The sequence below is a fragment of the Stylophora pistillata genome, chromosome 2 (assembly GCF_964205215.1).
Source record: "Stylophora pistillata chromosome 2, jaStyPist1.2, whole genome shotgun sequence".
NCBI lineage: Eukaryota > Metazoa > Cnidaria > Anthozoa > Scleractinia > Pocilloporidae > Stylophora > Stylophora pistillata.
This window is the reverse complement of record NC_142520.1, coordinates 6,485,584-6,557,194: the sequence shown is the minus strand read 5'-3', so window position 1 is coordinate 6,557,194 and position 71,611 is coordinate 6,485,584. Positions and strand designations below refer to the sequence as shown.

General features: G+C 39.3%; 4 protein-coding genes across 8 annotated transcripts; 3 read left to right on the top strand and 1 right to left on the bottom strand.

Moving 5' to 3' along the window:
• Positions 1–650: 650 nt before the first annotated feature.
• LOC111338930 (adhesion G protein-coupled receptor D1-like) lies at positions 651–18,633 on the top strand. 5 transcript variants are annotated; one of them, XM_088748568.1, is made up of 18 exons: positions 713–963; positions 2,084–3,013; positions 7,648–8,048; positions 8,973–9,171; positions 10,869–10,976; positions 11,301–11,388; positions 11,647–11,737; positions 11,815–11,864; positions 12,628–12,754; positions 12,840–12,943; positions 13,265–13,367; positions 13,484–13,634; positions 13,740–13,821; positions 14,128–14,194; positions 14,633–14,721; positions 14,958–15,078; positions 15,361–15,402; positions 15,515–18,633. In XM_088748568.1, exons 1-18 carry the CDS (start codon positions 903–905, stop codon positions 15,656–15,658), a joined length of 2,958 nt encoding a protein of 985 aa, XP_088604694.1. In that variant the 5' UTR covers positions 713–902; the 3' UTR covers positions 15,659–18,633. The 5 variants fall into 5 exon arrangements, 4 of the variants coding, with proteins under 4 accessions (XP_088604697.1, XP_088604695.1, XP_088604694.1 ...); XM_088748570.1 differs by lacking the exon at positions 2,084–3,013 and having other exon boundaries at positions 736–963; XR_015996571.1 differs by lacking the exons at positions 14,128–14,194; positions 15,361–15,402; positions 15,515–18,633 and having other exon boundaries at positions 682–963.
• A 3,652-nt stretch (positions 18,634–22,285) lies between these two features.
• LOC148736861 (uncharacterized) lies at positions 22,286–55,951 on the top strand. Its single transcript, XM_088749198.1, has 27 exons — positions 22,286–22,493; positions 22,804–23,002; positions 23,893–24,051; positions 26,784–26,970; positions 27,504–27,668; positions 29,007–29,255; positions 29,478–29,626; positions 30,246–30,429; positions 30,786–30,807; positions 39,795–40,592; positions 40,756–41,150; positions 41,238–41,297; positions 41,993–42,182; positions 42,924–43,031; positions 43,322–43,409; positions 43,665–43,755; positions 43,836–43,885; positions 51,273–51,399; positions 51,485–51,588; positions 51,888–51,990; positions 52,099–52,249; positions 52,361–52,442; positions 53,803–53,869; positions 54,430–54,518; positions 54,751–54,871; positions 55,154–55,195; positions 55,304–55,951. The coding sequence occupies exons 1-27, from the start codon at positions 22,286–22,288 to the stop codon at positions 55,445–55,447; spliced, it is 4,332 nt and encodes a 1,443-aa protein (XP_088605324.1). The 3' UTR covers positions 55,448–55,951.
• Positions 46,012–50,964, top strand: LOC148736862 (uncharacterized). The gene has a single exon (XM_088747697.1). It carries the CDS (start codon positions 46,012–46,014, stop codon positions 50,749–50,751), a length of 4,740 nt encoding a protein of 1,579 aa, XP_088603823.1. The 3' UTR covers positions 50,752–50,964.
• Positions 55,952–65,274: 9,323 nt separating the features above from the next.
• On the bottom strand, positions 65,275–67,538 carry LOC148736860 (uncharacterized). The gene is made up of 4 exons (XM_088747063.1): positions 67,218–67,538; positions 66,510–66,637; positions 66,146–66,222; positions 65,275–65,866 (listed from the first exon to the last, which is right to left on the bottom strand). Exons 2-4 carry the CDS (start codon positions 66,609–66,611, stop codon positions 65,716–65,718), a joined length of 330 nt encoding a protein of 109 aa, XP_088603189.1. The 5' UTR covers positions 66,612–66,637; positions 67,218–67,538; the 3' UTR covers positions 65,275–65,715.
• Positions 67,539–71,611: the final 4,073 nt, after the last annotated feature.

Sequence of the window (71,611 nt, the reverse complement as noted above, 5' to 3'; positions counted from 1 at the left end):
TATTCTTAGTAACTAAGAACCTCGTAGACTAAAATGAAATATTCCTCAGTGCCACTGAAATAATGAAAACAGGTAACACTCATATAATAGAAACTCATAGGTCTGGCAGTTTTTTAAATGAAACAATTTATGAAGCTTTGGTGAGCTATTATGCCCATTTATTATTTCAAGAAACGAAAAACGTCCCACATTTTGTCAATAACACCCTCTAATGCGTGGCATATACAGGTTGGATCTACCACTTTGCCCCACTTAGTGAGGACCGATAGAAAAAAACGAACAAATTAATTACATATTTACTGGAGAATTATTTCAACTGGAGATGTAATTATTTCAGAGCAGCTCTTGTGATGCCAACGCTCCCCCGCCAAAAAGAATAATTCGATGTCAACGGGCTAAATAAACAAAGACTGGCAATTGTCAGTAATTATAGGTGACATGGATACCGAATAAAAACCCGTCGTCATTAAGTTGATATCCATAGCCTATATAATTAAAAAAAGTTCTGTTTTTCACTATGTATTGCGTATCCTTTACCACACCATTGAAAAAGTTTTACAATTCGAATGAAACATTTTCTGGAAATGTCAATTTCATAGCTGTTGTTTTTTTGTTACTTTAGTAAAAAGGCTTATTTTGATAACAATTCAGCAGAGAGACCTGACGTCAATTTGCATAACAGTGAACTTCCCGTATCATATGCCAGAGCTGAGTAAACAGCTGCTTCTGGCTGAAAACAACACTAGGTGACTGACCTTTAACTATTCCTGAAAAGAAAATTCTCCCAGCCTTGCATTTATATTGGTAAAATATATTTTGAACTGATTTACAGCTGCTGTAAAGTTGTCAGAAGGTTGCGTTTGGTTCAGTGGACAGGAACTCGTCTCACACAACGGAAAGAAATGATGACGACGAGATGCTGCCACTTGTTGGGAATACTCCTGTTATCAATAACTCTGTTGAGTGAGTACTAAAGTTATCTTTAAAAGGTTGAATTCATTTAGCATGTGTCATGAGCGTACTCTGAGGAGTCAAAAATTTTATATGGCTGAAGGTAGGGTGAAACAGAGACCGCTAGAACTTAGAGTGGTTATAAACAGGTTTATCCTGTGTAACACCTGACCACACAAGCTTTCGGAAGGAAGCCAGGAAAAATATTTCAGAGGATAGACTTCAAGAAGCCAGTGAACCAATGTTCAACTGAGTTACAGGCTTGAAGCCTGATTTAACACACGGATCTACCACGAAAATGCAAATGACAATTTGGTTTTTTAATTCAACGATATGAAAATTCTGGAGTAACTAAATGGATGATTACTGAACTTAGTAGCGTAAGAAAATTATTTCAAGTCTTCTTTTAAGGGTATCCGGCAAATTTTCTTTATTTCCCATCCGATTTTCGTCTAAATCATGAGCATTTACATTATTATTAACTACTTCATCTCTTGGACTCATTTGAATAAACGATATCTGACAAGTCAACGCCGTTATGTGGAAATTTTGTGAATTCTGAAGGATACCCGAATATATTTCTCTATGTCTATCCTAAACAGTGTATTTATGGAAACAAGGTGTCATACTTCAATCTTGAATGGGCCAGCTACCAAGAAGCCTGAAAAGTAGATGTATTTCTGAGAATAATGACAACGCGTAATTTTAAAACCACGATAGACTCATAAATAAAGTAACTAAGAATCGAATGGCCTATTCTTGCAAACAACAACAAGAATAAAATTGGCATTTATGATATGACATTATATAAGCTACACTTTGATAAATCTCGTACATAAAGATTTATAAGCGGGCTGTTGGTTTTCGAAGAAATCGGTTTATATTAACAGGCAAATGGAGGACTTCTGCTAGCTTTGCGGTGATAAGATACTCGTTGGAAAGAAACGTTTTAGAATGACATGTTCTATATATTTACTCGCACACTTTGCTATAATGGCAGTTTCTCGTGAAAATTCCATTTCCGATTTTAAGTGTGTATAAGTTCGGCGAAGCTCTTGCGTCACCTTCGTACTTTTTAGAAGTGTTATCATCACTTTCATCTTTATTCGCTATTTTTTCCCTTCATGCATAGGCCTGGGGGGTGATGCTTGTGAAAAAATTCATTGTACATCAAGTTGTGATAGTGACAATCATTGCAGTCTCATTCGTAATTGGACCGGTTATTCTTGTGAAATGGATTGCAGCGGGTCACGGTGTGAACAGGGGTGCGACGAGGAAGTTAAAGTTTGTAAACTGAATCTAACATGTAGTGGAGGGGATTGTGAACAAATTTGCGAGGCTAAAGCATGTGATCTGAAATGTAGCGGGAAAAATTGCAAAAAACAGGAATGCTCAGAACAAGTACACAATTGCACAATGGATATGGGATGCAACGAGGGGGATTGTGAACAGAGTTGCAAGGCTGAAAAAATATGTGATCTGAAATGTAGCGGGAAAAGTTGCAAAAAACAGGAATGCCGAAAAAAAGTAGACAATTGCACAATGCATATGATATGCAACGAGGGGGAGTGTGAACAGAGTTGCAAGGCTAAAACAAAATGTGATCTGAAATGCAGCGGGAAAAGTTGCAGAAAGCAGGAATGCTCAGAACAAGTAGACAATTGCACAATGGATATGGGATGCAACGAGGGGGATTGTGAACAAATTTGCAAGGCTAAAAAAAACTGTGATATGAAATGTTTTGGATGTACACAAAGTTGCAAGGCTTCCACATGTCGCATGACTAAAACCTGGCCAAACAGTGATCAGGAGAAGTTTATATGCTCTGGAAATGGTCAATGTTGCAGACGTTTTACAACGACCTATGACACATCGTCTCTCAAGACGATGGCCTTTAGTACCAAATGTAGCGGACATAAAAGCTGCGCCTGTACCAAGTATTCAAAAAATCTCCTCAGCACTTCAAATCTAAACACGTCAAACGTCGTTACATCTACCAAAGCTAAATATACTCGAGTTTTTGCAACCAACACTCCAGCAGGACATGGAACAGAAGCTTACAGTGAGTACAATAAATACATTAAATGCAAAAAACGTACTCCTACCTTTTTTGCGAAGAAATGCCAAAGATTCTATAAATAGAATAATACTCTCTCAATTTCTACATGCTAACTTCTAGTTTTATCATAACTTTCAAATATAAGAGCAAATGTTACCATCGGTAAACATTTCGCGGCAACAGCTCAAAATTCGATTTAGCCCATATTCTCAGGTTAGGTAGACCTTAATATAAAAGAAAACGCTGCATCATTTGTTTGGCTAAATATCGATTAGTTCTCGAGAAAGTCGATAATAACTGAATCCTGAGAATTGGCCACAATTTGAGCTTACAATTTAGGGAGAAAAAGAAGGCTTCGCTTAACGAAATAAGACACTCTAGAGAAATGAAATATACTGAGTCTTGTAGAATTATGCCAAAATATGTGTAAAAAGGAGATTCAGCAATTCTCTTCGATTTGCTTTGAAAATATAATTACATTCGGCGAACCTTCTTTTGTTAAGATGAAAACTTCCAAAAAATAACCTTTAATCTAAGTACGTGGTACTAAAATGAAAAAAAAAAAAAAAATAGATAAAAAATCTGGATTTGGAAAGCCGAGTAATCTTTCTTTTACATGTCCAAAGGATTTTTTGGGGAAATGATTTAACGTGAAGAAATTGAATTTTAAAGTTGGATAAAATGCCCTGTTTTTAACCGACCTTCCAATTTATAAAGTAACACACAGAGAAATACATATTGTTTCAAAAATAGCTTTCAATCAAAAGCGGAATTGACGTAAAAACTTAAGCAACATGTTTTAAGATCAGAGACATAGATTTTATTCCTGCTGTCACCTCGTTTGATACAAATTTCAATCAAACTACAAGATAATCTTAAAGATAACGCAGCTGTCCTGTTTGTTCACACGCCATCGTGGAGACCGGACGTGAGATGTTTTGGTGTTCCCGACCTTATCTCTGAGTTTAAGATCAGAGATCAAATTTAACAGTAATTTCCGTTTGTCTTTCCTCTAAAATCAGTTTCGAACCAATAAGCAAACCAAAGGCAAACAATTGAACGAACCGTCTATTAAAAACTGACACATTGGAAACATGTTTTAAATCCGTGACAATTTCGGGGAAGAATCAAATACTTTGATCATAAAATTAAAGGCTCATTTTACCTTCTTTACCAGCGTATTAAGACTTCAGAGTACAATAACAACTTAAATTTTCCTTATGGATGGAGTTGGGCGTTCTCAGCAAGTTGGATTAAGCGAACGTGCATTTACAGTAATGCTGCGAGAAAACCGCTTAAATGTGGCGTGACCAATTTTTATTTCCGGACCTGAGAGCGGAAGTTCACCTGTACGGACCTTTGTGACTGGAAAATCATGAACCCTTCAGTGATCTAATGCTGCTGCTAAACCTTTCAAATCAACGATTCGTTTTGACTTCAATATCAATTTTTACATTTCATACCCTCAGTTATATTCTACGGTGATAATTCACATAAACCATCTTTCTTTGTAAAGTCAATGAACCACTCGGAAAACAAAGTCTAGCCTCTGAATCAATTTCAAAACTGTTATCAACTAGCTTTTTCTCAAATGATTCAACCCGTTTATGGTCACTAGCTATGAAAAGGGTAAGAACATTACTGCCTCAGTGGGTTAAACGGAATCACTTAGACACGATTGGTCAAGGATGATGAATTCCTCGATAAACTAATTTTAACAAAAACTAGGTGGTTTTTATGCACATTTTCCAGGCAAGAACTATAGTTTAAGACATCCATGAGGAATGATAGATTGTAAAACTAACTGAAAAAAACTTGTAAAAAGAAATCCAAATTACTTGGTCACTTCAGGAGCCTATAAGGACTCCTGGTCGTGTGATTGACCACGCCTATTAGCCTTCGGCGTTCGAAAATGGTAAATAACGATTCTCACCACTAGTCCTAAACGTACAGGTCCGGATTTTCTGTATCAAACCACTGACTTACAAAGTGCATACGAAATCAGCTCACTGATGGTTCCCGAATCGTTAAAATTGGCAGGTACATCTGGTGTTCATTGACTAGTCAGCCAGACCTCCTCTAACTTAGGTTTTCGTCAGGGCGAGACGCTGATGACTTCTGTTCATTCTGACTGTCTTCACAAGAAGAGTATTATTTGCCACTGTTTGGTCCTACAAAAGGAGAACGGTTTGTTTTCTGTCCAGTGGGCGTTTCGATTCGATGGATTTCTCATTAAAATAGGGCGTGGTTGATAACGTGAGGTAGTTAATAATGATTTTGAAAATAAAATTGGAAGATTTCTTAGGATTGGCCTTAAATTGTAATACATGAGATAGCTTGAAAATATTTTACATTGACCAACCTTCTTTAAAATTTTTGAGAAATCTTGAAATCCACTTGAGGATGGACAAGATTCTCCCTATGTGGGCGTGGCTATGAACCTATTCTCTCCACAGACTTAACTAATTTATGACAAATTATTACATTTCCTATTGCAACTTTTGTTGTTGGCTTTGCCTTGGTTTCTATCGTAAAAAGCTACTAGGATAATTTTGACAATATACTTTACAACCCCGTTAGTCGTCACTCTTAAAAGAGCATCTCCACTAAAAGTCTTTACGACACACATAACACCAAACAGAACCATCAATTTCATTTTACCGCAAGAAAGACATTCTCGACATCACTGACTGTTTCGTGGGTTAATCTCTACATATTCTGGTCAGCCTTACTACTACTCTGTTCTGGTTTTACAGCCACACCTGGCCACAATGCCTTCAATAATTCCATATAAGGCTGCTTGTGCTTGCTAGTCATAGATGATACATCTAGCTCTAAGGCTGCACAGATGTTCTGCAGTGTTCACGTCGGAAATTTCGCCAAGTTAGACTTATTCACGATCTCACAGATGTTGCATGTTTCGTACTAATAAGATACTGAACAGCTAATGCTTCGTTACATCCTCGAACATTTCTTCGATTGCCTTCTCTGTCATCTGCTCATTCTTTTCTAGTTCATCTTCCTCACTGGATTGATCCACGGTATACGTTTTCTTTGCTGACAAGCGAGAAAAAATCGTGCTATTTGTTGAAGTGTGAGATGCTCGCTCTTGTCGAAGATATTAGAGCCGTTCCTATGCTTCACTTTACGCATTGCCTTTGAGACGCTCGTTGGACCTGCTTTTTTCCCAGTATTTCCTTCAACTTGAAAGACTCCATCAGATAGTTTTTCTGCGTCACCGTGAGACTCTTTCTTTGTATTCCTGCTCACTTAAGAGCCCATCCTATCGGTAGTATGGAGCCCTGGTTCTCCAATGACATAGGTGCTCCTTCATCAAATATTTCTGGTAGGATCTCAGCACCACGCTCCAGTTTGGTGGCGTCCATGGTCATTTCCTTGCCATACAGTATACCTGTTCGAGTGCATACTGGTGTTTACCACAGTCCACATGTTTTTCTAGCGATGAGTATAGTTGAAAGGACTTCACACATCTCTTTTCTGGACAGAAAAACAGATCTATTCAATTCCTTCTCCTTTAAAACTTTCATGATCGTCTCTGTTATTTCTGTTCTCTGAAGCCTCTTCTAAAACCGGTTTTTGCGTTGGTTTACTCCTGGCTTTGGCAGTTTGGAAAGATGATACTTTAGTACTGGTAATCCGTTTCTGTTTGTCTAGCTGAGGAAGGTTCCCAACTTTTAGACTGCAAACAAATTGTCTCAGTTCCCTCAAAACAAACAAAAACCGACTCCTGTTTTTAAATTAGTACCGACATTCTCAATTAAATTCCTTCGAACTCAAATGATAACGACGACGTTTTTATCATTTCACCAGGTTTCCCTTGGACAACGCCGCGAAGTCTTTTTTGTTTCCTCGGGTAAAGATTTTTCTCCAGTGATCACATTTGTCCCTCTTTCACCTTCTGTTTGTCTTTCCTTTTTACTACGTTGATATCTAATAAAAAATCGCTAAAATCCACTAGTCATTTGTTCTACGTTCCAATTCTGAAGTGTAGATTTCACTTGAAGCGTTATTTCACAACACCCACGTGATAACATATGCTTTTGACTTGAGGTCTCCTAGTTCCGCTTTGGTTTGCTGTTCAGTTCAAAAGTAACGAAAGGCACTCTGAGATCATGTTTGAAATTTAACGAAAAGGCACTCATTCATTTAACGAAAGGCACTCTGAGATCATGTTTGAGGAAAATAGAGGCAATGAATACGCAAAACAAAATAGGTCGATCAAATTAAATTAGATTATAAATGTATCTTGTCGAGAATTGCTAAAAATTGTTTTCACGGTGTCTTTTGACATCGTTTTACAATATGTGTTTGATTTTATTGCCCTAGAGTGTTTTCTTTTGTAACGCGAGGCGCCGTGAATCGCTCTTAATTTCGCGTTAAATAAAAGTGACGTTTTCACAAAGCTCAGTGATATCGATTTTCTCCAAAGCTAATCGATATTCAGCAAAATGAAGTATTCCGTGTTTTGTTTCACAATAAGGTCTACCTAAATTGAGATTATGGGCCAGATTGATTTCTGAGCTGTTGCCACGAGATTTTAAAAATCTTTAGTTTTAATAACATTTGCTCTGAAGTGTCAATTCATGTTCACAATTGCCATTTTCTTAAACTTTCAGCTTCGCAACGTACATTGATGCAATCACCGTCATCATTAATCTCACCATCCCCATTACCATCGTTATCATCATCATGCTCATCATTAGTGGCAACAGTACCCGCAGAAACATCAGCGTCTTCCTTTACACCATCATTGTCATCGTCTTTATCATCAAAACCAGCAGCAGTGTCATTAGAAGAAGCATCATCGGATGTAGCACCGTCATTATCGTCATCATCGTTATCGCCGCCAGCAGCATCAAAATCAGCTGTTTCAGCTTCGTCAATATCATCTTCATCTTCATCACCATCTTCAGTAGCAGCCGCTTTAGTATCAACATCATTGTCGGCATCATCATCAGCCGCAGTATTATTGTCAACCTCTCCATCAATGTTGACATCTTCGCCATCGACGTTAGGAGTGAGTAGAAATATGGCACGTAACATCTTTCTCTCAATTTTATATTTATTATTTACATAGAGTGTCATTTGTCCATGTTAATGTATCACTCAGCCAAATGATTCTTTTTCTGGAAAAGATGGAATAGAAATTGGTGGAAACAGTTCCTCGACGGTATGAATCTACTACTTTCTTATTTTTTCAAGTTACTTATTGTATATTACGTGAACTATGATTAGAAAGAATGACTTATGCAATGAAGCAGTAGTATGTAAGCTTCAAAAGCGTCCAGAGTAGCTCGTACATCTTTATGATGGCGGTGGTAAACATCCAGCTCATTCTGTTTCTTCCGTTTTCTTTTTCTTTGACGAGATTAAACAGATCTGATTTATCATTGTCATCGTCGTCATCATCACCATTATCACCATCATCATCGTCATACATTACTATTGTGATTACTGTTACATTATCATCGTCATCTTCGTTATTTTTAAAACTCGAGTTTCCAGATGGACTTGAACCCATGACCCTCCGTGATCTATCCGGATGCTCTAACCACTGAGGATATCATTACTATGAAATGAGGTAGCATGAGTGGAAAATTGATCGCTAGAGAAGATGTTCCGACTTCTTGCTTGGAAGAGTTCTTGGACAACATGCAACAGTTGGCCATCCTGCTAGATTTAAGTTTTTTTTTCCTAAATTCACTTTTAGATTTTATTCATTTCCTTATCTATTTTTTTTAAAATAATATTTCTAGGAATAGCAGAGATATGCCCTTGCTAACCTGTTGCACGAGTAGTTGTTCCCTTAAACTCTTTTGTAAGAAAGTCCGACCACGATCTAGGGATCTGCGAGTAGAATACTCATAGGAAACTCAAATCTTTTGTTTTACTTACGCGGGTGCAAACTTTAACATATTATTTTAACAAAAACTGTTTCAAGCTGCTACAGGAGGCTATAAAGGTTTTTGAAGACTTCATCACCAGTATTCAAACCATCCCAAAACGCAAAGAGGAGATCGAAATTGAAAGAAAATCCATTTTCAATGCAGCAGTCGCCTTGGAGAAATCTGCCCTTGATTATGGCAAATACCACTTGACTGAAGGAAATTCTTCAGTGGAGATCAGTAGTCACAAATTAGGTTAGTCCGGGACATGATCTATTCAGATTTTTAATAATGCATTTGCTTATTAATCCCCTGACTAATTGGCTGATTTAGAAAATGTGTTACGTGTTCGATGTTTGAGTGGTAGGTGATTTGTAGTCTAAACAGAACGCAGGGTTGTCGAAACAGCAACGAGAAGATTTATTCCAAATGAACGTAGTTTCCACTTGACGAACTTTACCCTAGTACGTAACTCAGTAAACTTACACGGCCTCCGCCAACTTTAAACAACTCAAGTTGTAAAATACACACGGCCTCCGCCAAATTAAATAGACTTGTAAATACTCACGGCCTCCGCCAAATTCAACAAACACTGCTCGTCACACTTCACTGATCACGAATGATCACGACCAACTCTCTTCGCTTGTGAAACCTTAGTTAAACCTTCCCTTAACCGATCCTACTTACATACTTACGCTATAAAATTGTAGAACTTTCTAAGAAGGATCTAATTATAGCACAATTACAAAATATACCAAGTTTAGAAACGACTACTTAGTTTACTAAAAATAAACAATACCTGACCTTTCGCGAAGCTTCCGGAAGGTCATGTATTTTCACGCGGGGGAGGGGGGGGGGGTGATTTCTGGTCATGAAGAAATTGTTTTTATAGCAATCTACTGGGCAGGATATTTTTTCGTTCTAAATGGTCTTTTTTTCTGTTACATTTGGGCTGCATGCAATTTTTTTGTTCCAACACGCGCTTGCTGGAAAATGTTTTTAAAAATCACCCACCCCTTCCCTCAAAAGTTAAATGGTCGGCCCTAACTCGTCCTGATAAATGCCGCATCCAATCACATTGCCCGTAGTGACAGATGCCTGCCAAACCGTGAAGTGGCAAATATTTTCCAGACTCTCACGCTCACCTCGTGGTTCACTATACAAATAGTGCTTTCGAAATCGCAGGCGAATTCACTCGTAATACTTTCCCATTCCGATTTACAGTTCCTCCGGCCTCATTAGACCCCTTGGTTCCTCGGCCAGGACCTTACTTATTTCAAGGTGGCAGCATGCAGAACCCGCAGTACCCGCTTTTGAGCACAAATACTCAACAATCCGTCGCATCCTCCTCATTAATCGAGACATTAGGGCTATCCTCTAAAAGAAACGCCGTCTCCTTCAGAGAAATGTGGTTAGAACTAATACAAGTGAAGTCATTGAAAATGCTTCCTCTCCCGCCATTTTTTCAAAGTTACGCGCTTTTCTAATTTGAATCTTCTGAGTATGCGGCTTAAATTTCGGGTTCAATTTCACAATGAAAACTGATGTCAAGTTTAGCTAGCAAATGTCGGTCTGTAAACAAACACCTAAAAATAATGTTCAGCTAGAAAAGTGGTCCAGTAAAAACACACTCAATGAGTGTTGATAAGTGCGATTTCCGACTCATCTGTTCATTCCGGTCTGTTGACTATATAATTTCATCAATCATAACGGTAGTGGATAATTTTTTTCCGGCGATTAGAATGATCAAAAGTATTTAAACCTCTTTTTGCCCATGTCTTAATGATCTGTAAAGGATTATTTTTTTGGAGAGAATATGTAAAGAAAAGCAGTCAAACAAGCACGATTATTATTTAAGGATTACGCCTCGGTTACTTGTAGACCAACGCGAAAGAAATTTGATCGAAATGTGTTATTCTTATTTCTTCATTTGTTTTCTTTTTCTCCGTCAGTGTTGGCTATACAAAAAGCCTACCGAAAAAATGCAAGCGACTTCTACCTTGGAAGACAAGAACTGCAAGCGAGCATGAAATTATCCTCCCTAAATTTTGTAAACAACGGTTTGTATTTACTGAGGTTTCAAATCTTCGATGTGCTGGTACAATGCTTGTTTTTCCTCTCCAAGTTTTTGCAGTTTTAAAATACATTAACGAATATATAGCAGTTTTTTGTTGCTTACACGATCTATTCTTATTGCTTTTGACCTTAAATATATTCTTTTATTGTGAATAACAATTTCATCCAAACCTGATCGTAAATAAGTAAAGTATTTATAGATATGTCATTTTGTATCTTAAGCTTTTAGATTTTAATTAATAAAATAAATTATCCGCAGAATTCATGATATAATTTTTAAGCCTGATTTTTTTTTTTTCACGTTTTAGTATCAGTGGTTGTTGGGATCCTTTACAAGGATCTTCATGAAGTATTATCTATAGATCAACCCTTCACAATCAAAACAGGCAACACAAGGTGACGTTTCCCTATCAAGTTTCTAAAACCAAATGTGCCTTCCAACAAAAACAGACAAAAAAGAAACTCGATCCGTTTAACTTACAAGGTCATCAATTTTCCAAACCTTATTGAGAGAATGATTATTGCTGTAAGTCAATAATCCCTTCAGTGTTAAATGAAGTAGCTCTAAGGTAACGGTGTTTTGTAAAGGCTCCCATAAGAATTCCTGTTGTCAAAATTGATCGGTTTCGCGCTCAAATTTAATTTTTTCTATAGGTATTTGGACTCTGGAATGATGGCGGTGTCTACCGACCCAAAACCAGAAAAATTACAAGAGAATGTCACCTTAAATTTCAGGAACCTGAATGTAAGAACAAGAACAATTTTAGCGCGAATTGTTTTATGTTGTGTTAACTAATCCAAAGAGATCTATTTTCAAATTAGGTCCATGAAGGCGGGAGGAAATGTATGTTCTGGAGTGGCTTAAATGAAAGGTAACAGCTGGAAAGTATAATTAACCCAGTTCCAGAAGTAATTGGATCTTGAATCTCAACTGAAAAATTTATGAACATCATTCTGGAGGTCTGAAGATTCCCGCTCGATTTTGATAAAGCCTTGAAACTTTCCCCACGTTCTGAAAACGACTGTCAAGGTTAATCTTTGCTCATAAGTTGAGGCCACTAATTTGTTAAATGTTTTTTTTTTTATTTAAGCTTTTTCTTGCTATTCTTACTTTTTTATATGGCTGTCGTCATAGCTATATCTGTATGAATATTGCTGATAGGGTCCCTCTATGTACTGTAATCATACGTTCACTGATTTGTTAACTTTTATTCTTTTCCCAGCCTGTTCGTTATCATTGTTTGTTAGCTTGCTTCCTTTTTTCACCTAAGTTAGGTTGTAATGATGCTTAGCGACTCTATTTAAGAGTTATGCCAGGCCTGAATAACATCAGAATACTCATTGGTCTCAGTTTGAACGTGATTATATTCAAAGGCGACTTTATTAGAGATGATGTCACCAGATGTCAAAATCGAAAGTATTCGATGATGGGTAGAGTTAAGGAACTCAGAGAAGGAGGAAAGAAACTAAACTATCGGCACCCCTATGGTTTTTCGGGTTAATTTCTATATTGTATCATTAATGTTATTATTATTATTATTATTATTATTATTATTATTAGTATTAGTATTATGCGGCAGTATACACATCTGGATTATCATCGCAATTGTTAGAATTATTAATTATTATGTTCAGTTCAGGTGGATTATCAGCGAGAGGATGCTATGTAGTTGCATCAGAAAGCAACTCAGAAGAAACAGTTTGCAGCTGCGATCATCTGACTCATTTTGCTGTCTTAGTTGACTACAATGGCAGCCCAGGGGTAATGAACTGATTTTCATCATTGGTAATACAGCTCGTTTAGGTTAATTAACGAGATATCTATGTCTCTTCATGTCTCTTCACAGCTCACAGAGGAGGACGAAACCATTCTGGAAATTATCACATACGTGGGATTAAGCCTTTCTATCCTCGGGATATTTCTCACCATTATTCTATATTCCTTTCTCACGTAAGTACTGTGAGAATAAAGAGCTAGGTCTCTAAAAATCTTGAATGTTTTAGGGCTTAAATTAGACCAACTTGTCTAGAAAAAATAAATAAAAATTAAATTGAAGAAAAATAATAGTAATAATTATAATAATAGCAGAATAACGTACGATAAGAAGCTGAATGGCAAGCAACAGCGAGTAAGAGAAACTAGTACACAAAATGCCTTGTCAAAGGTTATCTTGTTTTGTTTCTGTCTTGTCTGAGTTTTTTGTTTTTGTTTTTGTAATTGTTTTTTTTTTGTTCGATTGTTTGTTTTTTCATTGCTTGCTTGTTTTACTAGAGACATATGGCAGCCTCTGTCTCAAATACGTTTAAGTCTTTCTGTGGCACTCGGAACTGGACAAATAATCTTTCTCGCTGGTATAAACGCCACAGAAAATACGGTAGGTGACCTTTTCACCCATTTATGGTTTATTTGCCTTTGAGGGGCTTAAAGATGTTTTGTGAAATAAAAAAAAAAAACATGAAAACAGAAATAAGACTATTATCTCCCTCGCAGACTTCCTGTATCATAGCAGCAGCTTTTCTGCAGTATTTCCTGATGGCCGCCTTCTGTTGGATGTTTGTTGACGGAATTTACTTCTACCTGTTTCTTGTGAAAGTTTACAACGTGAACACCAAGATGCACATGTATCACGTCATATCATGGGGTATTTTTATTTATCTTGTTGCAAGTTATTTTTATTCTTTTAAATCGTCTCAAATCGAACGTATGTTTTTTTTAGTTGCACTGACTTTGTTCTACTTCTGTTTAGGTTTGCCAATAATCATGGTGGTCATTTCACTAAGCACTGCGTCTGGAAATGATGGAATTCAGAGTTTTACAAGTGAAAAATAGTATGCGAAACTTTAACTACTTCAGTTGTAGTCTCTTCCCTTTATTTTTCTTCCATCTCCCTCATTTTATTCAAATAATCTGAATTTCATGAAATATTGCAGGCGTTAAGGCCTCTTCCCTTCTTTCTCTCCATAATTTTCCTTTCGCTTGAATCTGTCTTGTTTTATTAATTTTTTTTATTTCTGTTACACTTTGAAGATGTTTTGATACACGGGGGGTTGTGGGGGTGGAGGGGGGAGGGGGAGCTAGGGGCTATTTGCCACAAATTCATTTTCATCTGTTAATTTTTTTAAACTCGTTCCCAGTTGCTGGCTGTCCTCGACTAACAACCTGATCTGGATCTTCGTGACATTTGTGGCTTTCATTGAAGTTGTGAGTTTGTGAGAAATTGATACCTCATCGGTATTGTTAACCCCTTGCTCGTACAAAGTGTTTACCGTCTTTGGAACTCCACAGCACTTTTTTTTAAGATACCCTCCTTAGTGGTGACGTCGCAGTACGAGGGAACAGATGTGACACATGAATCCATTAATCATTAAGCTCACAAGGAAGTTCTCTGGTGCTCTGCGGTTGAGTTTAATCATGGAGAATTGATACCTCTTGGCCTTTAAATTAGCAAAGTAATACCCTGGCGCACCACAGGTTTCTCTACTCCTCATCATAGAGGTACCAGAGCCAGCAGGCCAGCTTACCACTGGGGATTTAATTTCTTAAATAAGATTCAGACTTTTACTTTTTCAAACGTTCGTTAAAGATCAATAACATTTTTCTGTCTTCGATGATAGATCTTTCATTTCGTGCTTCTTTCAGCTCAACATTTTGATAATCGTCCGAGTCATGAAGGAGATGAGCACATTAATCCAACCAACAGGGAGAGACAACCATATGCAGCAGATAAGGTGAGTTTTCAAATTTAACAGCTATCCAATAGTTGTGATAAACCAAACTTGTTGGGGGGAGGGGGGGGGGGTAGGTAATAAATAGTTTTTACAGAGACTTTTCGAGTAATGTGAACAAATAGTTGGCTCATCTAGCGTCACAGTACTTGTCTATATTCCAGCCTAGGTATTCTTCAACGATGAGGAACTATGCGTTAGAAACGGTTATTGTTATTAATATTTCTGTCGTTCTTCAGACTTGGCATTAAAACATGTGCGGTAATGATTCCACTGCTGGGTGTAACGTGGGTCTTCGGTCTTTTGTTACCATTACACAAAGCTTTCGCTTACATTTTTGCTATCCTCAACTCTACTCAGGTGAGCTTTTAAAAAACGTGGTTGATAATGAAATTTTAGTAATCCATTTAACACTTACTTAAATACCACGATCAGACACTTTAACCTTGGTCAGATGATACTGCCTATTCAAAACTAATCTACCCAACACGAGACAATCTTATTGGCTCACGAGATCTGTGACTTGGTCTAATTCATTCTTTCGCCATATTTCCTTTGATTGCTGAAAGGAATACTTAACGATCGAACCTCTCTCACCTCGAATTGTAAAAGGGTTAATTCTGAAATAATTGTCCGTTTTAGGGTATCCTGATTTTCGTACTTCATTGTGTGCGAAACAGCCAGGTGAGTTGAATACAATTATAAAGACATACACAAAACGAATTGTGAAGTTTTTAGACATAAAGAAAGACTCTTGCGGTTAGCAACTGAAATTTTGTCGCCTGTACATCTACAGATTAGAGAGCGCTTGAAAAGAAAGATGAGCATCATTTGTCCTTCTGCTGCAGATTATGGAAACTCTGTGAGGAAGAGCCCACAAGTTAATCCAAGTACTGTCGGCAATGTGTGGGCAGTCAAAAGGCAGTCCTTCAAAGAATAGCATTATATAGTACTTCAGTAACTTAATTTGACCGACATTAAGTGATAGCGTTTTTCCAACTGTAAACAATGAAAACTCCACAAGGAAAAACTCACAGGTTGATGCAAGTTATTTTGACGACGTGTGGGCAGTTTAATAGCAGTCTAAAACTGAGTTTGAACTGAAAAAAAAAGCAGCATAAATACCTTGATTAAATAAATGAAGAATGAGAGTTGATAGTTTAAAACGATTACTCAGACCACGGTAGTTGACCAGTAACAATTGTTCAGTTTCGACCTGTCGATAAAGCTAGGTGGTTCCAATCACGACGTTGGCTAAAAGAAATCTGATATTTGATGCAAGGAGTCTTGCTAATTCTCTTGCCTTCCAAGTCTTAAAAAGTCTTCATTGCTTTTTCTAACTATTTAGCTAGCTAGGAGCTAGTCCCATGAAGTTTTTTTTTTGTCATATACATATAAAAGATTAGTAATTAGAGGATCATCGTATGCAATCAGGGAAAGTATGTATTAGCTCCAAGCCAATGTATGTAACAAGTAACAAGGTTGGCTCTCATTGTAATTTAGATTTGAAAGCAGTGTATCCTTGAAACAATGGGTTTTTGTTCTTTTGATAATTAACCCCCTCGAAGGATGCATGTAGCACATTCAAGCATCACTTGTTTACGATTAATCTGCATTTCACTTTCTGTCCTTTACGCCACAGTCTAGTAATATTTGATAACGATATTTGATTTTCATTCTTGCCACTAGAGCTCGTTTTATCATTTTGGCCACAAGTGACTATTGTGGCATTTTGGCCATTCGTAAACGTTTCGGCATTTTTGCCACAAGTGGCCCATTTGGCTTTTTGGCCATTAGTGGGCGTTTCGGCATTTTGACCATTAGTGGCCGTTTTGTCATTTTGGCCACAAATGGATGTTGTGGCATTTTAGTGTTTTCGCCATATGTGGCATTTTGAGCACTTGAGGCCGTTCTGTCATTTTTGCCTCAAGAGGTAACTTAACCACTTGGGGCCGCTCTGTAATTTTGGCAACTATTGGCCGTTAGTGGCTCGTTTGGCAGTTTGGCCACTAGTGGCCAGTTTGGCATTTTGGCCACTAGTGGCGTTTTTGGCATTTTTGCTACTAATCGCCGTTTTTGCATTTCGGTCACAAGGGGCGGCATTTTGGCTGCTCGTGAACATTTTGGCATTTTGGCCACAAGTGGCCAATTTGGCATTTTTTCCCCTAGTGGCCGTTGTGGCATATCTACCACTAGTGGCCTCTTTGGCATTTTGGCCACTAGTGGTCGTTTTGGCATTTTTGCTACTAGTCACCGTTTTTGCACTTTGGTCACAAGTGGCGGCTGATTTGTATTTTTTATGGCCATTGGAGGCCGTTTTGGCATTTTGCTACAAGTGTAGAATGTTTCTTTCTGTTTTTGACTTTCAATTTCACCTCTCCCCTCCCCCCTCCGCGTTGTTTCGTTTTCGCGGGATTTTTTGTGAACTGGCCAATCGCGTCGGGGCTTTGGCCTCGGCCTTCACGTTGAAAAAAGGCTGGCGTGTACATTTTGCACGATGTCTACTTTTTTTTAATTTTTCGATTTTTTTACAACTAGTGGCTGTATTGGGAATTAGGAGCCGTTTTTGCAGTTTGGCCTCTAGTGGCCGTTTTGGTGTTACAGCCACTAGTGGCCGTTTTGGTGTTACAGCCACTAGTGGCCTTTTTGTCAATTTGGCCACAAGTGGCTATCGTGGCATTTTGGCCATTAGTGAACGTTTTGGCATTTTAGCCACAAGCGGCCGATCTGGTTCTTTGTCCATTAGTGGCCGTTATGGCATTTCTGCCACTAATGGCCGTTCGGCGTTTTGGCCTCTTGTAGCCGTTTCGGCATTTGGTCACTGGTGCCTTGTTGGGCATTTGTCATTTTAGCCATTAGCGGCTGTTTTGGCATCTTAGCCATTATTGGCTGCTTTTGCATTTTAGCCACAAGTGCTCGATTTGCGATTTTGGTCACTAGTGGCTGATTTGACATTTTTTCCATAAGTGGCCGATTTGGCTTTTTCGCCCCTATTGGCTGTTTTGGCATTTTAGCCACTAGTGACCGTTTTGCACGGTGGCCCATAAGTGCCACGGCAAGACAGTGCCACCTCACTGTAAGACAACGCCAACTCACGGCAAGACAACGTCAACTCACGGAAAGACAACGCCAGTTTCTTACGGCGGAAGTGAGAAGCCACGGTGGGAGTGAAATGCCACGGCGGAAGTACGGTGACAGAAAAACCATTATATTGTTTACTATGCCAGAACGTTGGTGGTTCGTGGACACAATCGACACGATTCGTACTATCTTTCTGTGGTTCCCTATTCATCATGTTTTGTCCAAGTTGTGACTAAGAACCTCTCCCTGAGGATGTTACTCATACCCGAAACCACAGAAGAAATAATAGCGAGTGAGGCTTTCTTCGTCGTCGTCTGGCAACTCCAAGTATTCATTTTCCAGGTCAACTTCCACAGATTCCGGCATAGTTCATAAAAACATATTATGGCCTGTAATGGAATAGTTATCAGGTTACATCCGCCGTGTCATTTCACTTCCTCCGTAGCTTCTCACTTCCGCCGTGAGAATTTGGCGCCATCTTGCTGTGAGTTGGCGTTGTCTTACGGTGACTTTTGTTTCTGCCTTGAAACTTATAGGCCACCGCAGTGTTGGAATTTTGGCCACAATTGACTGTTTTTTTTTTTCCACTAGTTGTCGTTCTGGCGTTTTGGCCATAAGTGGGATTTCAGTCACTTGGGGCCGTTCTGTCATTTTGGCCACAACAAGGGATTTTGGCCACTTAGGGCCGTTCTGTCGTTTTAGCCGCCATTGGCCGTTAATGGTCGGTTTGGGAATTTGGCCGCTAAAGGCCATTTTTATTTTTTGCATGGTTGTATTAGCGACAGCACATTTATTACAATATTATAATAAACAACAGTAGAGAGCATTGATGGAGCAGATGTTGATTGTCTTGTTACAAGCGTGAGACAAAGAAAAATTTTTGAGTCGTTATGAGTAATCGAACTTTACATTTTCGGATTCGCGTTTCTTTTAAATTGCTGCCATCGATCTTTTTTTTTTTTATTTCGTATTTGTTTTCTTTATTCTCAATAATTTCCAAAAATTTCTCCAGAAACCCTAAGGACATCTGAAGCAGCTGGTTGATAGGAAAAACATGTTTTTGTCATTAGATTTTTGGTATTTACCCGTCTATTTTCGAGGAAACAGCTAGTCGGCGGATTACTTAGATTATTATGCGCGTGTTTAAACAGCAAAGTATTATTAGAATTACAATGTAGGTTACAGCTACAGGTCACAATGAACACAGAAGGATACTGCCATACAATCACTTTTCGATGTGAATAAAACATGTATACCGAGTGAATTATTGAACGATAAGGTCGTCTGGGTACAACTGCAGTTGTGCGTTTGGATCTTCGGAAATATAAAGATTATACGTATTTTAAACGTTGCAATCCATATCGGACGTTACAACATCGTGAGACGAGCGATAGATCCTCGTATCCAGGTTAGGATCGGTCACCAATTATCACCTGGAAAGGAAGGGGGGATTGGAGTGTTTTAGTCGTGTTGGTAAAATTTACCTGATTTCTCACAAGGCTCTGTAGCTTTTTATGTAACCCGTCATTAGTAGTCATTTTTCTGTAATCCTCCCCATCACATTCTGTTAACGACTACTGATCCCCTTTCCGTCCCCCATGAAAACCGTGTGATCGCTTTAAAGTCCTCCCCTCTCCTTTCTTTCGCCCAGAATAATGACGACTGACAAATGCTCCGCGTGCATGTGACTATAATCCCCACAGACTAATACTGAGGATGTCTAATGAAGAAAGTATGACGAAATTCATAGGTCTGTCAAGGTTTTTAAAGTAAAACTATTAAGGAAGCTACGTTTAGCTATTATTTCCATTTATTATTTTAAAAAATTAAAAAAAAAAATCACATATTTTGTCAATAGCACTTTGTAGTACGTAGCATATGCGGGTAAGATCTTCCGCTGTACACCACGCGAGGGCCATTAGATAAAAGAAAAAAAAAACAAGGAAAAAAGAAGCTATATGAGATAGAAGTATTTCATACGGAGTCATGATCACGGTTTTGTAGCAACTTCTGTGATGCTAGAGCTGTAAAAGAAGGTCATCCGATGTAAACGGGTTAAATAAACGAACACTAACAACTGTCAGTAGTTAATAATGAGTTTGAAATTAATAACATCTGTCGCCACTACGTGGTCTTTTATCCTTTCTTTTCTTTTTTTCGTTTTTTCACCTAAGGCTATATCATTCAAAAATTTAGTGCTTTTCGCTATCTATTGTATAGCACATGTTTATTTGTCAAAAAATAATTTGAAAATGCGACTGAAGAATATTCTTGAAGTTTTGATATTATACCCACTTTGAGATACAATGAATATATGAAGTTCATATATTTTGAACTGCGGTATTAGATACGTATGATGCGCGATCCTCGCAGAGGACAGCGCTATTTATGCATTAGCTAAAATCAGACCTGAAAAAAATCAGGTCTGTACGGGATTCGAACCACTGACCTCTGCGATACTAGTGCAGCGCTCTATTAATTGAGCTAACAAGCCAACTGGGAGCAGGCCGTTAAGTTGATTCGTAATAAACCCGTGAAAGTGATAAATGAGATACAATGAATATATGAAGCTCATCAGGATCGTGCATCATACATATACCCACTTTGTTTTCTTGAGGCAACGTCAATAACTTGCAAGTCAGTTTCCCGCATTATACGTGGAAGCCGGATGTACATGGCGGACAACACTAAGTGAGTGACGTTATATATATTTCTGAAAAAAAAGAAAGCTCACAGGCATTGCACTTATAATTGCAAAGGCTATTTTGGACCGATCTCCAGCCACTCAAAATTTTCCAGAAGTTTGCATGTGGTTCAGCTTACAGGAACTGAATCCACACGACGAAAAAAATGATGACGATGACGACCAGAGGTTGCCAGTTGTGGGGAAAAATCCTGTTATGAATGTCTCTGTTGAGTGAGTACCAAAGCTTCCCTTTAAAGATTAAGATTAAGCATACTCCGAGGAGTCAAGCTTAAGGCTGTCCGGCGAGTAGCATCCGAAAAAATTGAGCGAAAACAGACTATTAGAGCTTAGAATGGTTTTCAATTAGTTTATCCTTTGTGAGAGCCGACCAAACATGCTTTCCTCAAAGGGCCAAGACATAAATGTGCTAGGTGATGAACCTCAAGAAGCCTGTTAACCAATGCCTGATTTAATTCAGGGGTCTTTATGAAAAAAAAAATAAGCTCAGGCGCAAACATGCAAATGACGTTGGGATAATTTTTTGCCCAACTTTTCACTCCAAAGAATAACAAAATAAGGATTGACCTGATGCCGCCACTCACATCTCACAAATGACTAAACTCAGTAGCTCAAGGAAACAATTTCAAGTCTTCTTTTAACGAGGTCCGGCGGATTTCCTTTTCTTTTTCTTCGCCCTTGTCCAGTTCTCGTGTGAATCTTTAGTATTAACTTTATTATTGATTCATTTTCCTCTTGCACTCATTTCAATAAAACATATTTGAAAATTCAACACCATTATTCATAAAATCTCGAAATACTGAGGTATACCCTAGGATATTTCCAACACCCACGGTATAAAAAAGTAGTCGGTATGGGAACTAAGTGTTACCAAGAAGCCTAAAAAGTGCATGTAGTTTTTAGCATAATGACAAAGTATACTTGTTCACGATCAAGATGGTAGATGTATTGATCCATGTCTGGGTATAGGGGTGCCGCCAGCGGCTTGTAGTATTACACCGTGTTCAGGACAGGTTCTGACCATGTTTAGGAAAGAGGCGAGTAAAATGTATACCCTGCTCAGGAAAACAAGATCAAAAACACCACATTCTGTCCAGCAGCACGTCCCCGTATAGTCCAAAGAAGGAGTACCACCACTAACGTCCCCCCCCCCCCCCCCACTCCGTAGACCCGTATGTACAGTAATTAATTAAAGACGATCCTTGAAAACAGCAACAAGAGCCATAGCAAAATGGAATTAAATATGCGATATTAGATGAAATACAGGGTGATCACTCTCGTTTATTAAAAAACAAAAGGTTGCCAACAGTCTGCTAGTGTTTGTATAAATCAGTGCCTTGTTTACGAGTTAATTTGAAATTTCTGCTAGCTTTAATTTGTAACTGTATGAAGCTATCGTGTTATTACTATTCCAACTTTTTTCTTCAGGTCTTAGGCTTGGCTTCGATGCTTGCGATCCCGATAAATGTATATCGAGTTGTGACAATCATTGCGTTCCCCTTCGGAATTGCAGCAATGGTCATTATTTTTGTAGCATAAAATGCAGTGAAAGGAATTGTGCACAACAATATTGCAAGGCTGATACATGTGTTCTGAATTGTAGCGGAGGCGGTTGTAAAAGACAGAAATGCGAATATGAGGTAAAAGAATGCAAAATGCATCTGGGACGTAGCGGAGTGGGGGATTTTGAACAAACTTGCGAGGCCAAAACATGTGATCTGGATTGTAGCGGAGGCAGTTGTAAAAAAAAAAGAATGCGATTATCGAGTAGACGTATGCAAAATGCATCTGGGATGTAGCACAGAGGATTGCTATCAAATTTGTGAGGCCACAACATGTGATATGGAATGTAGCGGAGGCAGGTGTGAAAAACAGCTATGCGATTTTCGAGTAGACAAATGCAAAATGCATCTGGGATGTAGCGGAGTAGGGGATTGTGAACAAACTTGCCATGCCAAAACATGTGATATGGATTGTAGCGGAGGCAGTTGTAAAAAACAAGAATGCGATTTTCGAGTAGGCGTATGAAAAATACATCTGGGATGTAGCGGAGCCGGGGCTTGTGAACAAACTTGCGAGGCCAAAACATGTGATATGGAATGTAGAGGAGGCTGGTGTGAAAAAAAGCCATGCGATTTTCAAGTAGACAAATGCAAAATGCATTTGGGATGTAGCGGAGTGGGGGATTGTGGACAAACTTGCAAGGCCAAAACATGTGATATGGAATGTAGAGGAGGCTGGTGTGAAAAACAGCTATGCGATTTTCAAGTAGACAAATGTAAAATGCATTTGGGATGTAGCGGAGTGGGGGACTGTGGACAAACTTGCAAGGCCTAAACATGTGATATGGAATGTAGTGGAGGCAGGTGTAAAAGACAGGAATGCGATCGCCGAGTACAAATATGCAAAATGCATCTGGAATGTAGCAGAGGGGTGGATTGTGAACAGACTTGTAAGGCTAAACAAGAATGTGATATGGAATGTAGTGGATGCAAGCAGGCTTGCTGGGCTATCAAATGTCGAATGACTAGAACCCGGCCGATCAGTTCTCAGGATAAGCTTGTATGCTCTAGAAATGGTAAATGTTGTGGAAGTCTCATGGCGTCCCATAATACATTACCTATCAGCACGATAATCTTTCAAACTTGCCATGAACAAGAAAGGTGCGCATGCACCAAATATGTAAATAGCTTCTACAGCACTTCAAATTTAGATGCGTCGAATGTCGTCTCATCTACCGGTATTCCACTTTCCGGAACTAAAATTTCAGCAGGGCAAGGAACAGAAGATTATGGTGAGTACAATTAGTACATTCGATACTAAATACATGAAGTGCTTAAGATTCTGTGAATAAAATAATAATTAATTGCCATACTTTAACCTCGTTGCACTTCGTCACAGCCTTCAAATTCGAGTGTCAATTTTATTTTGACAATGAGAATTTTCTTCAAATTCTAGCTCTGCAGCAATAATCTCACCATTACAATTACCAAATCGTCCTTGCTATTAAAGAACTACAAAAATACACAGATTATCCTTAGCATTTAAGCTATCCAAGATAGTTCGTACAACTGGTCTTACTGGCCTCTGCAGGCTGCACTGTCTCCTCAATGTTGTTTTTGTTGTTGTTGTTGTTTTTTTTTAAATTGCGTCTCTTTGTATTCTATAGAATGAAACTGAAGCAATTATAGTCTACATTTATGTTAAACATATGACCCATTGCCGATGAACAAGTTGTGATTTTTTCATTCCCAGGTAACTCAGGGCTTTCTCAAACGAGCTTTAGATCGATAGTTGTTCACAAGAAAGCGAGGTTTAAGTTTACTGAAGTCAATAAAAATCTGGCTGTCTATGTCATTTTGTTTTCTCAACTTTATTTTTTCTTTTAGCGTTACAATTGGCAACTTTATCACCCTCACCAACATCATTGCCATCGACAGTAATATCTCTGTCACCCACATTGACGGAATTGCTCTCGTATTCGTGATGGTCATCGAAATGGACAGCATCGGAAACGGTGAAAGCGTCACCAACAGCATCAACAATAGGTACTTCATTATCATTATGTATGGAGGATTGCTTATTTGTCAAACTTAGACCTTTCTGCAATTAGGTTCAGTAACTGTTAAGGACTTTTCAAGTTGGAGCACTGCTTTGCAGCAAGCGAGTTATACCATGTACTTGAGTAAATAATCCTCATTAACGTTTTTAAAAAGCTCTTTCGAAATCAAGCAAGTCTGTGGCATCGTTCTTGTATTATCTTGCACAAGTAATTGGGATTAATCTCAATAGCCGTTTTGGGAGGGGAATTTCTGATTGGGTCACTTGTTTCCACCAGGGTCTTTCTTGCCAGTTTGACAACTTAACAGGAATGTGGATGCTAGCAAAAAAATCTCCGAAAATCTTACGGATCACCATCTTTCTGACTTCATCCGTAAAATAGAGGAACTACAAACTGTAAAATATGTTCCAGTGGTGAAATAATTTTTTTTTATGCCTTTTCTCCCTTATAAATTATATGAAAAACCCAAATATGCTGCCTTGCCTGAGCTATGTTTACTGGGAAAAATTATAACCAATCAACAATTGGAGTAAATGGCTATTTGCAAAATCCCATAGCCGCATTTATTTAAAATTACTGTTCAATCAAATCCTTGATACAAAGTTTGGCCCAGTAAAGGCGAGGGCACTGAAAACGCCAAAAAATACATTATAATGATCTGAAAATGAGGAGTGGCTGGGACAAGGGGAGGAGGAGGGATGAAAAACCACGTCTTTAACCACCATCAAGATGGAACGGAGTGACGCTCACATGGGAGCCTGGTCACTTGGCAAGCACAAGTATCCTAAAGGGTATTGGGTATAATCCAAATAAATGCCACCCAAGTCCCAGGCTCCCAAAAGAAATAAAAAGTACACAACGGGGAGAAGAAGCATAAAAATTATATTTGCAAGCAAATATTTCCTTTATGCCTTTTCTCCCTTATAAATTATATGAACAACCCAAATATGCTGCCTTGCCTGAGCTATGTTTACTGGGAAAAATTTTAACCAATCAACAACTGGAGTAAATGGCTATGGGCAAAATCCCATAGCCGCATTTATTTAAAATTACTGTTCAATCAAATCCTTGATACAAAGTTTGGCCCAGTAAAGGTTAGGGCACTGAAAACGCCAAAGCATGTGACCGCACACATGCCGCCCCACCCCAGGCAAGCGCAGCACAGAAGCAAGAGCCGCCCATGCAAGCTAATGCTCGGAATCACAATAGTCAACCATTATGCCGTTGAATAGACTATCTGAAGGTAAGCTAGTAAGTGCCCACCCCAAGCAAGGGCCACCCATGCGAGCTACTGCACTGGATCAACATTAGGATAAGAAAAGAGAAGTATAATGAGACTTAGACCTTTAAATAGACTGTCGAATGTAATCAAGATAATGCCGAGCTAAGGCAAGAGCCGCCCATGCTAGCTAATGCCCCAGATCAACAGTTGGATACTAAACTAAGTATGTGGAATAAGGCTCAAACGCCTCACTTAACGTCCTCGGTGTATTTGACACAATGCCGACCCCAGGCAAGAGCCGCCCATGCTAACTAATGCCCCAGATCAACAGTAGGATACTAAACAAAATATGTGAAATAAGGCTTAAACGCCTCACTTAACTTCCTCGATGCATTGGACACAATGCCAACCCAAGGCAAGAGCTGCCCATGCTAGCTAATGCCCCATATCAACAAGGGATAGTCCTGTGTTAATGGACAATTTACATGAACCTTCCTTACTCAAGTAAGAAGAAAGAATATTTTGGGCTATACCATAAGTAAGAACCACCCCTGCTACGTAATACTGCAGGTCAATTGATGTTTGGCTCCAAGCTTTTCATGTTTATGGGGGTATTTTTACTGCACAGTATCCCCATGAGGCTCCCGGGATCATGACGTATGGGGCTACTATTCAAGATCTGGCTGCTAGGGGGGCATAATTGGCGTTATAATGATGAAAACTTCCGTTTTTTGCGCCAGGCTGAGGCCACCTCTCTTCCCTGGGGATTTGTACATTGGGAATTGTGGCAGTATGGGGAGATCACAGGGAACTACTTCAGCTTGGATTTGTGGGAAGGGGAGAGACATTTATTTCCAGCTATTAACAAATCAACTATTCGTTATTTTGGAAAAGCATAGGGTGATCAGATTTCCCTCAATACGGATAATATGGCTGCTAATAAGACCTATATAGTAAGGTTGGTTATGACCAAAGACAATCGCAATTCAACTGCACATCAAGTAATTCATTTGGTGGAGGGAAATCCGCCTAAAATAAATCAAAAGTAAGGACTTTGGTTTGATGTTATTGTAGCTGTAGCTGTTGGTAACGAGTTTTTGTTATGGCTTTTGCTCTTCCTCTTGTTTTAGATGTTTTAGATTGTTCTGCTTGTTTCATTTAAGTGATTGCTTTAGTCGCTGTTATTATTGCTAAACACTAGTTTTTTTTTTAACCTCGTAATTGCTCTTGTTGTGTGTGTGTTGATCGTTGTTATTTCTTAGTTGTCGCGAAAACTATTGCCACGCCTGGTGTTTATTACTTTTTTTATTTGTTTTTGTTTCTGTTTTTATAATTTCTATCATATTTTGTACTTCTTTTAGTAGTTTTGTTAGAGTTTTTGTTGCAGTTTCTCCTGTTACAGTTAGTTTAGGTCAGTATCCGATTCTATTTGGATGCAGAATAAACCTTTATGCTTTACAATATCGCGTAATAACTATTTGTTTGTCTTATTTCAGATGTTTCATAAACTGTCAGCCAAAAATTAATCCATCAATCAAAGTTAGCATTAAGTCACATTGTAAGGGATTTCCTTGCTCCAAAATATCTTCTTATGAGTGGATACTTTACGAGCAAAACAGGCAAGACGCCATCAGACATACACCGCTCAATTCTAGTGACATTGTCATCAAGAAAGGTTTCTTCGTTGGTGGAAATAAATACCACTTGGCATTATTTGTTTCAACTCCGGACGGATTGTGGGGAATGAGAGCTTATGACATTTCCATGGCTTCACCCCCCTACAGGGGGGAAGTGCTTGATCGCTCCATCAAGAGGCACTTCACTGGGGACCGATATCAACCTTAGCTGTAGCAACTGGAAGAGTGACAGTTCGCCTCTATCCTACCAAATTCAATACAGACATGAAAATGGCTTGTTTAACATGTTTTATCAAGGCGTTAATAATACCATAAGTACCTCTTGAATACCGCCCGGCAACAGATAACTTTACAGTTGAATTCATTGTTACAGTGAATGACAAATTTGGCATTTCAGCCTCTCCAACTCTTTTGACAGCACAGGTGGGTGATTAGTCATTCCTGTTATGTCTTGTGGGAAATGTTGAGGGGATTATTATTTATAATTAGTTCCTTTTGTATTCTATTAACTATGGACCAAGGAGCAAAAATTTCTTTAAGCATGCAACTAAACCAATACCTGCTTTTGACCTTTCGTAGATTAAGCCATCTCAGCAAGTAAAACGAAACGTTATTGCAAACCTTCTCATGGCAACTAACAGTTCATTTAATGAGTACATCAAAGAGGAAAACCTGGGAAAAGCGGCACAAATAGCAAACGCTGTCCTGCGATCGGTCTCGCGAGAAAACTCACTGGATTTACAGGTGAGACCCGAAATATTTTCTACCTATATATTAAATAGCAGATTTGACTTGATTTCAAGCCCTCTCTCCTGTAATCTGTAATCTGTAATCAAGTTTAATGTCTTTACGTGGGGCATGGTTGCCCATATTGCCCGAGCCAGAGGCTCATGTAAACGCAAGACAACAACCCACCCATCCCACCCCAGGGGAGGACATCCATCACACAGTAATCTCGTGCGTGGGAAATTAACGTCTCCTCCCCCTAACCCTGCAGGAGACGGGACCTCCATTTATTCGTCCCTATCCGAGAAGACTAGAATATCTACACTATTTCTTGATGTTATAGAAAGGCAGCATATTCTTCTCAATTATATTAAGACCTTGAGTGTTGGTCCGGTCGGGACCGAAGATGAAGCTCCAGGAAGAAGAGGAACTTTACCCTTAAGGTAGTGATGTCAAGTGACGAGTAATGTTTTTTTGGTCACTCACCTTATAAAAGCTCCGCAATTAATCTATTCTTTTGAAGTTGCACGAAATTTTGCATCGCAAATCATATTTCCGAGAGTTCAAGGAAAAAATCTCAAAACAAACGTTCTTAGCACATTACCGATTCATGCACTCGACAGAATATCTCCTTGTCTGCTATCCGTTCAATGACGTCACTCCTATGGTCCCTCGCCAAATCGAAGGACGAAGTAGACATACCACTGATAACCAAATCAGCGAAAAACCTGGCTTTAGGTGTAAATAGCGTGCTGAAAGCAGCAGCAATTACTGCGACCGAAGATTTAGTCAAGTCACGCTTTCAAGAACAAATTATATGTTTCTTATGACTTACTTGTTTAACTAAATATAGACACGGGGACAAACCATTCCCCTCTTAACCCCGGAAGTACGTTCAAGGTACAAGTAAATTCGTGCCCCCCACCCTCCCTTCTTTTCTTGTTTTCTCGTGTTTTGATTACGTCTCCGTATTTTGAAAATATTTTTTCTTAATTAGATAGCCTGTTATGACGTCTGCAAGTTGATGATGATACCAAGGGATACATATACAAATATCCTGCTGGGAGGGGGGTGGGGGAGGGGCAGGTAAGTCACTCAGCATGACGGGCTTTCCTCGATTTTTCACTTTTTCCACCATAGTTTTAGGTTTGTCCAAATAACTGTAGCTATCGAGCTTGACAGGAAAATATAAAAAAAAGATCTCTCTCACCGAGTAATATTTAATAACATATTGCCGTTGACTTTACCTTCCCTTTTCATTTAAAAAGTCCGTCCTTACTGGTTTTGAGTATTTTACAATCCAAAATATGTTTTAGTTTGTTTCTCCTTTTACCTTTGTGACTATTTTAATTGCAGGGTAAGATATTGGTAAAGATTTCGATGACAATCCTCGAAAAAATTGCAGACTCAGTGTTGGCCGTGACAGCTGCTGATGAAAAACCAATATCAATCACAGCAGGACATTTGTCCATGATGTTAAGAAGATATACCCTCGATAGTCTTTCAGGGCTTGAAACAAGAGCAGGGAAAGGTCGGGTTATCTTACCGCCTGAAAGCCACTTGTCTGTCTCAGGTGTTAGTAAAACAAGTTTTGTAGATGTTCAGGTAAGTCGTCCCTTTGAAATACGAATCTTGTACATAAATATTGATGTCACCACAGGAATGTCGGTTCACTCCTTTTCGTTTTCATTTTTCTTTATTATTTTTCATTTTCCAGTTCACTTCAGTTTCATGACTGATTAAAAAAAGCCTTGTCTATTTATTTGTTTTTTTTCTTTTTATTCTTCTTTTTGGATGCTGTCATTCTCTTTGAACCCTTATATTTAGGTCGTCACAAAGGAACGAGTTGACACTGATGTTCTGTCCTTAAAGCTAAAGGACGACAAAAACGAGCAGATTAAAATATCAAATCTTTCGGACGACATTATCATCGTGACACCTTTGAAACATCAACAAAATTTTACAGAGAAACCATGGTACTTTAGAAGGAGTGACGATCTACGTAGCCACGTGATTAATGTCAAGTATGAAAACACCCTGCTGATGCTAGATATCAAACCCCAAAACCCAACCCTACATATGTTTGCTTTCGTACGTCAACGTTTTGGTCAGCGGCCGACAGTTCAAGACCACGACCTCAATGCCACAATTTCTCATAATGAAAAGTGCGTTTGGATGTTAAGTACGCATGGCAAGAGTGAAGGAGAAACTGGCTGCCCTTTGAATCCTCTTGCACCAATAAAAATTGTGGCTAAGCTTCCTGGAAAGTACTTTGTTGGGCTCAAAAACTACAATGCCTCAACTAAGAAGGCAGCGTGGTCGAGTGGTCAGCGTGGACTTGCGATTCGCCGATTCCGGGTTCAAGTCCCGCCCTGGCCACCACCTGGATTTGTTTCACGATAGCCCCGAGTTTCAAACCCGGCTATGCTTATAATATAGCCAACAGTTGAGATTCTTAATAATATTCTTTTGAATTAGAATTATTTGTTTCAGTTGTTTGGTGGAAAACCTGTAAACTAGCTTCTAGCTAAGTGTTTCTCCACGTTAAAAACTGTTTATTTTTTATTTTTATTTGTTTAACATATCCCACAAAAGGGAGAAAAGATCTTGCTCTGGAGGAAGGCGACGGAAGCGCTCCTGCATCGAACTCAAGGATCCACCATTCACCCCACAAGTTTATGATTCCACAACAGATCAAAACCATACTCTTAAGGTTTCCTCAGGAAGTTGCGTATACTGGTCTGAGAAACTTGAGATGCGGTTAGCATCTGGTTGTCAGGTGAGTGTAAAGTTAAACTAAGATTTTCAGGCAAACTTTTTTTATAATTTAGTTTTGTATTGAACAAAATTCAGGTGCTTCCAGCATTACTGAATAACTTTGAAGAAATAAATATGGTATTTTGATATTCTGCTTTCAATTAACTATTCATTTAACACAAGCTCCAGCAAACAAAGCCCAAACTGTGTCAAATTAAGGGGTTACAGATCTGCTATCTTTAGAATTCCAATCAATTTGATAACTAACGACGGTCAAGCGGTCCCTTTGAACGAAGAGAGACACTGAGGGATTATTGATAAAAGCCAAAGTTATTTCATAAATCACATCACTTCTTTTTTTTTGGTCTATGACTCCAGATTTTGGTAGCAACAGACGGATGTATAAATTGCAGCTGTAACCATTTGACGTCTTTTTGGGGGATGTGTTTTGGTTAAACCCAATCCTATTGACTTAGACAAGGTTCTACAGCAGTTCCAGCGGTTATCCGAAACTGGAAATATCACAGTTATTGTTGCTATATCAGTGGTTTTACTATGTTATATAACTGTGCTTGTTATCGTGATGAAAGCCGACAAGGAAGACGCAAGAAATGTAAGTCTGGAGTGTGTTGTGATCGTCCTTCCAATGGTATGTTTTTCCATTTTTAGCCCAACTTCATAGTCTTTTAAAATAGCTACTTTTTTTCGAGTTTATATAAATAGGACATATCCACGAAAATTATGTTAAGGTTTTAAATAAGGGCGAATAGAATTCAAAATTTTTTATTGACTTTATTTGTGGCATTTTTGCACTTCGGCGTCTTGATGTTTTGCTCTGTATCCGAGCGTTACTCTTCGGTGTTAAAAAGGAGCTTACTTCCAACTCAAGATCACTCTTGAACGAGTAAAGGCCAGACCAATTAATGAACTAGCGGAGGCAAATAACGTATACGCCAAAATATTCGCCTTCCTAATACTTTTCACTCTTACTATCCTCTACATAAACTTTTTTTATCGGCATGATAAACGATACTCTTTTGGAAGCAAAAAACTACGTGAACGAAAGTGAGCTTTTTGAACTTATTGATGAAGATACATGCTCGAACTCAAAAGAAAGGAGAGGATTTTTCGATGCAATCAGTAAAACACTTAAACAGTGGACAGCATTCCAAACGTCCCCAAGAGAGGAGGAAAAAAAAAGTAAGAACTGTTGGCATTCATTGCAAGAAGGGTTAAAAAATCAAATTTGATTTGATAAGTCGGGCTATAGTAGCTTTGAGGGAGAAGATAACCAGAGAAAAAATAGATATACATCGATACAGCATAAGGAGACAATCACTCTTTGGCAAGATAAGCAGCATGTTAATATCCGCGACGGGTAAAAGCAATAACGAATGGGGCAAAGGGAAAAAAAAAGAAAGTAAGATTTCAGAAAGATGTTGATGAGTCTTCTTTTCGAACAATACGTAGAAGAAAGCATGACTTGTTGCAACGGCTGGAGAGAATTGTATCTGGGTTCTCAGAAGAAGACGAAGAATTTTATGATTTATTAAAAACAGCAGAGGCTCAGAATTATTGGATTGAGGGGGAAATTTAAGAAGTAATAAAAGGAAGGAAAACATTTCATTCCAAATTAGCATGAAAGACAGATGCTATGTACTGTATTACACAGCGGCTCGCATACACAAAGATCTGGCTAGAATTTGCCAGCGTATCGTGATTGCAAATGTAGGATTGTGCCAAGTACGAAAACAAACACAAAAAAAGAAAACAAAACAAAATGTTTTTTTTACACATTTATTTGACCTTATGTCAGAGGAAGTATTGATTATACAGAGACGTATTGATTATACAGAGACGTATTGATTATACAGAGATATTTCCTCGATTTAACTACAAAGATGTAGTCTTAATTATTAAAAATGTGCTGCTCAAAGAAAGTTATGTGCTGTTATCTTTCTGTGCCCCGTTTTCAAAGGTTTGGAATTTGTATTGTCCTAGAGTGTACTTACTCAGCCCTTCCTATCCCGATCCCAGCTCTCTTTTGCAGAAGTTCATGTTTTCATCGGAGGTTACTCCCCATCCCCTCGGCCAATGTGCTTGCAAATGCCACGGGCGTCCCAGGTGTCTTGTGTAATCTAACACAGTGCGACACAAAACGTGACGCTTTCAATGTCTTTTTTTTATCTCTGATCAACACCTTCGTGTCCGAGAATTATTCTTTCACTTTTCACAGGTTTTGAACACCTTTGCTAATGCTAAATGTCGATCCACCGTTCTATGATTCAACAGGGGCTCGTTAGTCACCAAAATCGAAATATGCGCTTTGATGGGCGTTTTTTAAACTTTGGTGATTTTAAAAAGCGTTATGTTAGCATCAAACTAAATAAAATGGTCCCGTTTTAGACTTTAACTATACCTCAATCCTTGTTACAAAAATTTATAAAATTGATGCAAGCCTGCCTTCTTTCGTGCTTTCCACAAGCAAAGTTTGTTTGCCTCTACTCGGGTTACTGATTTCTGTTATTTTACGGCTACCGACGCGCGCTCCAGTTTTCGTGAATTTTCTGGGATAAAGAAGCAAGTCTGGAAGAAAAAAAAAAAAAAAACTTATCACGTTTCTATGTTCACTATAAGGTGTCTCTGGATAAAATATGGAGTAATTTGGAAATATCAACAAAGTTGAAACTATCAGCCCTTATAAAATATGGAGGCTTTCGATTTTTCGGCCATGCCACATTTTTCGATTTTCACTCGGTCAATTTTCAAAGCAGCTATTAATTTTATAAATCATGATTATGCGAATTTATGTAGTGACTTGCTCCAACTCTTCACTTAGAAAATTGTCATTTTCCCATTGCAATTTTTTAGCTTTTTGTATATCATTATAAAATAGGATAGAAAGAAAAAAGTATATTATTAATGTAATTTAAATACGCTAAAGTAGAAAAGAAGAACTACCGATTTAGATCAGCCTTTTATGGTCTCACCAATAGTCGGCAGGTGCATATAGATGTATGTAAACGTTTTAGAATCGTGCGTACATCTCAGGTAAATCATTTATCATAGGAGAAGGGGAGGCTATGGTGGAGTACTTCTCGAAAATCATGCGTACTGCCTCACAGACTCGTCAGCTGTCTTCGCATTTAGATAAGGCTTCGGAAATATCAAGAAAAATAACTTCATCGCACAAAGATAGCAACGTCACGAAATAACACGCGCTCTGACTTGCTATAACAGCGCGCCATCTCAAGATAGCCAAAAATGCAGGGTGTGCAAACTTCAGCAGCAATTCCAATTTTAGTTTTGTCACGAATTTTTTTCGGATTTATTTAAGTTCCAGTGCCTTTCAAAAACGCAAAGAAAACGAGCTATCTGCAATATGAATGCATGTGGGCAAGTGTTCATAATTCACGCGTAGGTAAAAAGGTGTCTTCAAGTATGATCACGTAGTTAACGAGGGAAAAAAAGAAAAAAATCAAGTCTTTCGAATGTATTCATAAATTACATTTGTTTCGAAGGCAAAATTTGATCAAACATGTCAAAAAACGGACGGAGCAGTTAGTAGGTTACCTTTCCCAAAATTTAATTTAAACTGTGTCTATCTGTTTTCTTAATTTATTCGTTTTCCTTTAGTCTAGATCATTTCCGAAAGCATTTTGAAACCTAAAGGGCAATCTGAAAGAGCTGGTTGATAACAAAAATATTTGTTAACAGATTTTATGGTATTAACCCGTCAATTTTTGGGGGAAACAGCTAAGGGAAAAGTTATTCAGAGCTATTATGTGCGTGTTTGAATATAGAAGTTATTATTATGATTACAATGTAGGTTGAATTTACAATCATTTTTCAATGTGAAAAAAATATGCCTACTGTGAAACTCCTTAAGCGATAAGGTGGTCGTCTAGGGACACCTGTGTTTTGTTCTTCGAGTCGAAAGTCGCAATCCATATCGAACGTGTCAACTTTGTGAGACAAGTGATTTATCTTCATATGCAGATTATTACTGACTAGGAATCGTTCATATTACTTACCGCCTGGAAGAAAAAAGGGCAGCCTTACCGAGTCTCCTCTTTGGCTTTCTAGTAATCTTATTATCCTCTCTCACTGGCAGTCAATTGTCCTTAGTCCCTCTCTTTACACTCTGTTAGCGACGACTTATCTCCCTCTCCATTCCCACTGCAAATCATGTGCTCCCCCCTGCAAAAATCATTTTTCCCCTCTTATGAACCCCATACTCTAACATGAAACATTCTTGGGTGCCACTGAAATAATTATTTTGATATATTTTCAATGAAAACAGGTAACAGTCATATCTAATAAAGAATTTCATAGGTCTGTCAGTTTATTTTTAAATTAAACGACTTATGAAGCCTTGGTGAGCTATTATGCCCATTTATTATTTTAAGAAACGATAAACGCCAGGAATTTCGTCAATAACACCTTCTAGTGCGTGACATATGCAGGTTTGATCTACCGCTCTGCACCACTTAGTGAGGACCAATAGAATAAACGAAAAGAAGAAAAATACTTGTTTTCCAGAGAATTATTTCAAGTGGAGATGTAATTGTTTTAAAGCAACTCTTGTGATACCGGCGCTCCCCCAAAAAAGCTTAATTTGAGTTAGCAAGCTAGATAAACAAAGAGTGCTCACTGTAGGTAACTTATAGTAACATGGAAACTGAATAAAACCTGTCGCCACGAAGTTAATATCTTTTGCCTGAGGCTATATTATTAAAAAATGAACTGTTTTTCGCTATGTGTATCCCATGCCACACTATTGAAATAATTTTACAATTCGAGTGAAACATTTGCTAGATATGTTAATTTCATAGCTTTTGTATTTTTTTACTTTATTGAAAAGGCTTACTTTGACTAAATTTTGACAGAAAGAACCGACGTCAATAATTTGCATGACAGTCGACTTCTCGCATCATATGCCAGAACTGATTAAACCACTGCTTCTGGCTCAAAATAACACTAGGCGACTGACCTTTAAATATTCCTGAAAAGGAAATTATCGTAAGCCTTGCATTATACCGGCAAAAGATATTTTGAACCGATCCACAGCTGCTGAAAAGTTGCCAGAAGGTTGCGTTTGGTTCAGCTAACAGGAACTCAACTTACATGACGGAAAGAAATGATGACGACGAGATGCTATCAGTTGTGGGGAATACTCCTGTTATCAATACCTCTGTTGAGTGAGTACTAAAGGGATCATTAAGAGGTTGAATTCATTTAGCATGTGAATAAAGTGTACTCCGAGGAGTCTAGCTTATATATCGCTGTCTGGCGACTTGTCCTCGAAAACAATAGGGTAAAAACAGAGACCGTTAGAACTTGCAAAGGTTTTAAACTAGTTTATCCTTCGTGAAAGCTTACCCACACAGGCTTTCTTTTGGAAGCCAAGCTAATATATAGGGAATGTATTTAAGGGAGCCAGTTAACGGAGTGTCATTATGCTACAGCCGGGCATTAAACCTTTCATGAAATGTAAAGCTTGCGCGCAAACATGCAAATTGTGGTGGGATACTTTAGACTGGATTTTTTTAGTTTAAAGACACAAATTCTGGAATAACTAAATAGATCACTGCCATCATTTGAAGCCCGTTTTTTTTTTATGAAGTTCCAAGAGATTTTCTTTATTTTCCATCCTATTGTGCTCTGAATCTTAAATATCTACGGTATTATTAATTAATTTTTTTTTTCTTGAATTCAGTTGACTAAATGACATGTGGCATGTCAACGCCGATATGTGGAAATTTTCTCAGTCCTCAGGGATACCCATATATGTTCCTCAATACCCATAATACATAACAAGGCGTCGCCTCTTAATCTTAAGCCACTAAGAGGCCTGAAGCGGATGTATTTCTGGGAGCAGAGAACATGCAAAATTACTATATACTAAAATAGTGGATAGCGTTGAAGGCGCGCTCTGATTGGCTAGTCAGACTCCGAATATCATTTGCTATTTACCTCCGAACAACTCGCAAAGAAATGGCGTCCCGGTTTGCATCCGTGACAAGCGAAGAAATCACTCAAATTAATTTTTGGTGGTGTATATTATCTCACTTTTTTAGTATATACTAAATCAACTATTCATCTCAGTTTCGGAGGTTAGCGGTGGATATTTACCGAGCCGCGAAGCGGCGAGGTAAATAACCACCACTAACCACCTCCACTTCGGTGAATAGTTGTTAATTACTACTTTTGGACCATTGCTCTACAAATACTGTTTATTATATTATAATTATCATGAACGACCTATAAATACAGGAACTAACTATGAGATACAATGTAACAAATCTTGTCCATTTAAAAAGTTACCAAAAGGCTGTTAGTTTTTTTAAGAAATCGGTATTTAACCTAACTTCGCGGGAGTAGCTAGAATTATCCCTGAAAGGGAATGCTTTATATGTTCGAATTCTATATATTTCTGCGCACACTTCGTTGTAAAGGTATTTCTCATGAAAAATATATGCAATATCTATTTTTAGTATATACTCAAACAGTGGATAGCGTTGAAGGTGCGCTCTGATTGGCTATTCAAACTCCGAATATCCTTTGCTATTTACCTCCGAGCAACTCGGGGAAAAATGGCGTCCCGTTTTGCATCCGTGACAAGCGAAGAAATCACTCAAATTAATTTTTGGTGGTGTATATTATCTCACCGTTTTAGAATATACTAAAACAACTATTCACCTCAGCGTCGGTGGTTAGCTATGGATATTTACCTCGCCGCTTCGCGGCCCGGTAAATATCCACCACTAACCAACTCCACTTTGGGGAATAGTTGTTAATTAATCATCTACTGGCTGAGAAAAGGTCTCACGTTAATTTTGTACTTATTAGATCTATTTTCATCTTTATAAACACAGGCTAAAACCTTTGTGGAACACTGTAAAAGATTCTGAAATGAACTAACTAGTATAAAATTAGCCAGTCAGCTAACGTTTAACTACTTGAGTTGTCTTATCATGCTCACAAAAAACTGTTCACTCATCAACCCAAAATGTGACAGCTCATCTAAAACAAACTTACTCAGTACGCACTTATTCTGCATGAGTATATGTGTTGAGGCAGTTTGAATTCATACTTATTTTAAGAAGTTTACAGACAGCCAACCAGTATCAAGGCCGTTAAAGCGGCTTCAACATCTGCTTCAAGTGCATTCAACACTGTGTTGAAAGCCAAATGTTCAATGCGTTTGAACAGGTCATCTAACATTTTTGAAAACGTAAAAAACCTTGAAAGCTGTTGAAAGCGTGTTGCATCAAGCTTTAAAAATCGGCTTAACCTTTCATTGAACATCGATTCAGCTTTTCCTTTGTAAGGCCTTGGTAAGGCCTTTGTAAGGCCTTTAAAAAGGCCGCATCTGTTCAAGTTTTGTCGAACGAATGTTGGTTAAGTGTTGGAAACTGCTTCAAAGAGCCTTTAGGGACCTTTAGTGACGCCCCACTCTAACTTCAGTACAACGTAGGTGAGCCGCCTTGGATTCCAAATGGAAAGTTAGATAATTTGCCGTTGGCGTTTTTCGTTCACAGACCAAGCAAATCAAACGTTGTTTGTTTTGCAGAGGACGGCTGAGAAATGTATAGGGTTTTAGAAAAAGCACGTGCTGAGCTATGTTCTGACCATTTGATCCTTTGTTTTTCCATGTACTCGTTACATTTACCGTCGTGGTTTGCGTTAAGGTACCTAGTTCTTACACTGTCCAACAAAATTTCTTTTACTTGAGGTTACTGTGCACCTTCAGGGGTGTCTCGCGTGCAAGCGATGTAGCGCGTCCGGTTTAAACAGTAGATATCTAAACCCCCATATCAAATTAAAGCTTATGGGACTGGCCATCAGAATTTACCAAAAGTTTTGAAAACAAACTAATTGTCGAATTTTCCACAACTTCTAAATGCAAGTGCCCGAATCACTTTTTGAAAGTTACCTGTCAAAGCGAATTTTGTTTTTCGCTTATTTAATGTGTTCCTCCGTTTCCGGAGCCAAAGCGCTAAAAAACGTGTCAGGGATTTGCCATATTCAATTTCAGTAAAAAGTTAAAGAACATTTTTGAAATAGGATTAAAAAATAGTGGAGTGATCGTACAAAAATCGTTCTTGAAAAAAAGTATTTAGAAATAAAAAAATTCGGAGACACCTTTTTGTTATATATATCAAAAAAAAGCTACGGTCACTATTTGAGAGCATTCGAACTAATACCCTTTGACTTGTAGCTCTTAAAAGGTGATTCGGGCGCTCTCATTTAGAAGTCGTGAAAAAATTCAACAATTAATTTTTGTTTTTCAAAATTTTTGGTATAGTCTGATAGCCAGTCCCATAAGCTTTAATTTGATATAGGAGGTTTAGATATCTACAGTTTAAACCGGACGCGCTACATCACTTGCACGCGAGACACCCATGAAGGTAGACGGTAACCTTAAGCGTAATTGCTTAGCTATCAAAACAAGGAAAAAAGTACTTTTGTTCCAGAGGTAGTTAGCGCAATTTCCTATAAACGCTGAAAAGGTTATAATTTCTAAATATATACTAGAGAAATCATGTTTGATATGTTTAAAACCCAGAGAGATTGCATCTCTACACTTACAATAGAGAAAATTAAGGCTATGAAGCATCAAGTTCTAAAGTACTTAGTTAAAAATGAGCAAGATCTATAAATGGTGATTTTTGTTATAGTAAATTAAAGAGAAATTATTACTTCAATTAATATATGTAAAATGTTCCGAAAAGAGCTGTTTACTTGTGACTCATAACGTTATCCGACACACAGAAACTAGACCAGTGGCACGATCTATTCTGTCAATGCGCGCTTGTTATAGTAATGATAAGTAGAAAGAAAATTCAAACTAAAGGATACCGGCAAAAATCGCATCCTCGTCTAGAGAATTATGTGATGACGACTGATGACCTTGTAATGGCTGCTTAACTTCTCTAGGTTCGTAATACCATACCGTCGTCAGGACAGGTTCTGACCCTGTTTAGGGTACAGAGTCGAGTAAATCGTAGACCCTGTTCAGGACAGCGAGGCAAAAAAAAAAAAAAAAAAAAAAACATACCCTGTCCAGCAGCACGTCCCCGTTTAGCTTGAAGAAGGAGTACCCCCTCCTGAGTAGACCCACAATTAAAGTAATTAATTAAGGATGATCCTTGCAAGCAGCAACAAGAACCATAGATATAGAATGGTATTAAAGATGCGATATTAGATGAAATACAGGGTTATCACTCTCGTACATTAAAAAAAAAAGTTGCTAACAGTCTGCTAGTGTTTGTATAAATCTGTACCTAGCCTATGAATCAATTCACGATTTCTGCTAGCTTCGCTTTGTATTTGTCGGAACTATCGTCATCAGTATTATCACTGTTACTATTTTTTCTTCAGGTCCTGAGCTTGGTGTTGATGCTTGCGATCCCAATAAATGTACATCGAGTGGCGACAATTATTGTAGACTCCTTCAGAATTGCAGCAGTTGTCCTGAATTTTGTAGTATAGAATGCGGTGAGGGGAATTTTGAACCACAACATTGCAAGGCTGATATTTGTGATCTGAAATGTGTTGGAGGGGGATGTAAAATACAGAGATGCGAAAGTCAGGTAAAAAACTGCACAATGCATCAGGGATGTAGCAGGAACGAGTGTGAACAGACTTGCCAGGCTGCACAAAAATGTGAAATGAACTGTAACGGAGGCGGGTGTAAAATACAGAAATGCGAAAATCAGGCAAAAGAATGCAAAATGCATCTGGGATGTAGCAGACAGGATTGCGAACAAACTTGCAAGGCCGAAACATGTGATATGGAATGTAGCGGAGGCGGGTGTACAAAACAGATATGCGAAATTGGAAAAGTGTGCAATATGCACTGTAACGCTGTTAATTGTACACAGACGTGCAAAGCTAAAGCATGTAGCATGACTAGAACCTGGCCAATCAGTTCTCAGGATAAGCTTGTATGCTCTGGAAATGGTGAATGTTGCGGACGTGTCATGTCGTCTTATGACAGACCGTCTCTCAGTACGAGAATCTTCCATACCTGTCCTAACGGAGAAAGCTGCACATGCTCAAAATATGTAAATAGCCTCTACAGTACTCAAAAGTTATCCACGTCGAATGTCGTTACGTCTGCCGGTATTCCACTTTTCGCAACTAAAACTTCTACAGGACATGGAACAAGAGGTTACAGTGAGTACAATAAGTACATTAGGTATTAAATGCATGAATTACTTAAAATGCTATAAATCGAATAATGTTTAATTACCATACTTTAAATTCGTTGCACTTTATCCTAGCTTTCAAATTTGAGTGTCAATTTTATTTTTAAATGAAAGTTTTCTTCAACTTAAAGCTCTGCGGCAATCATCAACGCAATCACCGCCAGCAGTAATCTCACCATCACCATCACCACACTCGTCATTAGCAGCAGTATTACCAGCAGAAGCATCAAAATCTTCATCATCATCAAAAGCTTTATTATCATCAAAATTGGCAGGAGCATTATCAGAAGCTGCATCATCGGCAACTGCATCATTATTATCATTATTGTCATCAGCAGCATCAGCATCAGCATCAGCGTCAAAACCAGTAGCAGCAGCAGCCGAAACATCAGCTGTCTCATCGTCATCAATGCCATCTCCATCGTCATCACTACTGTTAGTAATGATGACGACAGCAGCATCATCGTCAACCTCTCCACCGCCAGGAACATCTCTGCCATCGACGTTGGAAGCGATCGAGAATCTGGCACGTAATATCTTTCTCTTAACTTTTTTTTAATAATAATTTACATAGTCTGCCATTATTCAACTTTATTGTATTTCTTTACCTCAGGAAAATGAATTTGTCTCTGAAATAGGTGGAATGGAAATTAGTGAAATCAGCTCCTTGATGGTATGAGTTTACTACTTTCCTATTTTTTCTTTTTTTTTTATTAAGCCACTTATAACATGAACAATGGTTAGAAAGAATGACCAATGCAATGAATTAGTTCCCTTCAAAAGCGTCCAAAGTAGCTTCTAGATCCTTATGAGAGGTTGAAAACTTCGAACTCATTCTGTTTCTTCCTTTTGTTTTTTTTTCATTTTTTCATCGTGATCAAACAGGTCTGTATTATTATCGTCACGTCGTCATCATCACCATCATCTTCACTATGCATAACTATCGTGATTACTATTATATTATCATCGTCGTCAACTTTGTTAGTATTATCATTATTATGACATGAGCTGGCATAAGTGGAAAATTGATCCCTAAAAAAAGATGTTCCGACTTCTTGCTTGGACGAGTTCGTGGACATCGGCTCGCCATCCTGCTAAATTTTAGTTTTTTTTTCCCAATTCCCTTTTGGATTCTATTCATTTCCTTATCCTATTTTTTTTATGATCTTACAAGGAATAGAAGAAATATGCCCTTGCTAACATATTACGTGAGTAACAGTTCCCTTAAACTCTTTTGTAAGAAAGTCCGACCGCGATCTGGGGATCTACGGGTCTAATACTCATGGGAAACTCAAATATTTTGTTTGACTCACACGGGTGCAAAATTTTAGCATATTACTTTAACAAAAATATTACATGCTGTTATAGGCGGCTATAAAGGTTTTTAAAAACTTCATCGCCAGTATAGAAAACATCCCAAAACGCACAGAGGAGATAGGAATGATAAGAAAATCCATTTTCAATGCGGCGGTCGCTTTGGAGGAATTTTCCCTTAATTATGGCAAGTATCACTTGACTGACGCGAATTCTTCAGTGAGGATCGATAGCCACAAACTGGGTAAGTCGGGGCAGTGAGATATTCAGAGTTGTAATAATGCATTTACTTATTAATCCACTGACTAATTGGCCTATTTACAAAGTGGTTCATCTGCTTTGATGATGCAATGAATTGTTGATAAGTGGGATTTCCATTGACAATATATATTTTCATCAGTTGTAACGATAGTGAATTATTTTTTCCGTCGATTAGAATGATTAAAAGCATTAAAAACTCTTTTTCCCGATGTCTTAGTGATCTGTAAAGGATTGTAAAGAAATCCAGTGAAACAAACAATGATTAGCTCAATGGATAGAGCGCTGGACTGTTGTGCGGGAGGTCGAGGGTTCGAGCCCCGGTCGGACCAACACTCAGGGTCTTAAAATAATTGAAAAGAATTTGCTACCTTTCTATAACATCAAGAAATGGTTAGATATTCTAGTCTTCTCGGATAGGGATGAACAAATGGAGGTCCCCTCTCCTGCAGGGCTAGTGGTAGGAGACGTTAATTTCCCACGCACGAGACTACTGGTGATGGATGTCCTCCCCTGGGGTGGGATGGGTGGGTAACAGGATCCCCGTTGATACCAGTGTTTACTACACTGAAGGGGCTATCCTGTATAAATAAAAATGTCTACTACTACTCTACTACAGCATGATTATTACTTTTGGATTACGGTTACTTTCAGAACAACGCGAGGGACATTTCTTCGAAAATGTGTTATTCTTAAATTCGTCATTTGATTTCTTTTTCTCCGTCAGTGTTGGCTATACAAAAAACCTACCGCCAAAATGCTAGCGACTTCTACTTTGGAAAACAAGAACTGCAGGCGAGAATCAAATTATCCTCTGCAAATTTTGTACACAACGGTTTGTATTTACTAACGTTTCGAATCTTTGATGTGCTAGTACAATGCATTTTTCCTCTCCAAGTCTTGAGCAACCACCAAGGACATCTATGATTAAATTGTGTTGAATGATCTTGTACCCAGGGTATGTTTTTGTGAGCTCTATTCGTTTCTTAATATTATCATTATCGTTATTAGTATTATAATAGTTATCATAATTGTTATTACTATTAATATTGTTATGATTATAAGTTATCTGTGAAATTCATGATGTTATTTTCTTTGCCTGATTTTTTTCCTTTTCGTTTTCAGTATCAGTGGTTGTAAGGATCCTTTACAAGGATCTTCATGAAGTACTATTTATAGATCAACCTTTCAAAATCAAAACAGGCAACACAAGGTGAGACTACTTCCCTAAGTTTCTTAACCAAATGCACCTTCCAACAAAAACAGACAAAAAAGAAACTATATCCGTTTAACTTACAGGTCATCAGTTTTCAATTTTTTTGGAGATAATGATTATTACTGTAAGGCAATGATCTTTACAGCGTCTACTAAAGTATCTTTAAAGTAACACTGTTTTGTAAAGGCTCCCATATGAATAACTATGGTCAAAATTGATCGGTTTCATGCTCAAATTTTGTTTTTTCAATAGGTATTTGGACTCTGGAATAATGGCCGTGGCTATGGATCCAAAACCAGAAAAATTGAATCAGAATGTCATCTTAAAGTTCAGAAACCTGAATGTAAGAACAATAACAATTTTAGTATGAATTGTTATGTTGTGTTGACTATTCTAAAGAGATAACATCTATTTTTAAACTAGGTCCATGGAGGAGAGAAGAGATGTATGTTCTGGAGTGTTTTAAATGAAAGGTAACAGCTGGAAAATATAATTTACCCAGTTCCAGAAGTAATTGGATCTTGCATCTCAAATCATGAAAAAATATTTTATAAATATCGTTCTTGAAGGTGTGATTTTGATAAAGCATTGATATCACTCGATTTTGATAAAGCATTGAAACTTTCCCCACGTTCTGAAAACGACTGTCAGAGTCAATCTGTTTGCTCATAGATTTAAGCCATTCATTAGTTAATATCGTTTTTTTGGCTGTTTTCATAGCTATATGTGTATGAATATTATTGATAGAGCCCCTCTATGCACTATAATCATATTTTCACTGATGGGTTTATTTATATTCTTCTCCCATGTTCGTTATTTTTCCTTGGTGGCTTGCTTTCTTTTTTCAGTTAGGTTGTAATAATGCTTTATGACTCTATTTAAGAATTATGCCAAGTCTGAAAACATCAGGATAATCATTGGTCTCAGTTTGAAAGTGGTCATTCAAAGACGATTTAATGAGAGCCAGGGAGCTGAGAATATGTTACCAGATGTCAATCATTAGCGCCGGATCCAATCCAGGTTCTGAGGCTCCAATGGGTAGTCATGGTGTTGCCAACTGCCCGTTAGCCAGCGGATTCTATCAAAATAGAACTTAGTCCCCCACAGTCGAGAGAAAAAAAAACATGTGCTTGTCGGACCCGCCATCTTGTTGTGTTATTGCGTAGTTTTTCGGATCACGAATTAAAACCTTTGCTGTTCTCGCTCGTTGTCCAAGTTTTATTTTGTTCGGATAACCTTCGCCACATTATTTGGTCCTTCGACGGCGGATATTTCACCGGAAATACTGTCCTAAACGAGCGAGATGGCCGAATCAAATTGTTCGCTGTGGGATAAACAACCAGGCCCCGACCGGTTTCCTGAGGATTACTTGCTTGAAGTTGGAAGAAAAAAACCCCGAGATTACTTGCCAAGCCTGAGTCGCTCTCTCTCTGAGGACTTTCGGGATTACATGGCTGGAACAAGGGATAATACGGCTCACGAAGAAACCCGGAAAATCCGAGGAACTCGACGTGGAAAGAAAGCACACGTAACGAGGTTAGTCAACCAGATTAACCGTCACATTAGCAAGCACCTAAGCAAAGAAACACTCGCTTCATTGAAGTTAAACCTTGAGAAAGCTGTGTCCCAATTAGAGAATATTAATCAATCCTTGTTTGAGCTTAATCCCGATGACGATGAACCAGAGTATTGGATGGAGGCTGCCCTTGCCCCTGTTTACGATTGTTTCGACAATATTGAGATGTATTATGCCGAAAGAGCTATGTTGGAGGTCAAACTCTTGAGAGAAGTGGAAGAAATTTCTGTACCAGAACCCTTGAAATCTTCAAAAGAGAATGTTGACAAATTACTTAGCCATGAGAACTCCAAGAGCGATGGCCCAGTAGTTCAAACCTCAGTTGTTCAGATCTCGCCACCGCCTGCGCATCAGCTAATTGAAATTGGAACAAGTCCAGTAAAGCAGCTACCCATAAACACTGTTGAAAATAAAGCACATGATACAACCAGTATAAGCAATCCAACCACTGTGCCAGTTACAAGTTGTACCACACCCAAAGTTCCTCTTACTCATTCTGGAACAGTTACAACTGTTACCGACTCAATTTCCAGTCCTGCAACATGTTACAAGCTCCCATTTAACCCAAATCAAATTAGCACACCAGCTACCCCAAGCCCCCCTTGGAGAGGTTGGACTGTACCCAACCAAGTTGTGTCACCAAGGCCTAGTTTACCAGGAACATCATTACAGCCACACCCAAGATGGGGTCTGATGCCTGACTTCCCAGGACCCCCTCCAGATACTTGGATAGATCAACTTGACGAGTATGGCGTCATCTCTCAGCCTCAGCTAGCAGCACATCACCACTGCAGCTTTTCTGCCATGGAACGTTCACTCCCCAAATTTGACCTTGGAAAATTTGATGGCTCACCGCTTGCCTGACCTTCGTGAATTGGAAGATTCAAGAGCATTGTGCATGATCAGCCCTTTCTCAATGACAGCCAGCGTTTAGCATATCTTCAGAACACTCTAACTGGTGCTGCAGAGTCAGAAATCCAGTTCCTTGGAGAAGATGGCGCAAACTACATATTGGCTCTTAGAATGCTTAAAGCAAGATTCGCTGACTCTGGAAAGATTGTGCGTGCAGCCATTACTGCTCTTAAGCACACGCCATCGCCACGCCCTCAAGATCATACTGGTCTTACGAAGCTGTACCAAGCACTGAGGTCAACGGTCGTCACCCTTCACAGACAGAGATTCATTGCCGATCTCTTGAGTGAGACAAGTTTGAAAATTGCTGTTCAAAAGCTCCCTGAGCTTTTGCAATCAAAGTGGGCGATGGAAGTTCAGAAACATGAAAGTCAGGGAAGGCCTAACTTGTTTGACCTTGACCGATGGCTCTCAGAACATGTCAGAGCAAGACAACACCTGGTGTACGAGGAACCAGCAAAATGTCTGTCACCTAACAGGCGTAAATTCCCGAAACAGTATCCACCCATGAATTCTTCTACACTGTATATCAAGAGCGACTCACAACCAAAGGGAGAAGAACCCACGTATAAAGAACCGAAGTCACCAGCCTGCCTATGCTGTAATCAAGCTCACCCACTTTACAGATGTAACGAATTTAAAAGAAAGTCTGTACCTGAGCGCTATGAGCTGGCCAAGAGTTTCAAAGTGTGCTTCAATTGTCTCAAGCAGGGACATCAAGTTGATAAATGCTCAAACAAAACTCATTGCCAAGTTACCAACTGTAAGAGACATCATCACAGTCTGCTACACTATGAACGTGCAACACCTCAGCCACCGCTTATTCAAGACCCACAAGCTCAGCCCCCGCTGTCCCCCGGCAACGTCCTGCCGTATGTGGCAACCACCAATTCCCTCGCAGCTAGCGAGAGAGTGGTTTACTTCCAAGTTGTCCCAGTCCAAATACAAGGTGAAAACGGGGTGGCCATGATCGAAACGTTTGCCATTCTGGATGACGGCAGCTCAGACACCTTGATAAGAAAAGACATTGCCGACGAGCTGAATCTCGAGGGACCGGAGCGATTACTTTGCCTGGGAAACATTGAAAACAATGGAACTCCGCAGTGCTCTAGAGTAGTGAATCTTCTTGTGACGCCAACGGGGAAACAAGCTGTAAACATGCCTGTTCACATCCACCCTGTGTGGACAGTCCCCAGATTAAATGTCCCTCCACAGAGACTTGTCAAGGAAAGCGTTAGAAGAACCTGGAAACACCTTGAAGATCTAGACATTCCTGCTGTGTCTTCTGATCAGATAGGCCTACTTATTGGAGTACAAGTTACAGAAGCCATGATCCAACATGAACACAGACGTGGTCCAAAGGGCCAACCATACGCTGTGCGAACTGACTTTGGATGGACGATTGCTGGTTTAGCGGGAGGTGTTCCTTCCCCCAGAACAAGCTTAGGCTTTGTTGGACACTGTGTTACCTCAGATACCACCTTGAATGAAGAAGTTGAAAACTGGTGGAAGACAGAGTCATTTGGCACCAAGTTCAATTGTGACATTTCAAGATCTACAGAGGACGAAAGAGCCTTCAAGCATTTAGAAGAAGCTACCAACTTTCGATCTGACCTTGGCCATTATGAAACTGGTCTCCTGTGGAAGAATGAAGAAGTCATGCTCCCGAACAATCGTCCCCTAGCAGAAAAAAGACTTATAAATCTGGAGCGAAGCTTGGATAAAGACAGTGAAAGAGCCAAAGCTTACTACCACACAGTTGAGACCTACATTGCCAAGGGCTATGCCAAAAGGTTATCTCCCACCGAGATCGCTGCCAAGGAACCCAAGAATACTTGGTACCTGCCGCATCATGCTGTGACAAATCCCAATAAGCCGGGAAAGGTTCGCGTAGTGTTTGACGCTGCAGCCTCATACAAGGGAACCTCGTTGAATGATCAATTGGTGACAGGTCCCGACCTGCTGAACCCTCTCGTAGGTGTTATCATGAGGTTCCGACTACATGCTGTTGCCATGATCGCGGACATTGAAGCAATGTTCTTTCAGGTACGAGTTATCGAGAAAGACCAGCCATCACTGAGATTCCTTTGGAGAGGTCCGAATAGAGATCATCCTCCGGACGTCTACCAAATGCAGGCCATGATCTTTGGTGCAAAGTCAAGTCCAACCTCTGCGAATTATTGTTTGAAGAGAACCGCCATTGATAACCAGAACACTAGCAGTGAAGAAGCTACCAGTACAGTCCTAAGAAATTTCTACATGGATGACCTCTTGAAGTCCTTGCCCTCTGAGGCCGAGACAGCTCAGCTTGCCCTCCAGCTTATTGAGCTTTTGTCAAGGGGTGGCTTTCGATTGACCAAGTTCATGAGCAATAGCCGATATGTATTAGCTCAACTACCTCCCAAAGACATCCTCAGCAGCCCTGGGAGCTCACAGCCATTTGGTTTGGATCTGGACAGCCTTCCAGTTGAGAGAGCCTTGGGAGTGCTGTGGAATGTGGAACGGGACAGTCTCGAAATTAAAGCAGTCCCTAAACAGTTAGCCCCAACCAAGCGAGGCATTCTAAAGCAGATATCAACCATCTTCGATCCCCTTGGATTGGTGGCACCATTTGTACTGCGGGCTAAGTTGATTCTGCAAGAGCTATGGAGACTCAGGTTTGATTGGGACAAACCCATATCAGGCCCACTACTAGATGCCTGGGAGGCCTGGAAGGCAGAACTACCTCTCCTCGCGACCTTGTCAGTTCCTAGATGTTACCTTATCAACCAACCAAGTACCCAGTATGTCGGTGCACAAATCCACATCTTTGCTGATGCCTCAGAAGTTGCCTTTGGTGCCGCTGCCTATTGGAGATTTAAAACATCGAATCATTCCTATCATTGCTCCTTCATCTTCGGAAAGACAAGGCTCGCTCCGATTAAACCCCTGACGATCCCTCGATTGGAACTTCAAGCTGCTGTAATGGCGGTGAGAATGAGTCAGAACATCCAGAAAGAGCTAGATGTGATACCCAGCCAAATTACTTACTGGACAGATTCCACCACAGTCCTTTCCTACATCAAGAGTCAAGGAACCAGACTCCATACCTTCGTCTCCAACCGAGTTGCTGAAATAAAGGAAGTGTCTGACCCTGAAACCTGGCGACATATCCCTGGACGCCTTAATGTCGCAGATGATTGTTCGAGAGGTCTTTCAGCTCATGACCTTATCCAAGACAGCCGGTGGATTAACGGTCCAAACTTCCTCTCACAAGGTGAAGACTGCTGGCCAAACCAGTCAATTTGTCAACCGCCAACTGACGAGGATCCTGAAGTTAAAATTGAAGCCTGGCTTGGTCTTAGTTCTGAAGTCCACCACGAGTTTCTGGATCCAAAGAAGACCTCTTCGTGGACTCATTTATTGCGAGTTACCTCCTGGGTATTTCGGTTTGTGTCACGCTGTCGTCGCAAGAATGTATACGTGAAAGTAGCTAAGGGCCCCTTGTCTGTAGAAGAGCTCATGAGTGCTGAAGAATTCTGGATTAAGAAGGCCCAAGCTCAAGCTTATTTAGATGACCTGAATCGGTTAGCCGCAGGAAAGGAGGTACATTGCAGCAGTGACCTTAGATCCCTGTACCCTTACACAGATGAGAAGGGTATCTTACGCGTCGGAGGCCGACTGAAACACGCTGCAATTCCGTATCAAGCCAAACATCCTGCTATCCTTCCTAAGAAGCATGACATTGTTCCCTTGATCTTGTTACACCTGCATCAAAGAATGAGTCACTCTGGTGTAGAGCACATCCTTGCTGAGTTGCGGCAACAGTATTGGATCCCCAAGGTGAGATCCGCTCTCAGAAAAATAGCCAAGTCGTGCCATGTTTGCAGAAAACACAACTCCAAACCAGATCCACCGCTCATGGCAAGCCTGCCCCAAAGCAGACTTGAAGCTTTCACCCCACCCTTTTACAACACTGGTGTGGATTATTTTGGCCCGTTGTTAGTCAAAGAGAGAAGATCAACAGTGAAGCGCTATGGTTGCCTGTTCACCTGCCTGGTGACAAGGGCAGTACACTTAGAAATTGCACACTCACTCGAGACAGACAGCTTTATCATGGCGCTGAGAAGAATGATGGCTAGAAGAGGAAAACCGAGAAACATCTACAGTGACAACGGGACCAATTTTGTTGGAGCCGAACGAGAACTTAAGGAGTGCCTTGATGGAATGGACCAGGCTAAGATCTCAGATACTCTGTCACGCGACAGAATCCAGTGGTTCTTCAACCCTCCTTCAGCTCCTCATTTCGGGGGAGTCTGGGAGAGACTCGTTAAATCAGCAAAGAAAGCTCTAAAGATCACCCTCAATGGGCAACTGGTGAATGATGAAACCTTGCTCACATTAACGGCAGAAGTTGAGAGTCTGCTCAACAGCCGACCGCTAACTCACGTCAGCGTTGATCCTCAGGACTTTGAAGCAATCACTCCTAACCATTTCCTCATCGGAAGGAACAGTCCAAACGTACCTCCCGATGTCTTTGATGAGAGAGATTTGAATTCCAAAAAGCGGTGGAGACAAGCACAGACGCTAACCGACCATTTCTGGAGAAGATGGCTACGCGAGTACGTGCCCGCCCTTACTGAGCGGAGGAAGTGGAGAACCAGACCTCAAAACCATGCCCAAATTGGAGACTTGGTACTAGTGGTTGAGGACAATTTACCCCGTGGTCGATGGAATCTTGGCCGAATCGTCAAAACATTCCCAGGAGATGATGGCCTCATTCGCACTGTCGAAGTTCAGACGAAACAAGGGACATTCAAACGGCCAGTCGCCAAGCTTTGCCTCCTTGAGGAGGCCGAACGTAGTGTATAGACTCGAGTCCTATACAGGGGTGGCTATGTTGCCAACTGCCCGTTAGCCAGCGGATTCTATCAAAATAGAACTTAGTCCCCCACAGTCGAGAGAAAAAAAACATGTGCTTGTCGGACCCGCCATCTTGTTGTGTTATTGCGTAGTTTTTCGGATCACGAATTAAAACCTTTGCTGTTCTCGCTCGTTGTCCAAGTTTTATTTTGTTCGGATAACCGTCGCCACACATGGTCTTCATTCAATGGACACAACTTTATTATTATTACTACTATTATCATTATTATTATTATAATTATTATTATTATTATTATTATTATTATCATTATTTTTACTATTTGCGGCAGTATATACATCTGAGTTCCCAGAATAAAATCAAAGCTGTAGCTGTCGCTGGGCGATAAGGCCGTGGTGAGCCACAACGTCCACTAAGATCCATATATACTTTATAAAGTTATTATTATCATTAATGATAAGTTATTAAGTTATTCAGTTATTATTATCATTAATATTATCATTATTTTTAGCTCAGGCGGATTTTCAGGGAGAGGATGCTATGTAATTCCATCTGAAAGCAACTCAGAAGACACAGTTTGCAGCTGCGATCATCTGACTCATTTTGCTGTTTTAGTTGACTACAATGGCAGCCCAGGGGTAATGAACTGATTTTCATCATTGGTAATACAGCTCGTTTAGGTTAATTAACGACATATCTATGTATCTTCATGTCTCCTCACAGCTCACAGAGGAGGACGAAACCATTCTGGAAATTATCACATACGTGGGATTAAGCCTCTCCATCCTCGGGATGCTTTTGACAATTATTCTATATTCCTTCCTAACGTAAGTACTGTCACCATAGGACTAAAGAGCTAAGTCTTTACACAATCTTGAGGGCTTTAGGGCCTTAATTAGACAAGCTTATTAAAAAACAAAAAAAAAACAAAAAGTAAATCGAACAAAAGAGATAGTAACGATGATGATGACAGCAGAATAACAATAAAAAGCTGAATCGAGATAATTTAAATCTCTCTTGTGATAGACTATCTTGTCTTGTTTTGTTTCCATCTTGTCTTTGAGTTTTTTGTTGTTGTTTATATCTTCGATTTTTTGTATTTTTCATTGCTTGCTTGTTTCACTAGAGACATATGGCAGCCTCTGTCTCAAATACGTGTAAGTCTTTCTGTGGCACTCGGAGCTGGACAAATAATTTTTCTCGCTGGTATAGACGCCACAGAAAATATGGTAAGTGACTTTTTCATCCATTCATGGTCTTTTTGCTTTTAAGGGGCCTAAAATATCTTGTAAGAAAAAACATGAAAAACAGACAAAAACATTTTATCTCCCTCGCAGACTTCCTGTATCACAGCAGCAGCTTTTCTGCAGTATTTCCTGATGGCCGCCTTCTGTTGGATGTTGGTTGAGGGAATTTATTTCTACCTGTTTCTTGTAAAAGTTTACAACATCAACACCAAGATGCACATGTATCACGTCATATCATGGGGTATTTTTCTTTAACTTGTTGCAAGTTATTTTTACCTGCATTCTTTTAAATCGTCTCAAACTGAACGCATGATTTCCTGAGTTGCACTGACTTCCTTCTACTTCTGTTTAGGTTTGCCAATAATCATGGTGGTCATTTCACTTAGCATAGCTTCTGGAAAAGATGGAGTTCAGAGTTATACAAGTGAAAAATAGTATGCGAAGCAATAACTACTGCAGCTGTAGTTTCTTCCCCTTATTTTTCTTCTATCTCACTCTTTTTGTTCAAATATCCTGAATTTTACAAAATATTGCTGGAGTTAAGGCCTCTTCTGTTCTTTCTTTCCTTATTGTCTTGTCGTTTGAATCTGTCTTTTTTTTTATTGTGTTTGATTTGTGTTACACTTTGAAGATGTTTTGATGCTGGGGGTTATGGAGGTGGGAGGGCTAGGGGCTTTTTACTGCAAATTTATTTTCGACGATACGCTCGCAATAATGCCTGGACTCGATGCAGCTGTAAGTTTCCTCAATGTACTCAATGGACTCCACCCTAGTATTCATTTCACTATGGAACTTTCCAACAACGATTCAATTCCTTTTATTGGAACGCTGATAACAAAGAACGGCAACAAGTTGGAGACTCAGGTCTATCGTAAACCTACGAACACGGGCCTTTTACTTCACTTTCAAAGTCACACCGATTTGCGCTATAAGAAGTGTCTTATCAAAACAATGGTTCATCGCGCAAAGGAATTGTCCTCTACGCATCAAGCATTCGTCGATGAGTGTAGGCATCTAAAATCTATGTTTCATCGCCTTGGTTACCCTAGTTCTTTGGTGAACTTTATTATCGACAAATGTGATTATTCCTCTACACCAGATACTGAGACAAAATCTGTTGAAACTTTAAGAGTCAGTTTTCCTTTCAAAGATCAAATCTCAGTGAACATTGCCAAAAGACAAATGCGCGATCTCAGTTCAAAAATTGGCATTGATGTACAACCAGTCTACACCAGTAAGAAACTTGAGCAGGACCTAAAGCTTAAAGAAATCAAGCCACGCATCGTAAATCAGCATAGTGTTGTTTACTGTTTTAAATGTGATTTGTGTGATTCAAATTACGTCGGATATACGACGCGCCATCTGTTTCAACGCATTGCTGATCATCGATACTCTGCCATTGGTCGCCACCTGAGAGATGCCCATGGGAACATTGACTTACTCAATGAGAGCCAGTTTAGAATGCTTAAAAAATGCGACACGAAATGGGATTGTCTTGTTTATGAAATGTTGTACATAAGAACAATAAGGCCCAATTTAAACACCCAGAGCGATTCCATTAGGGCTAAACTCTTTGTTTAACTTTTAACGTTTTGTAATTTATTCACCGCTTCATTATATATATGCTCGATTTTATTATTCTAGTTTACTTGATAATGACGTTCTGGAAACGTCGAAACGTCGTGTCATGCTTTATAATATTTTATCGCAGTTTTTCATTGTCAAATGTTTTACCAAATCTTTACTTATTCGAAATTTATTTTCATCGGTTAATTTCTTTAAACTCGTTCCCAGTTGCTGGCTGTCCTCGACTAACAGCCTGATCTGGATCTTCGTGACATTTGTGGCTTCCGTTGAAGTTGTGAGTCTGTGATTAATTGATGCTTCGTCAGTATTGTTACTGTCATTATTATTGTTATTATCCCTATTGTTGTTATTATTGTTATTGTTATTAGAATCATTAGTGTTGTTACTATCTATACTAGTACTAACCACGATTAGAGAATTTGTGATTATCCCTTGCTCGTTACAAAATGTTTAGTATCTTTGAAACTTTACAGTACTTTTTTCCAAGATACTCCCCTCCGTGCTGCTGTCAAAGTATGAAGGAACACAAGTGACATATGAAGCCATTAACCATTAAACTCACAAGGAAGTTCTCTGGTGCTCTTTGAGTTTAATTACGGAGATCTGTGGTCTGATTCGTCTTGGCCTACATATTAGCAAAGTAATACCCTGGCGCAGCACAGGGTTCTCTAGTCCTCATCATAGGGGTAGCTTACCACATCATTTGGCCAGCTTACCACTGCGGATTTAATTTGTTAAAATGATTCAAACTTTTACTTTTTCAAACGCTCGTAACAGTATGGATAGCATTTTTCTGTTTTCGACGATATATTTTACATTTCTTACTTCTTTCAGCTCAACATCTTGATACTCGTCCGAGTCATGAAGGAGATGAGCGCATTAATCCAACCAACGGGGGAAGACAACCATATGCAGCAGATACGGTGAGTTTTCAAACTAATTGAACATCCATCTAACAGTTGTGATAAACTAAACTTGGGGGGGGGGAGGTGGATAATTAATAGTTTTTACAGATACTTCTCGAGTAATGTAAACAAAGAGTTGCCTCATCTAGCTTTACAATATTTGCCTAAATTCCAACCTAGGTATTCTTAGATAATGAGGCATTATTATTTAGAAACGGTTATTGTTATTGGTATTTTTGTCCTTCTTCAGACTTGGCATTAAAACATGGATGGTGATGATTCCACTGCTGGGTGTCACGTGGGTCTTTGGTCTTTTTTTTCCATTACACAAAGCTTTCGCTTACATATTTACTATCTTCAACTCTACTCAGGTGAGCTTTTAAGAAACGTGGTTGATAATGAGATTTTAGTCATCCATTTAATACATACTTAAATGCACTGATCAGACACTATAACCTTGGTCAGAGGATATTGCCTATTCAAAAATAATCTACGAAAAACGAGACAATCTTCTTAGTTCACAAGATATGTGACTTGCTTTAATTCATTCTTTCGCCATTTTTATTATGGTTGCTGAAAGGAATCTCAAACGATCGAACTTCTCCTACCTCGGATTGCAAAAGAGTTAATCCTGAAATAATTGTCTGTTTCAGGGTATTCTGATTTTCGTACTTCATTGTGTGCGAAACAGCCAGGTGAGTAGAATTCAATAATAAAGATGTACAAAATGAATTGTGAAGTTCCCAGACATCAAAAAAGATTTGCGGTTAGCAACTGAAATTTTCTCGCCTGTTCATTTACAGATTAGAGAGCGCTTGAAAAGAAAGATGAGCCTCATTTGTCCTTCTGCTGCAGATCATGGAAACTCTGTGAAGAATAGCTCACAAGTTAATCCAAGTGCTGTTGGCAATGCGTGGGCAGTCGAAATGCAGTCCTTCAGAGAATAGCATTAAATAGTACTTTAACAATTCAATTTGACCGAAATTTAGAGATAGCATTTTTCCACCTGTAAACAATGAAAACTCCCCGAGAAAAGCTCACAGGTTGATGCAAGTAATGTTGGTGACGCGTGGGCAGTTGAATAGCAGTCTAAAAATGAGTCTGACTGAAAAAAAAAACCGTATCTTAAATACCTTGATTAAATAGACCGAGAATAAGAGTCGAAAGTTTAAAACGATTATTCAGGCCATGGTAGTTAGTCAGTAAGAATTGTTCAGTTTCGACCTGTCAATAAAGCTTGGTGGTTCTGATCACGTCGTCGGCAAAGAGATATTAGGGACCTTTACCACTGACGACGAGAACGTGGACGACGACGTATACGACCGATTGAGGCCTGGGACGGGACCGTCGTCCACGGCGAGAAACATAAACACTTTAGCACATCGGTTACGTGGACGAGTCCTTTACTGCTAATTTGAAAATGCAAAAATTATCCGCTAAAACAATTTAACTTTTTTTCAGTGTTGTAAACGTCAAGTGATTCAGAGTCAAGTGATTCAGAGCTAAGCTAAGTTTACATACACAGTCGATCCGAGCGGTACGGATACTTTTCAAAACCCAGAAATCTTCTTAAAAATGCCAGCTGGTACAGACATAGGTAATCGAGGGGACTGGTTAGGAAGGCGGGTGAACTTCAAAGGGGGTAGGTTATTGTTCAACTTTTTGGTGCGTGACGTCACGACTACCATGCATCACAATACAAAGCAGCGTTCTTCGAGTATGTTTGATAGAGAAATATTTTGACTTTAAATGATTTTTATTACTGTCTGCTTCACTAAAAATGCATAGATCTTAACTCAAAAATATGCCTGGAAATAACTGTTCCGTAGTTGGCTGTGGAAGTTGCCATAAAACTAAGGGAATTGGACTATGGAGCTTCCAGCACCTCGGAACGAAATGGCGCGAAGATTGGCTCAATGAGCTCAAGAAATACAGAGTTACAGATAGTAATTTCCAACGACAGATCGCTAATGACAAAGTATTTACTTGCGAAAAGCATTTTCATGAAAATGATATCGAAATAAGTAAGTTTCTGTGTATAATGTTAGCGATTCAGAGGTGTGCTTATTAGGAATTACGGTCTTTTTGTCCAAACGTATTTTCGTCCAAAAGTTCTTCCATCTAAGTCGGCTTGGCTAATTGTTAAGTCTTTTCTCGAAGCAAATAATTACCTTTTAGAATGTTAGATAAGGTTATATAAAATGTATATATATACGCTATACGCCCGATGTGTATATATATACGACATACGCCCGATGTCTCTCACGTGTCAGCGCGCTAAAGTATTTGAAGGTTTTACACTTACGCGCGTTCTCCCTTACAGTTTTAAAAGATCTTGATATTAAGTAGTTCGCGGTATCAGGGAAGTCAACAGAGCAGGCAATAATTTACCTGTTGCACCTTGCCTTAGAAGCTTTAGACAAGGGTAATTGTTCTATCAGGTTTTTTTTCGCGGATTTTAAGAAGGAGTTTGACCTAATAGACCACGTGATATTTTTAACCAAGCCATAACGAGCCCCACGCCGTTAGCAACCAAAAAAAGTCTAGGTATCCAGCAGAGAATCCGTACTTTTAGTCCGCGTTCTCTGCTGGATACCGGTGGCTTGCTTGGGTAAAATTTTTGATCGTATTTCGCTCCTAATCTGATAGAGGCGTCAACTTTTACACAATCATGTCATCATCCTATGGCGTGAAAAGGTAATTAAAGAAGCCGTATCCGAAAAAAGTGTACATGGCCGGCGCTTAAAAATAGTGACAAGACAAAGCGCTCGCCCGGAGTGTGTTGCGGCAGTTACAGTCACGTCGAAGAAACATTTCTTAGTCAATGCTTGCGGATTTAGTTAACTTCATTAATACTAACATAGGCTGCGACGCTTATTTACTACGACATTTAACTGGCGGCCTGAGTGTTTTGTTTTCTAATCGATGTTACCAGATTTTGTTTTCGGATCGGAGACAAAGTAAATTCCAGAACCGACGACTTTTTTTCCGCTGTGTTCGGAATCTTTGACAGCTGACGCTTGGTGCTGTAATTTTTGAGTATCCGGGTACCAGTTATTGGGAATAAACTCGGCGTATTACAACCTATAATTTATTTTGCTGTTTAACGCAGAGTCCACAATACATGGCGGCTTTTTCTCACTGATATTTTATGTCGCATTTATAGTTTACACACTGTTCCAGTTTTTTTAAACTATATTCATGTAGTACTCATAAGATTCTTTGTCATTGGCCTTCAGATGACCTATATTGGTGCCGGAATCCTCTAGATGGTTGCGAGAGATTACAGACATTATAGGTACGATGTGATTAACGCACTGGTGTTGAAAATCTTTTTGCGCTACCTCCTCCGCAACGATGATCAAAATCGCGAATAAACAGAGACCGGGGGTAGTAATAATTGTTTTCAAATCAAGATAGATGTTGAGCAAGCTGACAAAGCTTTTAAACAGACAAAGACCAACTTTCGTTTAATGACACGTTACGAACAAGTTTAAGCTCCCTTGAACTTTAACAGGGTTCGTACTGTCTTGCAAGTCCGTTAATTTCAGGGCAAGTCCCCCAATGAATTTAACCAATCCTTGGAAAGTCCTTGAATTTTTATATTCTAAAAGCCTCTTGAGAGGGGTGGGACGTTGACTTTTTCCGAAAAACCAACTTTAAATACTGAGTCAAGGGCTGTGCGCTAGAGTGGTTTGGAAATTAACATAGAGCGCGGTAGATCCAGTAATGCGTTATTGACCAAGCAGGAAGACTCAAACCTGAGCCAAGCGTTAAGAGCCAAGCGAGAGCTTGCCTGCAGGTTACACAAAGACAAAATGGCTGCAACGCTGGCCACCGCAGAAAACGAAAAATAAGCAAGGGTTAATAGCCAATCAGCTCGCAGAATTCGCTGCATCTTGCACCGCTTGCGAAGCCAGCCATATTATGCCGAGTTATATTACGCCGATAATACATCGGCGTAATATAACACTTAGAGCAAGAATCTCTCCCAACATATTCATCTAAGGTAGTAAAAGTTTAAAATGTTATGAAAGCTGAAAAAGAAAGGGTTCTGGTGTCGCGCTTATTCAGAGTTACAAGTTTGAATGGCTGAGGGGTGGGCACTTATTCAAGGAAATACGGTATATCGATCACTTTAGGCTGTGCGCGTTACTTCGTGTTGTTTCATAATTTATATTATCTCATATTACCCAGTTTGTCAGGAAATCAATCGTCGTCGTGTGTTTACGCCCTACAAAAACGTCGCAGCAGAGATTTCACGATCTAGCTTCGCAAAGAAGTGTGCCAGCAGTGTTTTGCCTTGTGTTATTTATTGAGTGTTTTTGGCAGCATTTTTTGTTTTGATGTTCTCTTCCCGTCGCGGTTTGCAGGGCGACTTTTAACAGTAAATAAAGCAGTTTTTCAAATTTTTGTCTCAAACGACTATTTATTCCTGTCGCTCTGCTGTAGATATAGGTATAGAGCTCAAAAAACAGAACAGTTTGCGTCGCAAGAATTTCTTCACATTATATATGCCAGAAAACCTCAGGCATTACTCTGAATGCCAGAACTTCAGCCTGGTTGAACCAGAAAGGATAGAAAATACTTCCCTATATTAACCATCGATGAAAACCTAAGTAAGTCAAATATCTCAGAAGCGCTCAGGCATTAAACTGAATGCCAGGACTTCAGCCTGGGTGAACCAGTAAGGCCGATAGACAACACTTCCCTAGATTAACCTGTGAATGTCAAAGAAAATAAGAATGTTAGGTATCCCAGAAGCACTAAGGGATTACTAGGAATAGCAGAACTTCAGTTCAGCCTGGGTGAAACAGAAAAGATAAACAACACTTCCCGTATTGACCATGAATCAAAAAAACTCAAAGTATGTTGTATATCCCAGAAGCGCTCAGGCATTACACTGAATGTCAGGACTTCAGCCCGGGTGAACCAGAAAGGATACACAACACTTCCCTATATTGACCATGAATGAAAGGCTAAGTATGCTGTATATCCCAGAAGCGCTCAGGCATTACACTGAATGCCAGGACTTCAATATGGGTGGATCAGAAAGGATAGACAACACTTCCCTATACTGACAATGAATGAAAAGCTAAGTATGTTATATATCCCAGAAGCGCTCAGGCATTACTCTGAATGCCAGGACTTCAGCCTGGGTGAACCAGAAAGGATAGACAACACTTCCCTATGTTGACCATGAATAAAAAGCTCAGTATGTTGTATATCCCAGAAGTGCTCAGGCATTACACTGAACGCCAGGACTTCAGCCTGGGTGAACCAGAAAGGATAGACAACACTTCCCTATATTGACCATGAATGAAAAGCTATGTAAGTTATATATCCCAGAAGCGCTCAGGCATTACACTGAATGCCAGGACCTCAGCCTGGGTGAACCAGAAAGGATAGACAACACTTCCTTATATTGACATTGAATGAAAAGCTAAGTATGTTGTATATCCCAGAAGCGCTCAGGCATTACACTAAATGCCAGGACTTCAGCCTGGGTGGACCAGAAAGGATAGACAACACTTCCCTATCTTGACCATGAATGAAGAGCTATGTAAAACTTTGTTATATATCCCAGAGGCGCTCAGGCATTACAGTCAATGCCAGGACTTCAGCCTGGGTGAACCAGAAAGGATAGACAACACTTCCCTATATTGACCATGAATGAAAAGCTAAGTATGTTGTATATCCCAGAAGTGCTCAGGCATTAAACTGAATGCCAGGACTTCAGCCTGGGTGAACCAGAGAGGATAGACAACACTTTCCTATATTGACCATGAATGAAAAGCTATGTATGTGATATGTCCCAGAAGCGCTCAGGCATTACACTGAATGCAAGGACTTCAGCCTCGGTGAACCAGAAAGGATAGAGAACACTTCCCAATATTGACCATAAATGAAAAGCTAAGTATGTTATAAATCCCAGAAGTGCTCAGGCATTACACTGAATGCCAGTACTTCAGCCTGGGTAAACCAGAAAGGATAGACAACACTTCCCTATATTGACCATGAATAAAAAGTTCAGTATGTTATATATCCCAGAAGTGCTTAGGCATTACTCTGAATGCCAGGACTTCAGCCTGGGTGAGCCAGAAAGGATAGACAACACTTCTCTATATTGACCATGAATGAAAAGCTCAGTATGTTATATATCCCAGAAGCTCTCAGGCATTACACTGAATACCGGGACTTTAGCCTGTGTGAACCAGAAAGGATAGACAACACTTCCCTATATTGACCATGAATGAAGAGCTATGTAGAACTTTATTATATATCCCAGAAGCGCTCAGGCATTACAGTCAATGCCAGGACTTCAGCATGGGTGAACCCGAAAGGATAGACAACACTTCCCTATATTGACCATGAATGAAAAGCTGTGTAAGTTATATATCCCACAAACGCTCAGGCATTACACTGAATGCCAGGACTTCAGCCTGGGTGGACCAGAAAGGATAGACAACACTTCCCTATATTGACCATGAATGAAAAGCTAAGCATGTTGTATATCCCAGAGGCCCTGAGATACTTTTCTGAATGCCGGGACTTCAGCCTCAGTAAACCAGAAAGGATAGACAACACTTCCCTATATTGACCATGAAAAAAAAGTTCAGTATGTTATATATTCCAGAAGTTCTCAGGCATTACTCTGAATGCCAGGACTTCAGCCTGCGTGAACCAGAAAGGATAGACAACACTTCCCTAAATTGACATTGAATAAAAAGCTAAGTATGTTGTATATCCCAGAAGCGCTCAGGCATTACACTGAATGCCAGGACTTCAGCCTGGGTGAACCAGAAAGGATAGACAACACTTCCCTATATTGACCATGAATGAAAAGCTATGTAAAACTTTGTTATATATCCCAGAAGCGCTCAGGCATTACAGTCAATACCAGGACTTCAGCCTGGGTGAACCAGAAAGGATAGACAACACTTCCCTATATTGACCATGAATGAAAAGCTAAGTATGTTGTATATCCCAGAAGTGCTCAGGCATTACACTGAATGCCAGGACTTCAGCCTGGGTGAACCAGAAAGGATAGACAACACTTCTCTATATTGACCATGAATGAAAAGCTCAGTATGTTATATACCCCAGAAGCCCTCAGGCATTACACTGAAAGCCGGGACTTCAGCCTGAGTGAACCAGAAAGGATAGACAACACTTCCCTATATTGACTATGAATGAAAAGCTATGTAAAACTTTATTATATATCCCAGAAGCTCTCAGGCATTACAGTCAATGCCAGGACTTCAGCATGGGTGAACCAGAAAGGATAGACAACACTTCCCTATATTGACAATGAATGAAAAGCTATGTAAGTTATATATCCCAGAGGCGCTCAGGCATTACACTGAATGCCAGGACTTCAGCCTAGGTTAACCAGAAAGGATAGACAACACTTCCCTATATTGACCATGAATGAAAAGCTATGTAAAACTTTGTTATATATCCCAGAAGCGCTCAGGCATTACAGTCAATGCCAGGACTTCAGCCTGGGTGAGCCATAAAGGATAGACAACACTTTCCTACATTGACCATGAATGAAAGGCTAAGTATGTTATATATCTCAGACGCGCTCAGGCATTACACTGAATGCCAGGACTTTAGCCTAGGTGAACCAGAAAGGATAGACAACACTTCCCTATATTGACCATGAATAAAAAGTTCAGTATGTTATATATCCCAGAAGCGCTCAGGCATTACACTGAATGCCAGGACTTCAGCCTAGGTGAACCAGAAAGGATAGACAACACTTACCTATATTGACCCTGAATGAAAAGCTATGTAAGTGATATATCCCAGAAGTGCTTAGGCATTACTCTGAATGCCAGGAATTCAGCCTGGGTGAGCCAGAAAGGATAGACAACACTTCTCTATATTGACCATGAATGAAAAGCTCAGTATGTTATATATCCCAGAAGCTCTCAGGCATTACACTGAATACCGGGACTTTAGCCTGTGTGAACCAGAAAGGATAGACAACACTTCCCTATATTGACCATGAATGAAGAGCTATGTAGAACTTTATTATATATCCCAGAAGCGCTCAGGCATTACAGTCAATGCCAGGACTTCAGCATGGGTGAACCCGAAAGGATAGACAACACTTCCCTATATTGACCATGAATGAAAAGCTGTGTAAGTTATATATCCCACAAACGCTCAGGCATTACACTGAATGCCAGGACTTCAGCCTGGGTGGACCAGAAAGGATAGACAACACTTCCCTATATTGACCATGAATGAAAAGCTAAGCATGTTGTATATCCCAGAGGCCCTGAGATACTTTTCTGAATGCCGGGACTTCAGCCTCAGTAAACCAGAAAGGATAGACAACACTTCCCTATATTGACCATGAAAAAAAAGTTCAGTATGTTATATATTCCAGAAGTTCTCAGGCATTACTCTGAATGCCAGGACTTCAGCCTGCGTGAACCAGAAAGGATAGACAACACTTCCCTAAATTGACATTGAATAAAAAGCTAAGTATGTTGTATATCCCAGAAGCGCTCAGGCATTACACTGAATGCCAGGACTTCAGCCTGGGTGAACCAGAAAGGATAGACAACACTTCCCTATATTGACCATGAATGAAAAGCTATTTAAAACTTTGTTATATATATCCCAGAAGCGCTCAGGCATTTCAGTCAATGCCAGGACTTCAACCTGGGTGAACCAGAAAAGATACGCATCACTTCCCTATATTGACCCTGAATGAAAAGCTATGTAAGTATTATATCCCAGAAGCGCTTAGGCATTACACTGAATGCCAGGACTTTAGCCTGGGTGGACCAGAAAGGATAGACGACACTTCCCTATATTGACCATGAATAAAAAGCTAAGTATGTTGTATTTCCCAGAAGCACTCAGGCATTTTTCTGAATGCCAGGACCTCAGCCTGGGTAAACCAGAAAGGATAGACAACACTTCCCTATATTGACCATGAATAAAAAGCTCAGTATGTTATATATCCCAGAAGCGCTCAGGCATTACTGTGAATGCCAAGACTTCAGCCTGGGTGAACCAGAAAGGATAGACAAGACTTCCCTATATTGACCATGAATGAAAAGCTAAGTATGTTGTATATCCCAGAAGTGCTCAGTCATTACAATGAATGCCAGGACTTCAGCCTGTGTGAACCAGAAAGGATAGACAACACTTCTCTATATTCACCATGAATGAAAAGCTCAGTATGTTATATATCCCAGAAGCCCTCAAGCATTACACTGAATGCCGGGACTTTAGCCTGAGTGAACCAGAAAGGATAGACAACACTTCCCTATATTGACCATGAATGAAAAGCTATGTATGTGAAATATCCTAGAAGCGCTCAGGCATTACGCTGAATGTGAGGACCTCAGCCTGGGTGAACCAGAAAGGATAGACAACACTTCCCTATATTGACCATGAATAAAAAGGTAAGTATGTTGTATATCCCAGAAGTGCTCAGGCATTACACTGAATGCCAGGACTTTAGCCTGGGTGAACCAGAAAGGATAGACAACACTTCTCTATATTGACCATGAATAAAAAGCTAAGTATGTTATATATCCCAGAAGCCCTCAGGCATTACACTGAATACCGGAACTTCAGCGGGCGTGAACCAGAAAGGATAGACAGCACTTCCCTATTTTGACCATGAATGAAAAGCTATGTAAAACTTTGTTATATATCCCAGAAGCGCTCAGGCATTTCAGTCAATGCCAGGACTTCAGCCTGGGTGAACCAGAAAAGATACACAACACTTCCCTATATTGACCCTGAATGAAAAGCTATGTAAGTATTATATCCCAGAAGCGCTTAGGCATTACACTGAATGCCAGGACTTTAGCCTGGATGGACCAGAAAGGATAGACAACACTTCCCTATATTGACCATGAATAGAAAGCTAAGTATGTTGTATTTCCCAGAAGCACTCAGGCATTTTTCTGAATGCCAGGACTTCAGCCTGGGTAAACCAGAAAGGATAGACAACACTTCCTTATATTGACCATGAATAAAAAGTTCAGTATGTTATATATCCCAGAAGGGCTCAGGAATTACTCTGAATGCCAGGACTTCAGCCTGGGTGAACCAGAAAGGATAGACAACACTTCTCTATATTCACCATGAATGAAAAGCTCAGTATGTTATATATCCCAGAGGCCCTCAAGCATTACACTGAATGCCGGGACTTTAGCCTGAGCGAACCAGAAAGAATAGACAACACTTCCCTATATTGACCATGAATGAAAAGCTATGTATGTGAAATATCCTAGAAGCGCTCAGGCATTAAACTGAATGTGAGGACGTCAGCCTGGGTGAACCAGAAAGGATAGACAACACTTCCCAATATTGACCATGAATGAAAAACTAAGTATGTTATAAATCCCAGAAGTGCTCTGGTATTACTCTGAGTGCCTGGACTTCAGCCTGTGTGAACCAGAAAGGATAGACAACACTTCCCTAAATTGACCATGAATGAATAGCTAAATATGTTATATATCCCAGAAGTGCTCAGGCATTACAATGAATGCCAACACTTCAGCCTGGGTGAACCAGAAAGGATAGACAATACTTCTCTATATTCACCATGAATGAAAAGCTCAGCATGTTATATATCCCAGAAGCCCTCATGCATTACACTGAATGCCGGGACTTTAGCCTGAGTGAACCAGAAAGGATAGACAACACTTCCCTATATTGACCATGAATGAAAAGCTATGTATGTGAAATATCCCAGAAGCGCTCAGGCATTACACTGAATCTGAGGACCTCAGCCTGGGTGAACCAGAAAGGATAGACAACACTTCCCAATATTGACCATGAATGAAAAGCTAAGTATGTTATAAATCCCAGAAGTGCTCTGGTGTTACTCTGAATGTCTGGACTTCAGCCTGTGTGAACCAGAAAGGATAGACAACACTTCCCTATATTGACCATGAATGAAAAGCTAAATATGTTATATATCCCAGAAGTGCTCAGGCATTACTCTGAATGAAGGACTTCAGCCTGTGGGAACCAGAAAGGAAAGACATCATTTCCCTCTATTAACAGTGAATGAAAAACTAAGTTTGCAATATCCCAGAAGCTCTCAGGCATTACGCCGAATGCCATATAAATCTTAGAAATATGACAAATAAATATATATCTCAGAAGTGACCAGGCAACACGAAACAAAATAATATTGCTACAGGATAAGACTTCAAGAAAATAGATTTTTTTAAATGATACAATGTTGACAATGCCTTACTTCAATGGGTGCACAGAATTTAAAAATTAAAATGTTATACACTGGAGGCAGAGCACATAAATTAACATCACATGGCTCCTCTTCAAGGAGAAAGAGCAAGTCATCTCTTATCCCCTTCCATCTGAAACAGACAAAAAAAAAACAGTGAATTTAGTTTCCACCTTTATAATCCAAGCTTACCATATTTTTGCTGGTAACTGGGTAAAAGTGAAGAACAGCTCCCCTAAAAGTCTGTCGGCCAACTGTCGGCCAACTGTCGTCCGGCAGTATGCCAACTGTCCATCAAACTAAGTATCCCAAGTGAGATTTAAAGACATGTATTCCAATAGAAAGTGAAATACCATACTGCAAGCTGGAACTTTTTCTGCATGTCAATGCAGAAATGCAGAGTTGTACCTACCCCCCAATATTTGCTTTGCTCTTTAGGAAACACTCAGCAAAGGCTTCCCCAAAAGGAACATCAGGAGAGGCACATTCCTACAAATAAATTGCATGTATCAATCAATAATGAATTAACTGAGCTAAAGTCATACAATGTTCACTACTAATGGTAGATATATAATCACTGTTCACCACAGATAAAATATGTTCACCTTTATGGACACCTTTCGTCTGCCTTTCTGTAAAGTCAGGAAAGCCAAGAAAGCTCGCACTGATTGATTATACATAAATTGCATAACAAATACCGGTAGGCTGAATATGTTTTGTGTTATTGTATAATTCCGCTATCATGCATGTCATTTAGCATTGAAGGTATAACCTACCTGAATAACTTTGCAGAATACACAGCACTCTGTGTCCAATCCTTGCTTGCAATGTTCATTGATATATTTTTTGGCATCACCAGCTCTTTGCTTGAGCAGCATTATCAGTGTTTCGTAATCAAGAGTAACTGTCATGAAAAAAGACAAGAAGGTAACAAGAAGTTGAAGTTAAAATAGCTACACCAAAGATCTCAAATGTTATACTTTCCCAGATATTTTCTAACACTGCCAAGCATAAAATGGATTCAATAATTACTATCACGTAGCTAGACATGTAACATAAAAACATTGCAAAAATAAAAAATAATAAGATAAAAAATATATAAAGAGTCAAGATTGGCACACACAAATAACCTGGAAATTGAACTTTAAAGCATCTTCCATTAACTACTATTCCAGTTTTCTCAATGGCATCCCTCTGGCGATTTAAATCTTTTATCGTAGAAAAATAGAAATGAAATAAATTATAATACTGTCAAGACCCTATCAAGGAAACAAACCCGAAATTTCTCCTAAAGTAGCCATAAAGAGTGATCATAGCTAGAAGACTTAGAGGCTCAGCGTAAAATCAAACTCAGCCAATTATGTGATTTTCCTGCCAAGCAGAGATGAGTTCTGATACACCGTAAAACCAGCATTCACAACAAAACATAAGACAGCAAACTCACTTTTTCCAATCTTAATAAAAATATAAACGTTATGACTTACCCCGGTTCGTCTTAGCTTGGAAATGCTAAGTAACGTTTGCCAAGCTTTTCTTGATCCAGGATCAAGAATTTATTTTATCGATCAACCAAAGATATCTCACCACTTCTCCTTCTTCGAATTTCTGCCGGAAGATGGTAGAAACAACTCCAAATAGAGAGGCGATGGCCACTTTGTTGTTCTGAACATATCGGCCATCCAAGCTTCCGCCATTTTTTAAAGCTGGACCGTACAAAACGCTTGGAAAATGTGCCACCAACAGGCTACTTGAAAAAACTTGCTGACTCTTATGCCACATTTCTTGAATTTAAGATAAACCATTCCCTTGACTCATCTGGAGGAGAATGAAGCAATTCAACCCTTCGAAGTTCGAAGGAATCCATAACTGCACTCGACCGCGGGAAACTAAACATTCACGCTTTTGCTTACGCATATTAATATGAATCCAATCTCCAAATGTCAATAGGCCGATCCAGCCCCTAATAAACAAAAGGCTTCATTGTACCCAGCAGGAACAGAGATTGTACAAATTCAAGCAACTACTCAGATTACTGCGAGCAATTATCGAAAAAGGCTGTGAAGGCGATGATGGAAACTTATCCGGTTTATGACGTCACTCCATAGCAACCAGCCTTTTCGAATATTTGAACTTCCGTTTACCTGTGGCTCGTGATGATCTAAATATGAGATCTATAATTGCCTCATAAGGTGGATAGCTTCCTTTCTGCACGAGCGACCCCAGGTTACACGCATGGGTACCACCTTTTCTTGCGCGCGCACGTTACGTGGCGGTGTCCCTCAGGGCACGAAGCTTGGCCCTCTACTTTTTTCGGTCATGATGAGCGATCTTGTGAGTGCCTGGGCTCCTCGTGCCAAATACGTGGATGACCTCACTGTCATCGAGATAATTCCTAGAAATTCCCCCTGAGTTTTGAATTACATCGTTGATGATATCAACTCTTATGCATGTAAGAATAACATGCGCCTCAATCCGCGTAAATGTAAAGTCCTCACGGTTGACTTTCTTCACTATAATAGTTGTGTGCCCATGCCGATCATGGTCGGCGGATCCCTTGTCGAGCGAATCCCGTCGTTTAAACTACTCGGCGTTCATGTTTCGGAGGATCTTACGCGGACGGTGCACATTGACTGGTTGGTGAAGAGGGCCAATCGTAGACTGTTTGCGCTAAGGCAGCTGCATAAGTGTGGCGTTCCACCTAAAGATATCGGTGCCATTTACTATGCACTTGTAAGATCTATATTGGATTACGCGTCAGCTGTGTTTGCTGACTTGCCAAAGTACCTGGATAACGCACCGGAAGACGTCCAGAAAAGGGCTCTTTCTGTTATATGGCCTGACCTTCCGTACGATCATACGCTTGAAAAGACCGCCATTCAGACCTTGTCGGCGCGCCGCGCAGCTGCATGCGAGCGGTTTATTTGTAAAAATCGCCCAGGCCATCCCTTATTCCCCCATATTCATGAGCGGGTACTTCACACATACTTGATTCTGCAAGTTGAAATTGAGAGATTTCTTCTCAATTTTGACTCAACACTCTTGGGGGTGAAAGGCTTAATTACAGTTAAATAATTGATTTTTTAATCAAATTCTTGTTGTAACTGTAATAATTAATTGCAATGAAGTTATCCCAAACTGCAGACTAAGCAGCTGTAATTGTCTTTTCTGCTGGGCTCGCAGCGTGCTTAAAACGCGACTCATATAATCCTGAAACTTTTAGCTCACTGATAGACTTATTTAATTGTAAAGCGTAAGCTTAAGAAACTGTGGTATGCAAGTGACCGATTCGATTCTCAGTTTTGATCACGTACCAAATATCGCAATTTGTACTCACCACAAACTTTCAGAATCATTAGCTTTATAAATAGCCTCTCGACCCTTGTAGCGACCAGTCAATAACTGTTGTCCCTTCTTTTAGCTTCACGGGGCCGACAACTTGCTTTTCATCAATTTAACAACACTCGCGCTATTCTCGTTTTCCCATTGAACAACGGTAAAACCCATCTTTAGAGATGTCGTATTGCAAAAAAATCGAGAAAAGAAATAACTTAAGCACGAGCGATCAACGGATGAAAAGTACATTCAAAGATGAGCGCCAAATGAAGGTTTCTTTGTCTACAACCCACGGGCATGATCACGTGGATATTTTGGGAATTGTCATTGGCTTGTAAAGAGAATCTGCTGGCTTGCCCGATTGCAGTCTTATGAGAACGCGCAAGGTTCGGCTTCTTGACGATGGTTTCATTTAATAGATCAATGGTTTGAAGATGATATAAATAATGATATGAACTCACTCAATGTAGAAATAATCGAGAAAAATCGAACGTACTACAAATGCACGATTTGTGGCCGAAAGCTGTCGAGGAAAAAAAGACTCGAAACCCTAACTTGAGTTGTGTTCACGGCAAAGGTGAAAAACAACACAAGGCCATCACAAGCTCTTTGAATGTGATTACAAACGTGTTTTACCCTCATTACTATAACCGATGGATACCACCTTATGAAGTATAAGAGCTACCTAGATGATCATAGTGTACCAATACCCAAATCAACGAAGCTGGACCATAACAAGCATTCATCGACACCATCCAACGCGGCCATCTCGATTCCTTTAAGTCTAGATCTTTGACGCTAATCCACTGAGCTTAAAAACTGTGCCAACAGTCAAATGCGTCTCATAACGAAGAAACAATTGTACAAGAGAAGGAAGCGATTAGAGTATGTTAGAATTCTTGCCTGCAAACGAATGTGCGCATTCCGAAGCATTGGCCCCTGCTTATGATTATGTTTATGTTTTATGATTTTGGCACATCTGCGGTCATGAGAGTTATTTTGCAGCGCCATAAAAACTTTTTATGATTATGGAATCCAAGAAGCCTTTGAAGTTAGAAAGCAAATCTGTGGTATGAGTGCATTGGATTTAAATGGACAATCTGTACTTAATATAATTGACTGCTGCTTTATGAAAAAATGCATGTTAATATCAGGATTTACTAAAACTTACTTTAAATAATAAATTCCATGATAAACAAATTGTTCAGGTATTTACATCTCTTGGTACATTCTGTTTAGCACATATTTTATTGAACCATGTTTTTAAGCCTCTAAATTACTCCTTATCTTAAAACCTTCACATTCAAGGTATTTAGAAGTTTTTGGAATTATTTGGATCTCAGAGTTATTTAATTTGCCTCAAATTCAATACCCAGAAATTACCAAGAATTCCACCCCTGTTAACTTAAAGGTAGGATAGATAGATAGATAGATAGATAGTTTATTTAAATATACCTAGCAGCCTTGCGGCTGAATTGCGTATATTACAATAATGTAATTAAATAAATATATTATATAACGTATACAAGAATATTCAAAATTATAACAATTAAAAAATCTATGAGCTAAAACCTATCTATATTTAAAAGCTATACTTACATTATCTACATAGGTTTCTAGGAAACGGTCGTTAAATTAACTGTTGTTGTTATATTTAATGGTAGTTTGCATAGCTGAGAATTCCTAGGAATTCCTAAGAATTCCAAGTCCTCACAACACTGGAACATTCCTTTCCCAGAAGTTCCCAGTAATTCCAAGCTTTTCAAACCAGAGCTTATTTGCATAGTTAGGAATGTTTGAGAATTCCTAGGAATTCCAAGTCCTCACAAAACTGAAACCTTCCTTTCCCAGAAATTCCCAGTAATTCCAAGCTTTTCAAATCAGAGCTTATTACCAAGGAATTCCCAGAAAACTGGGAATTCAGTTCGCAAGGGTGGTTAACCGATACCATAATTTATACCATAGTAAACCTACCGTAGTTTTGTAATTTATACCATAAACTTAATATAATTCTTCTAAACAACAAAATTCAAGTAAAACAGACGTTCCCTCGATACATGCATTGCCACATGAATCTCGTGAATGACCATCAAACAATTTTAAATTGTTACTAGAAAACAATAATTATAGCAACAGTATTACAAAATGTTGTTAATTAAGGCAAGCACCAAACTCCATTTTGAGAAACCCCAGTGCTTCTAATAAACAAAAATTACAATCTCTTGTTTCAATCACCCATGTTCATACTGCAAAATAACTGATATGTTCCATCATCTAAACATAAAAAGTAGGTAGTTCACTTAACAACAAAAACTCTTTTCCTAACAATGAATAAATATTTGAGTAAAGAACATTTCCAGCACAAAGAATATTATCCATTTTTGTACTATCCCATTCTTGTTCAAAGAAATTACTAACTGTATCAAACACAACTGCAACTACACTATTTGCCGCACATTGTTTTCTAGCATTAATACCAAAACATTTTATATTTCCTTGATGAAAACTGCATATAACTGTCTTCTGAAAAGCAGGATTATTTCTT

Bases quoted from the DNA above. Each gene is read 5' to 3' on its own strand.
- LOC111338930 (XM_088748568.1), top strand. From the start codon at position 903: ATGATGACGACGAGATGCTGCCACTTGTTGGGAATACTCCTGTTATCA. The intron at 964-2,083 runs GTGAGTACTAAA...CTTCATGCATAG, and splicing joins GTTATCAATAACTCTGTTGA to GCCTGGGGGGTGATGCTTGT. The intron at 15,079-15,360 runs GTGAGCTTTTAA...TGTCCGTTTTAG, and splicing joins CTATCCTCAACTCTACTCAG to GGTATCCTGATTTTCGTACT.
- LOC148736860 (XM_088747063.1), bottom strand. From the start codon at position 66,611: ATGCTGCTCAAGCAAAGAGCTGGTGATGCCAAAAAATATATCAATGAA. The intron at 66,223-66,509 runs GTAGGTTATACC...ATTTATTTGTAG, and splicing joins TATTCTGCAAAGTTATTCAG to GAATGTGCCTCTCCTGATGT. The intron at 65,867-66,145 runs GTAGGTACAACT...TGTCTGTTTCAG, and splicing joins AGCAAAGCAAATATTGGGGG to ATGGAAGGGGATAAGAGATG.
- LOC148736862 (XM_088747697.1), top strand. From the start codon at position 46,012: ATGCTTAAAGCAAGATTCGCTGACTCTGGAAAGATTGTGCGTGCAGCC.
- LOC148736861 (XM_088749198.1), top strand. From the start codon at position 22,286: ATGCATCTGGGATGTAGCACAGAGGATTGCTATCAAATTTGTGAGGCC. The intron at 30,430-30,785 runs GTGAGTGTAAAG...CTATGACTCCAG, and splicing joins GGTTAGCATCTGGTTGTCAG to ATTTTGGTAGCAACAGACGG. The intron at 43,032-43,321 runs GTTTGTATTTAC...TTTCGTTTTCAG, and splicing joins TGCAAATTTTGTACACAACG to TATCAGTGGTTGTAAGGATC.